General features: G+C 44.3%; 1 protein-coding gene across 1 annotated transcript; it reads right to left on the bottom strand.

The window, feature by feature from the left end:
* Positions 1–9,853: 9,853 nt before the first annotated feature.
* Positions 9,854–62,502, bottom strand: LOC8053199 (sodium-coupled monocarboxylate transporter 1). The gene is made up of 12 exons (XM_042291235.1): positions 62,173–62,502; positions 35,662–35,819; positions 31,540–31,680; positions 30,934–31,063; positions 30,274–30,362; positions 24,019–24,128; positions 23,868–23,935; positions 21,957–22,043; positions 21,221–21,396; positions 11,378–11,481; positions 10,646–10,746; positions 9,854–9,946 (listed from the first exon to the last, which is right to left on the bottom strand). The coding sequence occupies exons 1-12, from the start codon at positions 62,500–62,502 to the stop codon at positions 9,854–9,856; spliced, it is 1,587 nt and encodes a 528-aa protein (XP_042147169.1).
* Between the last annotated feature and the right edge of the window lie 5,203 nt (positions 62,503–67,705).

The following is a 67,705-nucleotide window of genomic DNA, read 5'->3' as shown; positions in this document are numbered from 1 at the left end:
CCAGGTGTTTCGACCACAAACATATACAAGGTGTGTCTTTTTTATCTTCAGTAAGTTGAGTCAAATAAAAACATTTGTGATATAAAAACGTTTTAATATAACACAAAACTTAGATATGTACTGCAGCTGCTTCTCATAGTCGCTGCACCGATTTTGTGGCAAAGCTTTCGGTTGTCGAAGCTGAAATCTACATAGAGCATTTGCGCATACATTAAAAGGTCTGTCTTTTTCCAGGCACATCAGGTGGCGACTGCTTTTGACTTACATCAAACTATGCGAGGTTTCTTCTTTCGTGCTCTTTAATTTTATTTGGCAAATTTTACGGACTAGAAATGTAAGGCTTAATGAGTACCCCACCCCGTAAGCAAATGTTCATATGATAGAGAGTTCATTCCCAGAGTCCAACATTGTAAAATGATGTTAATGAGTTCCTTAGCAGGGCCGGTAATTAAGGGAATTTCCTACACGGCCTAGGTGGGACTACAACAAAATTTCACGAACACTTAATTTCTTTGAAGAAAACAGGCGGAGACAATATCCCTTTCTTATGGATTATCTGCATAATTATAGACTGCCAGTCCGCGAAGTTCCCAAAATGTTGGTGTCCACAAAAACCAACCAGTGAACACTAAGCTTTCAAGTTTATCTGGTCATCGTGATTCAGCACATTGTTAATCAGATTGTCGACCTGCTTCTTTATTATAAATGCACGCATTAGTCTCTTCATTAGTTTGTTTCTTTGAAAAATACTGTCATCGGGCATGGCCGTATACATGATTGTCAAATACAGCTTGGGCACCAATTGAGTCGTTCCGTACCGCTGAGTGCGTCCGAAATCAATGATGAATGTAATCACATTCATCAGAGGTGTTCGTAAAAATTTCCACAATTGAGGCTCGAAACCACTCCTTGGTTTTCAAGATAGCTCAGTACCGCTGTTTTATTGATTGTGTGCTACAATGAAGGCAAGGATTTGTGTTATAAATTCAAGCAAAGGACGGCATAAAACAAAAACACAGCCGTGTGCACGCTGAAGCCGAAACCAACGAAACTGAAGCATTGCAACCCAATGGGGGCCAGTGCCACAGCGCCCTCTATTCGCCGGTCAAGCAACTACTCAGATGAAAAGGCCTATAAACTCTGGTTCTTCATTCGTCCGCGAGAGGACGAGCGGTGGGCTGGAGTTGCGATTCAGTAGAATCCAACCGTTTTGTTTGATCCACGCGTTTGCGACTGCTTACAACCGGAGAGACTCATAAACCGATTTGAATGTGACTGATTATACGGCCGGCGGCCCAGCAGCTGAATCTATCGTAAGAAGTCACAAGAGGCTCAAGAACCGGTTGTTGCGCGGTCGGTCATATAGTCAAACGCAGTTTGTGAACCAGCCTTATAACTGTCAACGAATGAAAAAAAAAAAAAAGTGGGTGCCGTGTATTTAGTAGCGGCTCGTGAAAAAGCTATTTGTTATATTGCGCAAGGTCAGTCAGCCTTCGAAGTTTGGTGAGGCTGTATTGCGCTGTAGATGAGAGATGTAGCCAAATCAGTACGACTACTAGCTTGGGGTCTTTAACGTATATCGCGGAGTACTGTACAAGACCGCACGCAGGTACGATGCTCATCCAGATCGAAACGGGCAGGGGTGGGGATTGAACCCATGGAACTTCTGAGTTCTGCAGTGAGAGCTTTCGCTCCACGTGCTCTGAGCTGCGGTGGGCTAACATACTAGGCCACCGATCCCCGTTTGGCAAACAGTTTTGTAAACCAAATGGCATCCTAGGCTCACACCGGAAACGAGCAGTGTAGATACGTACGATGGAGGATGCAGCTGGCCCCTCTGGTGGAAGCCTAATTTAAAGCGCCTTTCGAAAAAAAAGAGTAACCTCTTGATGTTGGCTCAACGGCGTCCACGTGATCACCATAACGTGGAAGTTTGCACAGCCCTGCGCGTTTATCTGTCTTGTTCCCCATGTCCGGTTTCTCCGCTCTCCCCCCTCTCCTCTTTCGTCTTCTCCCCTTCCCCCTCTCCCCTGGGCCATCCCCGTCCTCGCCATGCGAAGCGAAATGCCCCTGACTCCGCGTGTCCTGTACCTCGCCCCCACGAACCTCACAAGACCACGTGGTTCGACGTGATGTGGCCATGACTCTGACGACACGAGAGCAATGTTGTCCGGCGCAACTAAAGTTTCGGTTTCGGTATCTGCTGATGTTTAAATTAAGATTACACAAAAAATATTCCATATTTCGTGAATCCGAAGACGTAGAGCTGTTTAGTAGTGCTTTATTAAGTCAAATTACATGTAAGCCTAATTTTTTTTTTTTTTTGGAATTGAGCGGAGTTGCCCTTTAAAAGAGGCTCCTCAATTTTTGCGCCCGTCATAACGTATATTTTTAACTTGTCGTTGCATAGCCTTACATTTCCTTCCCTGTGGAAGAACTCTATTACTGTGCTAGTACATAAGAATGGAAGAACGGATGATGTAAAAAAATTACAGACCTGTGTCATTGCTATCTCCCTTTGTTAAGATCTGTGAAATTGTTTTATTTGAGCGTATTTCAAACTTTTTTTAAGCATAAGTTTTCACAACATGGCTTTATGCGTGAATGGTCTGTTGAGACACATCTTGTGTCTTTTCTTTTCATTTTGTTTCGTGCGTCAACGTAGATAGGTAGATGTTGAAGATTTTGACATTTCTAAGGCTTTTGATTTGGTAGACCATTCGCTCCTCCCACACAAACTAGAATCGTATACAGCGTGAGTACCTCCCTTTGTTCACTGTTTCTATGTTATTTGTCTAATAGACACAATTTTGTTCGTGGTCTTGGCCATCACTCCCAGCCTTATGTTTCTTCTTCGGATGTGCCGCAAGGCTCCATACTTGGGCCGATCTTTTTTTAATATTTGGAGCTCAATTTTTCGGAATTTGGTCATCTTGCAATATGCAGATGATGTAAAGTAGTTTACGCAGATCATATCCTTGGAAGACTGTGAAAACGCAAGGAAAAATGTTAAGCGTGTGTGCAATTGATGTCGTCAGAACATGCTAACACTCATATCTTCCAAAACCGTTATTATGTCTTTGTCTAGAAAGGAAGAAAAAATAAATTTTTGTTACCAGATTGGCAATGATCCGCTGCGAAGAGTTCAGTGCAGGCGTGATCTTGGTGTATACGTAGACTCCTCGTTATACTTTATTGCACATGTTAACAACCTTATAAGTGACTTTTTTGCGTAAGCTGGGAGTAATTTCTAGAACCACGCGTGAGTTCTCCACATCAACCTGTATTGTACGGTTATGTTAAGTCTTTTTCAGAACTCCGCCCCGAACAACCCCACTGTAACCTCCGTTTCTGCTTTTCACCTTTTTTTTTTTTCTTTCTTCAAGAATCAATGTCTACTGTAATAAAACCTATTATTTCCTCTCGATATTTACACTTCCCCTGCCTTTTTTTTTTCTTTTTTAGTGTTTAAGCTAATATTTATATTAGTTCGTTCAATTTCTTTCTTGTATTCCTTTATATTTTATATTTTCAGTTTTTTTTTTTATTTCTTGCTTAGAAAGAGTGATCGCAATATTATTTATTAGTTTAATCATCGAGCCGTCGCGATGGTTCGATGAGCAGACGAAAAACTCGCCTCCGCATGAAGTGTCCTGGCGCACTGATACGTACGACGGAGCGAATATACCACGCGGTTTCTAACAGGCTCGTGTTTAGACCCGGCGGCCTGTAGTATTGGACTTTAGTTTACTGCAGGATGAGGCCGCCCTCCTTAGGTTGGTAAACACTAGGATCTCCCTTTCTTTCATGCATGCAATTTGGTATTTTCTCGAATGAAGATTGATGAGGACACGAAAATTGAAGCAAACTTCAATTTTCGCCAGCCGCAGGTTGCTGCGGCTGGCAGCAACCTGCGGAGTTCCTCCCGGACGGGCTCCCGGATAATTTCGCGGATGTCCGTACCAGGAGCGCTTTCGCCGCTAAGCAGCGCGCATGGAGCGACGCTTAGATGTCGCTGGTAGTGGGAAGCGCGCGCTTGGAGGGCGCGCTCGATGTTTGCTGCTTCGGTGACGAAAGCTTCGATGGTGACCGGCAGGTTGCAGACGAGGCCTCCAAAAAAGTCGTCTCTCTCCCCGCGGATGAGGACCCGCAGCTTGTTGTCGTCTTTGGCTCGTGGGTCGGCACGGGCGCTCAGACGCAGGACATCTTCCACGGAGCTGGTGACGCTTTCGTTGGGGCCATGGGTTCGAATTCGGAGAAAATCCTCTGCCCTCTCCCGTCGGTATAGGGTGACGAACGTCCGCTGCAACCCGGCCACACAGATGCTCAACGGAGTAAATGAAGCCTCGTGGTTTTCGAACCAATGCCTCGCAGTACCCTCTATCGAAAAGTAGAGGTTCTGCAGGCACTGCTCCGCGGTCCATCCGTTGTGGCGCGCCAAACACTCGTAATGCTGGGTCCAGTCTTCGACATCTTCGGGGATCTCGCCGTGGAAGGGAGTCGGCGTACGAGGAGCGACGGCCAGCTAGACAGACGATGGAAGGCGCGGCCGGGTTCTGCTGGGCATTGCCGTCGTCTTGGTCTTCGACTTCACGGATAGAAGTCCAAACTCAGGGGGCTGTACTTGAGTGCGGCGGCTGAATCCGGTTTCGCGCTCGTCGACGGGGATCAACTTTCCGGTACTTGAAAAAGATCCAGCGCAACAGACCTTTTGAGGGCTACGTTTCACTGGCATAGAATTGCGGTACCCCGCACCTCCACCAAAATGGCACAAATGACAATTGATGAGACGACGAAAACTAAAGCAAACTAAACAATCAATGGGGCGAACTTGTGCCCCCCCCCCCCCCCCAAAAAAAAAAATAGAAAAAGGCTAGCGCCGTAGGCGTCGATAGCGGCGAAACAGCGGGATCTAACGCTAAGGCGAGACTAGGGAGTTTTCGTAGATCGTTTTCGCCGCCCCGCAAGGCCCTCCGCAACCCGCTACGATAGCGGGAACTCCACAGTCAAGGCTATCGGCGCGCAGGCGCAGTAGCAACTTCTTCGTTGCGGAATGCTTAGCGGAGGAGGCAGCGCGGTCTACGAAAACTCCCTACTGACTCAGGCTTGCCATGCGGAACCCTTTTTGTACATGCGTGGGCTTCTGGAACCATTGGCGCAGATGATTCGGCGCGTTGAACATTTTGACCTCGAAGAAGCAACAGAATTGATCAATTTACTAGAACGCGACAATTAGAAATATGGAAAAAAGGTACCTCCTCTGCTCAGCTCTTTGCGTGGGAGCCAAACACGAAAGCCGTTCGGCAACGGGCACGCTGCCTACTTGGCCAGCTGCGCGCAGTTCATAGGAAAACAGCTTGCCTTGCATGTTTCCGTCTCCTCCGATATTACAAAAGTTTCCTTTGGGCATGCCTTTGATCTCACCAGTATGTCCTTTTCAGAACTTTGTTTTCAACCAACTGAACGTAAGCTTGGTGTTTCTTTTTTCCGACTTTTCCTTCTCGTTTTCTTCTGTTTGTGCTGTTTTTTATATTATTTCTGTGAAAATAGGATGCTTTATAATTGCTAAAGAATAATGGGTTTATGTTATAGTTATATATTTGTCCTTTTCTTTCTGTTTTCTATATCTGGAATCCCTCTCTCCAAGTGTCTTCCTTATGTTTTTTCAGTGTTGTGCCCGTTACCGAAAATAAGTAACGAAATAGCGTTACTCTTTAGTTTGGAAAAAAGTTAACGTGTTACAGAGCTTCGTTATCATTCTGCAAATGTAACGAAATACCGGTGTCGTTACTTGCCATGACTAAGGGACGTTACGTTTACGTTAGTTTGTCATTACTTCGTGTTTCACTGTTAGTATATTGTCACAAATTAAGGCGACGACAGGTGAACGATGAGCTGAAAATAAAAGGTTTAATGGGCGAACTTGTGTAAAACAAAATAAAGAACGCGCGTCGAGACAGCAGAAAAGCGGGCGGCGATTTGGGCGGCGTAAGGAAGCGAAAGCACACTGACTTGACAAGGTCGCGGGCAGCTGCTTATCGACAGTGCGTCACTATCGCGAAAGTTCGGCAAAGAAGGTTCGAGCGTCGCGCGCTTGGGGCGAGGATGAACCGGCACTTGCGAGAACAAGAAAGCAGGGAGAAAGTTACGTCTGATGAGAGAATGAACGTGAATCTTCTAATATCCGTGACCGAGTGTTGCTTTCTCGGCCCTGCGGGCGGCGATATAGCCGCTGTTACTATATGACTGTTAGTATATGATTGTAGCGTCTCAAACACAAAACGTCTCCACAAACTTTTCGAACCGTTCTTGAGAAGCGGGAACTTGATGCGTACGGTCGATCTTCATCTGCTTTAGCAAGGGCGCGTCAGGATAATGGGTTGTAGTCTCGGTCTTTCGTTTCCTATGAAAGCTACCCGAACTCTGATAGCTTCAGCGAAATGAGGGACTGGCGGAAAATAAAACAATTAGGAATGATGGGAAGCACCCCTGTTAATTTCTTGTTATCAAGGGTGTGGTACAACGAAATATTAACTAAATAAACTGACTACATCACGAATTAGTATAGAAAAAAATGTCTAAATAAATCGCAAACTTAAACAAATACCAAATAGACGTGTTTATATATAACTGCTATGATAGATTGACCATCCTTCTGAAATATACAAGTAAACTAAATTAAGCCGTTTTCAAAGAGTTTTCGCTAGCTTACGTTAATGAGCATTGTAAGATGTAGCTGAAGAAGTATGAGACTAACAAAACGATCTCGAAAGAAAGTTACGTTCATTTGGCTAACCAAACCTTACCACGATAATTTAACGGATAAAAGGAAGTAAGTTGAGACTTGTACGTAATCCGTTACAAGTAACGAAATTACTTGCAATCTCTTACATTTATCAGTAATTTAGTAACGGAATAATTACATATTTTCTAGAGTAATTTTAAAGTAAATCCCTTACATTTTTGAGGTAACGGATTCCATGTAATCCGTTACATTTTTTTTGTCAGAACCAACCCCCCCCCCCCCCCACGCGCCCCTTCTAAATAAAGTTTTTTTTATTTTTTTTTTGTAAAGTCGAGCGCAGTGATGCTGTCACACGAATTGACAAACGCAAAGGGAGGCTTGGCGTTCTTCAGTTCCGCAAAGCCTTTTTTTTTTTTTTTTGCAACACCAAGCTTCTGAATCTTTTTTTTTTTTTAGACCCTAACAACAATGTAAAAAAAATCCAAATGAACAGTTATACAAAAAAAAGGGGGGGGGGGGGGCAAGTTATTTCCGCTTTTTTTTAGTGCCTTTGTTTTTTCTTTGCGATCGAAGACGGGGAGAGGAGGACACCAAGTGATTGTATGCCTCTTCGAGAAGCTCGAGGTAAACTGCAGTCCGTTCGTGCTCCGTGCGTTTTTGAACGGCACCAAGAAAGGTACACACGGCAAACGTGCGTATACATTTCCTTGTTTTAACCGACGTTCTAATTAATTGTTGTTATGCGTGTTCTTTTTCTTCTATTACTTATATTTATATACAGGAAACTTCTTTATTTACCAACGTCTCAAGTGGGGCTCGAACTGTTCAGAACCAAAGGAAGAAGAATATCGAGCCAAACCTTATTTATTATTTATACATCACCTTACTGTTACAACTATTTTTTTCTATTGATGACTTCCACAGCTTCACGATTTAGAGAATGGAGAACTTTAGTAGCTCGGTCCGATGACTCCGATAACGATATCCGATACTTCGCCGCCGTCTTTGCGCAGCCATCATATCGTTATCGCGGGTATCGGAGGTATCGGAAGGATCTACTAAATCTCTCGAATATCAGGCAACGGCTGCAACGACGAAGCTTTGTTCTATCTTCGAGATAAATAGTGCTTCCCCTGCTTCGCTGAAAAAGCTCAATGCAGAAAATGAATCAATCGTGAGGAACAATTTGGCACCCCCATCCAGTGCCTCAGCTCAAATGGTGTTCAGCGTAGCAGTCAACATATTGAGTAAGAAATATCGCTAGATGTTTGACGAGACTTTCGAGAGCTAGCTGTTACTCAAAATACTCAAGGTCATTAAATGGAACACGTTGCAACAATAAGAACTTGAATAACCCTCTTCCCTTTGTTTCTTACTTGAGGACAATAATGTTAAAAGTAACGCCACGAAAGTAACGGATTACTTTTTGGGGTAACGGTCAGTTACTTTTATGGGAGGGTAATTGTAATTGTAATAAATTACAATTTAGCCTTGAGTAATTGTAAGTGTAATTCCTTACTATTTTTCGGTAACGTGCGCAAGTCTGAGTGGCATTAAGAATAATTCACCATAATGTGCTTTTTCAAATTAGAGTTCGACGTCCTGGATGTGCTCTAATTCCGACGTCCTGAATACGTAATGTCTATGAAGGAGTTCGTAAACTTAGACTCCACAGAGCGCAGTTAAGCCTAGGAGCTCAGCCCATTTTGCTGCAGCCTAGAAGTGCTCGCGTTTTCTGGCCATTTCTTGTGTCGATGGCAGTCAGATTGAAACGGCTGTTATATGCTATCTCAGGGATTCATTTCGGGCAAACATTCTCCAGGGATAGGGACACCTTTAGGCTGCTTAGCGATGTAAGTATTGTGTTCTGCTCGGCCTGTTCGAATATGGCAGTAAGTCCTTCAGTCATTACTGTGCCGCAACAAATTGTTTCAGCGCAAAGACTAGAATTGGGGCTATTTTTCTTTCGCTTTTTCTTGGCTTGGTGGTTGATTCCCTCTCTTCCGTCAAGATCAGAAAGTTCCATGTCACTGGATGGCTTAACGGCCCGCCGCGACGATGTTGTGGCGCGATGCTGACCTGGAGTGATGTCCTCGCTAAGGATCACGGCTGAGTCTTTTGATTCGGCGATTGAACTGCCACAGTTGGAAGAAGGCAGGCTGCGGTGATCGGTGGAAGCGCGTTGATCCAAATGCAGCCAAGATGGGCCGGTAGACATGGCAATGTCGGTTCTCTTGGACCAGGAAAAAAACCCAGTGGGGCAGACTACACTGTCGAGATTCGTGGTCAACTTCCGAACGATGTCTGGAGTTCGTATTGTCCAAACCGGAGGATAATATATAGTATACTGATAGAACAGGGCAAGCGTAAAAAAACGCACACACAAAAAAAAAAACACAGCCTTTTTAAATACACCTCGTCTTCATCCCCTTTTGGGGAGACCTTTTGTGTCTTTGGTATTAGCTTCTATTTCTCTTCTATCACCCGAGAGTGGTAACGGGGAAGACTTGGTATAGAACCTGTTGTAGCAGGCGACAGAGACGACGGAGAAAACGCGGGGGTAGGTGTTTGGGATTTATAAAATAAGACTATTTCAGAATCAGGCGAAAAAAAATGCGAAAACTGACCGATCAAAATCTCGAAGCCCGTTGGCATTACTAATATTGTTTTAATTGATTAAGCCCGTAATCGTAACTGCTGGCAATGCTAAACGTTCTAAATAACCCATGACTCTGCCGAAGCTAATAAATACATTAAGAATTCAGTACCCTTGCAACCGCCCCCTCCCCCTGACCCGGTCTCTTTTTTATGTTCGAATTAAATTTAAGCACGCCGAATGCCAAGCAACGATTTTTAAAAGTAAGATGCATATTTGATGTACTTATTATCGTGCTAGAATGAAAGTTATTATTATCTATGTCACATGATTTCGCACTTTATGAGAAGAAAAAGTTGCCCCCTACGGTCTGATCGCGTTGGATAGTTTGGCTCTGCGGAGGTAATTCTCTACAGCAAAGTCATATTCGTCGCCTTAAATTTTGATTAAATGCGTGTATGACTTTTCGACAGTATTTAGTAGTGATTTCCAAACCTATCATCCGATTTTATTTAAACGTTCGTTTCGTTTGTCAGCTTCAATGCTTCTTCAGGGTTGTAGCCAGTCAAGTCCTCGTTGCGCAGATGACCATCTGACGAAATGTGCTGAAATGCAAAAGGGGACAGATGACGCATTGTAAAGAAATTCCGCCGGTTGTTTGAGCTAATCAAACTAAACACACTTTTGGACTTCCCGGTATGCTACTTAATAGTTAAAACGACAAATGAAGGTTATGCCAAAATCAACATTCATATTTTTCTGTTTTATACAGTGGGGACAACAAATTCAATCTTTGCAAGTCAAGCAAGCAGTGTAGAAAATATAATAATTTGCGCACTTCTTTTTTGTTTTCCTGGCGTGGCACACCCCCCGCTGGAATGTGCCGACAAAGGCGAATATTTCAAAAAGCAATTCGTGGATTTGAGGCAATTAACTTGGTAATTATCCTGAGGGAATTATTATCATAAGGGAATCATTTATTTATCTCAAGCGTCTTTTTTATTATTTTTAACTCCTGTTAAACTTGCATCACTATATGTACAGTTCTGTAATTTGTATTTCTATGTGCAACACAAAATTATATTTTAACTGCTCAGTTTACACCTACACATATTTATTTACCTGCACCATATGCGAAGATAGCACAGCTAAGATAGTGTACAACACTGATTATTAAACTTTCATGAGTTATAGAGCGTTTGCTTTATTGAATAAATGCTTCATAAGGTCTTATTTTTGTCCCTTGAAAGGTTACAACGCTTTAGGAATGTGTTCGTTTTATTGAAGAGGATGTTACCACATACCACTGGGACATCTGCCGGTGACATACATTTGATCCGTCGCCACAGGTGCAAAAAAACATCACTAGTCAAGTGCTCCAGCTTCGAGGAACCTTTTAACCCACCTAATCGACATAATGAAAAAACGAGAACATCGGAATTATAAGATCAATACAATACAATCTGAAGGAACCTTCGAAACGCCTTCGAAATATATACAAAATTGCTTTAAAACACCGCATTCGGCTCAGTCTCACTTTATTTCTAAAAAAAAACTAGATGAAATTGTTAATTATACCAACGGTGTTCACGTAAACTAATCATGGTTATGTAATTAATTAGCAGAACAATTTTAAATTAACCTTTTTTTTTAAATATCAAAGCAGTCTGATGCAGAACATACACAGTGCCATGCTGCGGCGTCTTCTGAACGTAATTTAAGCATTTCGTAATAATGATGCCTCGTGTCAATTTTCACTGAGGTGTGACTGATGATCGAGAATAGACAAAGATTATATTTATTACTTTTTATTTTAGCTATGTCAAAGAAGAGTCTAGAAAAAAAGGCGCAGCAAAATGTTTTTTGGCTTCACGAAATAAGTGTTAGTTGTAAGAAAATACTTAATTGTTGGTAAGCGAATATCAAACACACAAAAAAAAAAACTTTATACCATCTCCGTGCATGCTTTGATTCCTAAACGTATGAAGTAAAACGCACACGCGTTGCCTTAGCTCACTCGTCGGAATACTATTTACCTGTTCCGGCGCTGATTGCCAGTCCCAATAAAATGGTAATAATAGTGCTGATTGAGTTACTCCAGTATGATGACAACCTCAAAAGGATGAAGAGATCCTGCGGACTGTTGAACATATTCATAAATTGTTATTCCCCTGAGAGAGTTAAGAAGGGTTGGGTGTCGATTAAAATTTTAACCCCATCCATCGCCACTCGTTAATCAATTAATTAATCGATTAATCGGTTTCGTTCACACCCATGCATGATAGTTTTTTTTAAAGTCTAAATTACATTCGTTACCTTTGATGAATAGGTAATAAAAGGCGCAATGTACAGTTTCAGATTTTAAGTTAACCTTAATGTGTAGTTGAGAACAGTCAAACGACACTGACACTCACAAATTATTACTTCAGCCGCTCAGGCAAAGAGGTTCGTTGGTGTTCTTCGGCAATGCGAACTCCTTTGATTGTTCACAATAGACTGTGCTGCGCCAAACGAAAACTCGCACGGCGTAGAAGTGGTTGGGACACGTATAACCTTCTCCACTTCTTTGGAGTTACAAATTTCGTCCCTACAGTTAAAATATCACCTAACGTTTGCCTTCACACAGGCGTACTCGTCCACGTCTGCATAGTTACAGCGTTAAATTTGTACTGTTTTGTTTGTCAAAATTTAACCTATTAACCGGTCAAAATTTAATCGCTATAAATACAATAATCAATTAATCGGTAGCTTAATCGAGCTAGTGCCCAGCCCTAGTGAAGATGCCGCTTCATCATGTGCAATTATAACACAATTGATCGTTAGCGTAGAAAGTTATCGGCCCATCCCAATTCTCCCATGTTTAGCCCTATAGTGTTTGAAACCCAGATTTTAAAAACAATGACAGCGTTTCTAGGAGCGTTTAATGTGTTCGTGCCTTCCCAGCGCGGCTTTATCGCCGGGCCATGGCACCTATTTCTTACTCGAAGACCTTATAGACAATTTACATGCCACTTTTGATAAGAACAAGTGCCCCTGCACTTTCTTTCTTCAGTCATAAAATACTCCTGAAGAAACTGTTTGACTACGGTTTCAGGGGAACATTTATTTCTATACTTCAAATCATTCTAACGAACCGTACTCAGCAAGTTTCACTCTGTAATAGGCTGAGCGACAAAGTATTTTTGAAGGCTGGTGTACCGCAGGGCCTAGTTTTATCACCGCTGTTATTTAATATCTAGGTGAGTGATCTCGGCAAGACTTATCAGGATGTGATATCTATCAGTACGCTGACGATACTTTCTTAGTGTCAAAGCATTTAAATTTGAGAAGCGCAGTTACATGATTGCAAGCTAACTCGAATCAAGCTATAAACTGGTTAAACCGTTGAGTGGTAGGCTAAAAAGTTGTTTTTAAACGTGTTTAATGAACCGTAGGACGATGAAGAAAAGACCTAGGCTGGGATGACGAAGAAGTAAAAGTCAGTTGTTAATCAGCGGTGTGAACGTCCAGTCCTTTCCTTCGTGTTCTTGTTTTTTCCGTGTTCAGCTGACCTGATTGCCAACAAAATCCTATCAATATTAATGTTCAGAAAACCAAACTTATGTGCTTTGGTAGCTTTCGTGTCACATTCGTCGAAGTGTGCGCCTTACGCCTTAATTGCTTCTTCACCTCTTGAATATGTTAGCACAACCAAGTACTTAGGAATTCTTTTTGACAGTGATTCATCCTGGAATTCGCATTTCTGTCACGTTGCCGGAAAACTGCGAAGCGTATCCTGCATGTTATATTCTACGAAGATGTTGTTTTTTTTTCTTCCATTGTCGGTTCGAAAGATGGTTGTGAAAGCCTTAGCGTACGGATTATTACGTGATGGGATTACTATTTATGCGAATTGTTCCATGCCTTGGTACAAAAAAAAAGACATCATCTTAAAAAGTATTTTAAGAGGCGTGGATTATACATCTTTACATCTGTCAAGTGAACAACTGTTTTCTGCTTTGTGTCTCCCGCGCATTTCTGCCCTTTTGCAAAGGTGGGTTATTTGCAAACACTAATGGCAAAGTTCCTTCAGTACTCCCCGTGTCGTGCAGCGTACTTGGCGGGAAAGTGAACGTTTTGTTATTCCTCGCGTTTACACAAAGTACGAAAAACGTCTGCGCTCTATTTATGTCCCTCGTTTTTACAACAGTCTACCAGAATCATTCCCGAATCTAAATTCAATGCGCCAGTTAAAACGGCAACTAAAACAATATGCTAGAGTTTCTAATATTGCCTTGGTTTGTTTGCAATTGTAATACCTAATGTGCCATCTCCTTCTTTTTGTGTTTCGTTGTATATGTGTCAAAAGTGAATCTGCATTTTGTTTGCAACATGTATCTCTTTTTATCTACATACGACCTGTGTGTACTGTAGTTTGCGGTCTTTTTTTCTTTTTTTTTTTTTTTGCTCCTAGCGCATGAAGGAAAATTATTGTATTAGCACAAGCTTCTGTAGTAGGTACCTTTCTGTGTCAGAGCATCTGCTTGTTGCTTTTATTTTGTCTATCAGTACATGTTTCTGTCGTTTTTGTCCTGATGTGTGTGGGAATTTCTTTTTTTTTTTTGTCATTTATCTTTGGTTTTGCTTTTCCTGCTAACAAATTGTCAAATCAATGTGTCCCATTTTACGTTGATACCGCGTTCAGTCCCACAAGCCGCTTCTGGCTTTGACGGACCCGCTTTATTATTTGTATATCTGGAATGGTGATCTGCTTAGTAAAATGTATTATTATTAATATTATTATTATTATTATTATTACTAATAGTATTTTGTAAACGATATTTCCAACTCAGTTTCTACATGTAAATAGTTCCAACATCCGGATGGCACAGTGTTGCTTTCGGAACATCTTGATTATCCTGTAGCAACTGCTTTACTCCAAAAGGACACTTGTCAAATTCATAATTGTCTTACGATAAATACGTCTAATACGCAGCTCGTCTGCCTTCGTAATCCTCTTAAGATGTTAAATCCCATTCATCCTATATATATGCATACCTCTCTTTGTACATCTTGTAACTGTTGTCCCATATCTTATGTAGATCAAATTAAATATTGAGGAATTTAATTTGAAAGTGATTTGTCGTGGAATTCCCATCTGTCAACACTTTGTAAACGACTGAGAAATGTATCTTGTTTACTGTATGATACCAGATCTTTAATACCTTATTCAACGAAAAAGACAATAGCTCGCGCTTTGGCATACAGTGTTCTGCGTTACGGAATGACTATTTTTGGTCACAGCCCAGGACGATGAAGTCAAAAAATTGACTCAGTCTTAAGAGGAAAATTTAAAAGCATTGTTTATGGTTCCATATCGCAAACTAAAGAAGAGATCGTAACAGTCTTGGGCTTGTCAATGTTCCACTCTTCGTTGGTTCAGACCGTTTATTGAAACACTTCTGGTGTGATAATTTCAAAGTACTCCATGTCATGTCTAGATCGCTGCGGCACACCGAGTGCTATGAAATGCCTTTTGCAGTGACAAAATACGGAAAAAATAATTCGGAATTTTTATGTTCCCTATATATTTAATAGCCTACCGGACGATGTTCACTGTGGACTCGCTAAAAAAAAATGACGCAAGTGCTTCGATGTAATAGTGCAACTCTTTGACTGTGGTGTGTATGTGCATGTGTTTGCGTGACCATCACCGTTTATATTGTGATGTATGTTGAGCTTGGAACTTTACGTGTGTGGGGACGCTTTTCTATCACCAACTGTAGGGTCTTGACCAACAAGCCTTTTGTCTGGCTTTGACACACCCGCCTCACTATCAAGTGACCTGCACGAGTAAATAAACATTACTATTATTATTATTATTATTATTATTATTATTATTATTATTATTATTATTATTATTATTATTATTATTATTATTATTATTATTCTCGCTCGTTCTCGGGGAAAAGAATGCGGTTACAAATTCGTTTGGGTTAAACACTCACGAATTTATGCAAAAAAAGAAGAGGGAGCTCCTCCGATAAGAATTCTGCAACGAGGTGACCTGGATCTGATTAAATAATGGCTTCAGTCAGTTTTTCTGAGTTCACTAATTTCCATGCTTTTAATGCCTCATTCGATGCCTCTTGCTCCAATAGCTTCACCGTTGCACATGTAAACATTCGAAGCATTCGCAAATACTGGAACGAATTGAAGATTATTGTTGATAAAGTTCACGACCGGATAGATGCCTTGGTGCTAACAGAAATCAATACGGGTGTACATCATTTTTCGCTATTCAAATTACCGGGATTTCAAAACTATTTTTATACCCGCCAGAATGCTCGAGGAGGTGGAATAGCTATATATGTGAAAGAGTTTTGGACAGTCGAAGAAGTAGAAATGCAGTTCACGTCGTCAGAAAGCATAGCTCTAAGGGTGTTTAACGCAATCCATTCAATTTATCTGATAACTCTGTATAGACCTCCCTCCTCTAACTGTACTACCTTTTTAGAGGAGTTAAAAGAAAACTTAAAAACACTAACTACTGAAAGTCATTTATGTATGGTGGGTGATGTAAACATTGATACTCTCAAGAATTCCAAGCCGGTCGTCTGCGACTACCTCTCGCTACTTTCGGAGAATGGGATACATTCCACCATTCAAAGTTCCACCAGAGAGGAAGTGCTCAATCAGAAATTGGTTTCATCATGCCTAGACCATGTCAACGTTCGAACATCTGATGCTTCCGTTCAGTCCTCTGTTATTTCACAAAAGCTAGCTGATCACTACTTTGTCACCTGTCGATATACTTTCTTTTCCAAGCACCATAAAGAGATTCAATCAATATGTCAAGTAGAGAAACTTGATATAAACAGGTTTGATCGGCTGATCAAAGCTTTTGACTGGTCGGAATTCATGTCCTCGGTGGACACGATGAGCTTGTACCCAAAATTCATTGAAATTATAAAACGTTTTCAGATGATGTCAAAACTGTAGTTCGTATAAAAAAGCGAAAACCAAAACTTCCCTGGTTGACTTCAGAAATTCTTGATGCTATCGATCATAAAGAGAAACTGTGGAAAAGGAGCCGACGCTCCCCTACGAACGCAGCTCTCAAACTGGAATGCAAAATTTATAGAAACCGTGTAAACGCTCTCCTTCGGTCTGCAAAGCGAATATATTTTGCAAATAAGATCTCGAACGCCCGTTCCAACCCGAGACTCACGTGGTCGGTAGTCAACGAGCTTAGAGGCTCTACAAAAAAAAATGTCTCTCTGACGCTTAGAAAACATTTCGGATTTGATATGAATCTGACTGTCAACGCGCTCAATAGTTTTTTTTGCTTGTTCCACTCTTAGCTCATCTACTGCAGTGATTTCAACACCCGCCATTCCGTCTGTCTCAGAATCGGCGTTTCTTCCTCTTCTTTCTGAATTTGAACTGCGATCATATATTTTCGGATTTAAGCGCTTCAGATCTGCGGGTGTTGACGGTATTACTGTGAACGATTTATGTCGTAACTATGACACCTTAAAGGACGTTCTCCTAGTAATAATTAATAGCATCCTGGAGAGTGGAAATATCCCTGGTGAATTAAAACAAGCTTTAGTAGTTCCCCTGTTTAAAGGGGGTTCACCTGACAAAGTTTCCTCGTACCGACCCATCTCAATACTTTCTTGCATTTCGCAAATCTTGGAAAAACATTTATTACTTGCTATGTCTGGTTTTCTCGAAAAACACAATATAATATATCCCCATCAATACGGATTTGTCGCAGGACGTGGTACTTCTTGTCTCCTTGAGAAATTTTCTGATTTTTTGCACCACTCTTTTGAAAACAACATGTTTACTTGTGCACTTTTCATTGATGTCGCCAAAGCTTTTGACACCGTAAATCACGACGTTCTTTTAAGCAAGTTACAAAGAATCGGCTTCCGGGGGCCATTTTATTCTTTGATTAAGGGCTTCTTATCAAATCGTACCCAGGTTGTTTGTGTTGACAACATTCGTAGTGCTCTGGCATGCTTAACATCTGGTGTTCCACAGGGGTCTATCCTGTCGCCTTTATTGTTCAACATATACGTAAATGACACCTCATCTGTTGTTACCACTTGCTTCATACATCAGGATGCAGACGACACCGTCTTATTCTCTCGGCACCTAGATTACCAGCGGGCAATGGAAATGCTTCAGGTGGACGCTGTTAACCTTATGGACTGGTTCTCTACAAACAAGCTTCGAGTTAATACTGCAAAAACGAAACTGATATGTTTTAGTAATCCATTAAAAAATGTGAATTTGACTTTCCCCATATATCTTCATACATCTAACTGCACATGTACCGATTGTACTCCAATACAATATGTTGACTCTATGAAATACTTAGGTGTTCACTTTGATTGTGATTTAGCGTGGGGTACTCATATGTCTCATTTATGTCAACATCTTCGAACAGTCTGTTGTTTCATGTACAACATTAAAGGGATTTTACCGTTATCCGTTAAAAAAAACATAATACACGCCTTAGCGTACAGCGTACTGAGGTACGGCATCACCGTATTTTTTAATTGCTCCCTCCAATGGCATTCAAGAATCGATCGGATTTTAAAGGGTATTCTCAAAAGCGTTGCCTATCACACGCAATACTCTAGTACTGATAATCTTTTTGAGTCTCTTCAGTTGTCATCCTTTTACTCGCTCTTTGTTCAAACAGTTATCAGGCGGCACTTTTGGGAAAGCGAGTTCAAAATTCCATCCAATCCATGTCGTGAACTCCGATGTTTTGTTCCTTATCAAATTCCTTCGGTACGGACTCGATATGGTGAGAGTCTGCGCAAACATTATGTACCTAGCCTTTTTAATGACTTCTCGCACTCGCTCAGTTCCATCACTTCTAACAAGCAATTGAAAAGGAAGCTGCAAAATGTATTTTCTGACATTACGAGACAGTAACCTGGGCAATGGTTTTTTTAGGTATGTGATTGTGCCTTTGAGCGAATGCTCCTGCTTTCTACATTAGCGACCTGCATCTTCTGCTTATGCTACCCGCCCTACCTTTCGGTGCCCTCCCTGCAGCATCAAGTGTTCAATTATGCTTAAATTTGTCTTTTTTTTTTTACATTTACGATCATACCGAATTCAGTCGCCCAAGATGCCGCATGTGTGCTCGTCTGCGTTTGCTTTGTTTCCTTTTTCTCTTCCACCTCATTCTACGACTTATCGTGCCACGTGACCTCGCACTGCTCTCCAAGGCCCTCCGTGGTTCTACCAACTGAGTGATTGTTGGCGTGTGCTCGTCGTTGTCGTGCCTGTGCGACTCGAAGGATCTACAATGTTGATCCAACTGAGTGTGTGTTGTGTTCTCGTCCTCGTCGTGCCTGTGTGACTCCTGGGCCCTGTGAGGCTTAACATATTGTCTGTGTGTTGGTTGTGTGTTCGTCGTCGCCGTGCCTGTGATACTTTTGTCAATTAAACTGCTGGGTCTGATCCTACAAGCCCCTGATGGCTTTGATCGGGCCCGAAACTGAACTTGGTACTGGGCAATTTGAGAATAAAGATTTATTATTATTATTATTATTATTATTATTATTATTATTATTATTATTATTAACACTACCTACCCTAATTCGTAGGAGAGAACTTGCCGATATCTTATTTTTATACAAACTTGTCCACGCCGTCACTGATTGCACGGTATTGACGTCAAGAGTACTCTTAAAAATTCCTCTAAAAACAACAAGGCAAAATGCGTCCTTCTGCAACAGGCGTCTACTCAACCTCCACGATCCTGTGTCCAGACTTGGGCATACTTATAATTCTTCTTTTTCTGAAACACTTGACATATTTAACAATAACACGCTGCAGTTTGTAAAAACGTTAAAGGCCATCACTTAAATTTGAACTGTATGCACTAACTTGCGGCGTTCACGCCGAAATTCCCCACTTTGAATGCATTTTTTTTTCTTTCTTTCTAGCAATTGGTGGTGGCGGTAGTACCATTAAGCTTATCGTGTGTTGTGACTTTGTGTTTACTTTTTATAATTTTTAAGTGTATTTTTCTAGGGCTTGTCCGTTGTGTGTGTTGTCCGTACTATTGCTTTATGCCCTGTTCTGCCTTACATGTTAACACAGTGCACCTGTACCAAGACCGCAAGGTTGTTCCTGGGCACGAATAAAAACATTGATTGATTGATTGATTGATTGATTGATTGATTGATTGATTATTATTTCTTTTAGATTTTGACTTATAGGTGCGTTGGTATGGTTCCAATAACAAATTGAAGAACCAAACAAGTTCCAATGACAAATTCAAGAACAGATAGTAAATTCGAACTGTAAAAAGTTTTGTGGAATGAGTTGCCGTGATTGGCTCTCCGAGTGCTGTGCGTGAAAGTATACGCACAGACTTTTTTTAGAGAGTATACTGCCTATATTTTGATAACTAGCATGGCCAAATAAAGATGTTAAACACAGAGCACACCAAACACAAACTTATTCAAGACTGGAACTTGAAAACACGCCTAAAACTATTAGCGAAGAATGCTGTTGCTCCAACGAGGTAGAGGGGCTTAGAGCGATGTACTGGCAGCTGAAAGTGACCCCCACCTGGCCGCCGCCATGTTACACGTTTCTGACAACTAGACATTTAACCTCCTAGTTTTACGTCTAGATTTTAACAAAGAACCGCGCACAGAAAAATGCTTATAGACCTTTAATAAGAGTACCAACGAGATAAGTCATGCTTCGTTTAAGTCTAAAATGTGATTTTACGACAAACACTCGGGCAGGTTCGTCATGGCCCCGCTAGATGCCGTAAGTCGCGGTGTTGTATTTTGGATATTTATCGGAGTTACGCTCTAGAAAAGGGTGTGCATCTACTTTCACGCACATCACTCGGAGAACCAATCAGCGCAACTTACGGAGGCAGCTCAGCGAATGACGATGCCGAAACATCTGTTTAGACAAAAAACGCAGACTGAGTTGTGACATTAAGCAATGCAAGCGTTAGTTTTGCATTTCTTAATGTAACAACTCAGACTGCGTTTTTTTGTCTAAACCTATGTTTGGGCATCGTCATTCGCTGAGCTGCCCCCGTAAGTTAAGCTGATTGGCTCTCCGAGTGTTGTGTGGGAAAGTGGTCGCATGGGCTTTTTTTTTAGTGTACTATAGCCCCAGAGATCTGTGTCTATATCGGCCCAACTTACGGGGGCAGCTCAGCGAATGACAATGCCGAAACATATGTTTAGAACGAAAAACGCAGTCTGAGTTGTGACATTAAGCAATGCAAGCGTGACGTTTTGCATTGCTTAATGCCACAACTCAAACTGCGTTTTTTGGTCTAAACATATCTTTCGGCATCGTCATTTGCTGAGCTGCCTCCGTAAGTTGCGCTGATTGGCTCTCCGAGTGTTGTGCTGGAAAGTAGACGCACGGACTTTTTTTAGAGTGTAGTATTGAAAAATGGTTGATCACGTTTTTTACGATGATCGCGATACAAATCTCGGCTCAGTTTTGCGTAAAAGCCTCAGGACTTGATACGGTCACGCGTCTAGTGGTCGAAAGTGTACAACATGGCGGCAGCCAAGGAGGGGGGAGGGGAAGTCAGTTTTGCATGGTGAACGGGATACCAGTTTATCCCTTTAAGCCCCTCTACCTCGTTCTGTTGCTGATAGGCTTAAAGGGCGTTGTTTCTCAAGCTGGTTAGCAGGAGCTGTTTTATTTGGACATTTATTTAACCTGTATGACTACCTTTACAATAATTTTAACACTAGAGATATTTGAATATAATATTTAGGTTAATCTGTTCTGCCTCAGTTATTACAGCAAAACATTTCTTGACACCACGCAACGTCTATCCCCCAGATGTATACGCATGTGTTTATCGCGAGTCTTACACATTTGGCGTTGGAACGAAAGTTGCATTGCTAGTTTTCGTTAGGAATGTAGTCTGGTTTCCTGGGCAGTTGTCTAGTGTAACCGGAATCCGTTGAGGCCGTACGTCCAGGAGAAATTTATTGTGCATGAGCCAGAATTGGAAGGCGATCGCCAGCACTGTTGCGGCCCCGGCACCCTAGAATTTGAATTTGTACTTAATTAGAAATAAGGCGAGTATTTTAAATTACGACGTCCTCCAGTTTCTAAATTCCAGAAATGCCATGATTGATCAAATTTCCCATTGACTTTAAGAATATACGCAGGACAATTTAATGAACGCTTAATTAGTAAAAAAACAAAGAAAATGCATCAGTGACGATTACAAAAAACAACACAAAAAGCAGAAATTCGTGTACATGAATGAGTAGTGGCACTGTTTTAAATTTAAATTCTTGCGGTAATAAAGCTTGTAAAGCTCGTGGGCGAATCGTTACCCATATTAACGGGCTCGTTAAACTTGGCAAGTCCTTCAAATATATATAATAGCTTGTCTGGTTTTCACATAAGATTAAGAGTCCTTTCATTGAACTACCAATTGTAACGCTTGGGTTTCCAGATTCAATCGATCGTTTATTCTTGTCTTTTTACTTTCACGAAAAAGTTTAGATGTCAAAGATAAATGGCGTGATCGATATGCGTTTTACCACTAACTTCAGGTAAGGCCAGCTAGCTAAGCTTATGCCTGTAACGACTTACCTTACTATTGACGCATGGAAAAATGAGCGCCATCAGAAAGAGACCGACAAAAGGCCCAGTAACGGCGTTGTTCACCATCATATATATCTGAGAATGCATAATGGGTTTATAAGAAACGATACGAGAGCTAACTATTGGGGCAATTATTTAACTATAGCCTCTAGAATTTTCAAAAAGAAAGCAAGCTGTTCTTGAAGATCACGCTGTTGAATAGAGAAGAGTAGCATGGAGCACAAGGATACTGATTATCCAGGCATGTACTTGGGGGATCGGTGGCCGAGTGATCTATCGCACACCAGCTCGGAGCACGTGGAGCGAAAGCTCGCGCTGCAGAACCCGAGAGCCTGGGCTCAATCCCCACCTCTGCCCGTTTCAATCTGGATGAGCATCGTACCGGCGTGCGGTCGTGTATCGATACTGCGTGATGCACGTTAAAGACCCCAGGCTAGCGGTTGTACTGCACTGGCTAAATTTCTCATCTACAGCTGGGACGCTCGTCGCCCGTTGAGGCAGACCAAGTTCTAGGCTGTATAAACACACACACAACCAAATTGTTTTTAGGCACGCACTTGTGAAGGATAAATTAAAAAGAATATCTTTATTGTCCCAGCTGTAGACATTGCAAAACTATCAGTGCATAACATATTTTAAGTGCAGATAAAATTATTGATCAGTAATTGTAAAAAGAGGCTCGCTTTTAGAGAAATGCCGGAAGGCGAAACGTCTCAGCTCTATGAACTTGACAATTTTCCAGTCGCGTTTTTGTATGAACATTGGTCTTGTATGTTAAGACTTCAGAACTGTTTCTTTTAGCGGTGATTCCATGTGGTATATAAAAAGGACCCTCTTATTTTTTTTATTGCCGTCAACGTAAATGGACTTACAAAGTCTCACGAAGCATTTATATAAAAAAGGGTGCAGATGTTCATAAAATATGTCGTCACCTTATAAAATTATATGAGTCTTCCACAACACTATAAACCCAAGTGTCTCTATGCGGTTGGGCGCCTTTAAATCTTACTCGATGTTAGTATCAGCGCTGCATTGCTTATATAATGTGGACGAGGTGGTTTAGTGTGAAATTGACAATCACGAGAATGTCAGCATCATATATTAATAGTTCTGTTTTTAGAGGCGGCAGCTGAGAAAAGGTGTGTAGCGCCACGAATGCGCATTCTCGGTGAAACAATGACGCAGTATGCAAGATTAATCGCCGTTTTCTTTATATTCATAAAAAAATAACTGGTGAGTGTTCTCAAAAGTATCTCATTAAAATTTTTTTATTGTTATAGCAAATATTTATTGTGTTAAAGGTAGCTGCATATTTAAAATTACAAGTGGTAAATTTGGTAATCGTTAACTAATGACCTTAAACACAATATTTTAATGCGAAGTAGTAAGACACAGTCGATTTAAGTTCATCCAGTGAGATATCATTTTTTTTTTTTTTATGAATCAAAACGTCGCTTTTCACTTTGAATGAGTTCGCCTACATTCACTTGCAATGTCAACAATGGGAAATCTGAACGACATCGTAGCGTTCTCAAAATTCGAAAAGCCCGAGGTTTAGTAACGCATTTCTTTTTCAAGCTATATTTTTATTTCCTCTTTTCAAGTACCTAATATTCTATTTCGTTATCGAGACGCGTATATCTCAAGTGCATCAATTGTGTATTCATTTTCTACTTTAAAAAAAAAAAAACACACACAAATTGGCTCTACATATATGGTAGTAGTCTGCGACTAACAGAAAATATTCCTCGATCAATTCTTAAAGTCTTCAAATTCCATAGTACAGAAACTGTTTAACTGAAAAAAAAATTGAATGAAAATGCTTTTTCTTTGTAAATAGAGGATTTAATATTTTATCGTTCTGTGTACATTTCTAGTTCCAGTAAAAATGTAACTTACCCTGGTGGCAGAGCCCATGTAAGGTATAGCAGCACTGTAAAGTGTCATGACAGTGCCGGCTGCAAAAGCTATTTGTACAAAGAAAATAACAGGAGCTAGTCATTGTCAAAGGAGTGACACCCAGATTGATTTGTGCAAGAAAGCTTCATACCGAGGCATCTCGTCACCCTCGTGGATTGAAGTTCAGTAAGCGTAATATACTGCGACACAACGTCAGTATACAGCACAGCGGCTTGGGAATTGATGATGGACGATATTGTGCTGTAATTTAAATACTTCAGTTGGCTAATGCGGTAATCATAAATTGCATCGGTACACTCACACAAACTACGCAAAGAATGAATGCAGGATTCTAACTTTGGAAGTTTATATGTCTAATCAAATAGCCTTTTTGCTCTCCAACTAAAGACGGATGAAAATGTTCAATCATCTTGGGAGTCTTTTTCACTTCCGGCACTCCGGCAGGGGCTCTAACCCGTAGACTACAGTTTTGAAAAGAAAAGAAAAAGAAAATAATTATCATACAATTTGTTGAATAAGCATATCATACTTTTAAAATTACATAAACTTATGCAAATCTTTTGTAGTAGTCAGCCTCAATGGCTGAAAAACTTCCGGTCAGGGGTGAGGATGAAACTTTCCTTGCGCGTGTGCATTGTTTGTTTGGGTAATGTTTGCTTTGCTCAAAGCACGACTTAGTTGCTTGTAACTCGTGTAACGTTACAATAGACCCTTTTCAAAAGTGCACTTCATCTGCTGTTGCGCCAATCAGCCAAGTATGCTTTTGTTTGGGCACGGTCTGTGAGCATGTATTGGTTACGAGGGCTGCGCCGGCATTCGGTGACGCATCAGATTCAATCACACGCTTCCTGCCTAAGAAATTGCGAAAGCCAATGTTGCTTGATGAGGTATTGAAAAGAGTATATTACCACCATAAGAGCGTGACATGGGAAAAAACGATGAGGTAGTATAGCATTGTACTTTCTATTCTCAAGTAACTCGACGGTATCCACCTCCTAGGGCGATTCAAGGTATTTCTAAGAGATACGCATGGAAAGGGGCAGTTAAAAAATTATATTTTGATTGAGACAAACCTAGGCACGTGAAATTATGAAAACACAATTCACATTCAAGCACAGAAAGATGCACGTTAATTGTAGAAATGACAGGTAAATATGCCTGATATCGATAAATAAAATATCGATGGCTTACTGCGTGTTGCGTGCGCTGGCAAGGCAATGTATGAGTTCCCTGACCTCACACCGCAGTTTTTAAAGGCAATGTTTGTGCTTAGTTTCAATTACTAAAAATTACACGTCTTGTACAATTTCGCAAGATGGCTACGATAACTAGTGATGTCCAAGCAACAACAAAGGTTTTCGATTGCCTCATACTGCATGGAGTCAATTTTGAGGAACGTCTCTCTTAGAGAGGATGGCTAGACATACGTATGTGCGTCTTATGTTCTGCTGGACCCAGCATCGTGTCGACTGTTCTGGTTTTTTCTAGCATATGTTATTGGAACAAATGGCTCTGAAGACATAGAAGACCGTGGGTCGTCCATACTTCACAATATTTTGCGCGTTCAGCGTAATTTCAAGGTACTGATTACAAGATGTGCCGATTTTTAGCTTTATATTTTACATCGGTGAATGCATAACTCTATACATCTTGATTGGCATACCTGGTGATGCGTCGTGTTTCACCGGGACGTGTTCGAAAATATTTCATTCAAACTATGTACACTTCGTAGCTCCGGAAGAGACGATGACACAAAGCGGCAAAGACGTGACTTTCAGAAACGGGAACCTCGCGCCTGTCGAAATGTGCAGCGAAAACTTCCACGCCCTGGCGGCGAAAATGTGAATTCGAGTAATGCACACCGTTGGAATCGCGAAGAGATTTTCGTAACATACCTTGCACAAAAGGTTTGCTATGCGTCTACATCGTGTTTACAAAAACATTGGAATCATGTGCTATCTTTAACTATGATGTACAGTGGTTTCTTATGAGGTGCTTGTGTTCGAAGCGCAGCTGTTGCCAGGCTTAGTCTAACCTATTATCAGTTTGAGTGCGACGTGTCTGAACTGCACTTGATATACGGTGATGTGGTTTACCCGTGCCCTATCCTATACCGCGTTCAATTGCTATGTAATAGCTAGCTTTTATAATAATGCTACGTAAGGTATTTAAGAGTTGTATGAGAAACGAGAAAAAAAAGAAAGCTACAACAACAGGACATTGTTCTTTATAAGCGTTTCCGAGAGCAACCTGGATATATTATACACCTGCCAAAATTAGTCTGTCGTTTTAATAGTTCATTGGTGTTATGTAATAAATTCAACTCGCGTTTGACCTATTTTAAGTCTTGCAGACGCTAGTCAGTGTTGCTTGGTAAGGCGGATATCCCGAGAGTCGGGAGATAATTCCTATTACAGTCAGTTTAAAAAGTAGGCGCGACTTATTGTGCTCACGGTCTTTGCTTCGCCATTCATTGCTATGGAATTCTTAGTTGCTAATGCTGCAATCTAACTAGAGCGGTAACAAGGTTTCTCGGGACACTTTCACGCCCTGCATTTCTTAAGCTGACAGTCACTAGATGCTTTGTACTAAAAAATAAAATAGCGCTTGATAATTGACACGAAAATAAAGCCACTTGAAGCCCCACCAAAGTGAATATGTCATAGGATGCAGTGTAAATCATAGAGTTATTATAATGTACGCTGGAGGTTCAAGTGGCGCTAGTGTGTTGACGCAAATTGAAGCAGACAGCAACCAGTCGAAAATTGACTTCCGGTAACGCATTTTTATGGGAAAAAGTGAGCGCATTTTCTCCTTGCGCTCGATCATAAGAGCAAATATCCCGAATAATTCGTACGTACGAAGCAGCTTGGAACATTTCTCAGTCAGGCCGACGAAATAATTGGTCAGTTACGGCGTTTTTCTTTCAAATTCATCGCATTAAAAACGGTGCTAGAACGGAAAAATACGTGTATTTATGTGCACTGTCGGACACACTTCGCGCGAACACGACGCCGGCGCTTTTTCAGCATGAGGGATATACGTGCCAAACGACCAAAAAACATCTGGAAATTAAGGGAGACGGCAAGAACTACGCAGTACCACTGGATCATACATGCACACCCGTGCATGTGCGATCAAAATTAATCGAAGGCCACGTAATCTATTCCGACTTTAAATAAGTAAGTACCACTTTATTCTTTCTGCTCTGAGCGAAGATGTTCGTTCTACGTTCAAAATATCACCCGCACCCACGAAATCTTTGAGAACAAGTGCCCGATAAAAGCTGCCCGGCAGAGAAAACAATGCGAAGAGACACCTTTTATAGCCCACAGACTTTATTCTCAACGTTTTGAATGTTTTCATCCGCTCATGCACGACGCTATCATTTTCAGATAGTGACAGGACTGGCATATTATCAATATATAAGCGTCTCCGTAATGCTGGCGAGCCTTGAACACACTCTATATTCCTTTCGATTGTAATTTTGCTTTGAATCGTTGCTTGTTTTTACACACCTGCTGCGGAACACACGTTCGGGACTGAAATGTAGCGACGTTAAACATCGTTCACTGGTTAAGAAAAATGCGCTAACTAAAGCGATTACACTTTTAGAGCGTTAATCAAGGTACATACTATTCGGTACGACCCAAATAACCAAAGTGTCTTGTGTTATTTTCTGTCAAACAGACAAAATGCACGCGCGTTTTCCCATAGGAATGCACGGGAGCACCGCAAAAGTAGACTGCATGGTTGCTGTCTGCTTCAATTTGCGTCACGAAAGTCGCATAGACACTAGCGCCAGTTGAACCTCTAGCGTACATTATAATACCTCTATGGTGTAATTTTCAAAGTCAAAAAACATTTTGTGTGGTACCAATGCACATAAAATCTCTCAATTTAGACATTTTTTATAATTGCATTCCATTCCGTGTTTTATTATAACCGTGTTTTAGTACGACGTCGCTTTATAGAAACAATAGACGAAATGCAAACTATAGAGCGCCATCTAGTAGTAGGGTGCTGAGAACTACGTCCGCCATCTTGGTAGCGGCAAGAAAACAAAACCAGTGACCTAAGGGGTAGAGAAGAGAACCCATGTAAACAAGCGACCGCGATTCGTACGAGGAATGCGATGGCAACGCGTTGCTGCGTTCTGTGTTTCTCCCCGTTCCCCCCTTTCTTTTTTTTTTTTTTTTTTTTTTTGAGTTCACATTTTCTTTTTTTTGTTTGTTAATTTACGCGCACGTTTTGACAAAAAGAAATGGCGACAACGTGAAAAAATATGCAGACGTTATCGCACGGTGCGAACCCATTTACAAGTGTTGAACTGGGCCCTAATATTTTCACGAAGTTTTACCGAATTCGTTTCTCAATATATTTTTTCCTCTGGTACATGCTGTGGTTTCTGTTTCTGTTTTTTGCAGCGAAGCTGTATTTTCGAGTCGTTGGCGTTGTAAGCAAAAACCTCCCGGCGAACAATTGAAGGCAAAACATCATATCTCCTTTGAAATCAGGCATACAGCATACAGCTCAGTATCTTTTTCAATAAAGAAAACCACAAAATAAGCATCAAAGCCACATATGGATGATAAGGCGCGTGTGAACAATAGGAACACCCTCCCACGCGTTCCGGTAAATATTAGTTATGCAGCTGCTTCGAAAGCGGTTGACGTCATTCGAAGCCCCCGTTTGAAGTGCACACCGCATGATGGATGATAACGGCACCTGCGAACGATGCGAAGCACGTTCCATCTCACCGCGTGTGTTTCCCGGTAAAGCCCTAGTGAAAAAGCCATTTGTATGAGAAATTTTTTGTGTCCAATAAACACATATGAATCGTACAAGATATATAAGAACATATAAGAACTATATAAGAACGATATAAGATAAATAAGAACCATACAAGAAACTTCTCGTAAGTTTCTTATATGCTTTCCTGATGTACTTCTATATCTTGTATGATTCATATGTGTTTATTGGACACAAAAATTTCTCATAAAAATGAGATTTTTCGATAGGGAGATTACAGTTGCGTAAGCTACTCCGAGTGGAAAAGTACGTAACAGCATAGAAATCACGTAGTGACGTCACCACGCTTTTCAAGTGACGTCGCATGAGTAATCGTTGTGGGTGTCGTTTACAGCTTCGATACCCAACCTCCTTCACAGCGTGGACTAGAGCCACAGTTTATTCTTGATGAGCAATGTGCTCAATCTATGCGAACGTGACGAAGGCTGTGAAGCAAGGCAAAAAGATTACAGTTTTCATAATCCACGCCACCAACCATCATCGGAGATGCGTATGGTTAACAGTGAACAACAAAAGCTGAAAACACCTCAAGGTGCTTCATTTGCATGCCATATATATGAAAAGAAAGTATTACTAGGACGGTCAGAAAAGAATCTCATTGCTTAACAGTGATTTCTATACACTTGATCTGGCGTCAGTAAGTGAGGTTTGTAAAACACCTCTAAAGCTAAACGGGAGAGTTTGTTGATAAAATATTCTTGAAGATTTAAAGTGCGACTACGTAGAATAAAAAAAAAAAACACAACAGACTCGGACGACGTGCCTGTTTGCTCTTAAATCTCATAGAGACGGGATTTCGCTGCCTTTTCCGTCGAACGCGTGCACGTTCGATTACATCACTTGCTTAGGTTTATTGCAGTGGCTAAAACTTCGATGTCGGTGGCGGCAAAAAGCTACGCCGCAGACGTCATGTGAAACAACACCGGCGATGTCAAGTTTATTTTACGGCCCTCTTCTCATTTTTTTTTTTGTATTTTTTCTTTACGCAGCCGAGGTCAAGATTTTTTTTGCGTGTGTGCAAGGGTATTTGGGGGGAGTTTTGAGAAAGGGAATTCTGTCATTCTGCCAGGGTTGAACAAATCTTTATTGGCCGGCGCGACATCCATCAACTGTGCTTGAGGCCGATGATATTTGAAACCAATCTGAGCTTTTTGCAACGCATGAAAAGTATTGCCCAATGCATAGTTTCCTTTACACGAACTCCGAGCTCTCCACCATTTAAAAATTTCGCCAGTAACAGCTAAAAAAAAGCAAACAAACCCTTGAGTCGCATGCATTGGAGTGGAGCAGTCTACCGCTAAACAGTAAGACTTTATGTGTCTTCGCGTCCAAAATAAGAATTGAAGGTGTCCCCAGAGATGAAACGCATAACGGAAGTAAGAAAATAATAATGTTGCTGAATCACAATCAGTGGCAGAGCTAGAGTTAACTTTAGCAGAGTGTCTCTACCCGTGAAATGCTGAGAAACCAAAACTCAAGAAACTTGATACTACTAAGATGGCCGCACACACAGTGCTCCAGAACACCAAGCAGTTTCGTATATCGTCTAATGCTCCGATGTTGTACTTGATACCTGGTGGCCGCCGAGACAACTCCAGCGAGAAAGAGACCCGAAAATCCCGGAAATTCAACGAAATGCGTCTTCACATAGAAGGGCAGTATCTGCAAAGTCAGTTTAAGGAACAAACCATATAGTTTTCGATAACACGACCTTAAATTATTATCACACTGTTCGCGCTGTTATTATGGTCACTGACAGCTCAAGAAACGCTGGGCGTGTTATGCATCTTATTACCTTTCCGCAGCCAATGAGATCGCGGCATTCGCCGATAGGGACGCCGAAGAACCAATCACGAATCAGAAAGCGTGAACATAATTGCCCACGCTCTGCGCTTTCCAAGCATTCAGTGACTATAGCTAAAATTCCAAGTTACGTTGGATTATAAGAATTTTATGCCTGATACATAGTTTTCATGCTATGTGAAGGATGTAAAGTTAAGCTTACTTTTGACGTGTACCTATGACTGAAAAATATTTTATTTTTGTTTTCATAAAAGAAGTTCAAAACTGTCCTATCAATGCAGCTCTGTCCATTGCAATGTCAGCCGGACCACAGAATCCAAGTGCTCGCATTCCCCAGTAGTTTCGTGTAAATAGTAAGAGGGGGGTAACACAAAAGTCGACTCTCGTATGCAAAGTGTCCGATTGATTAAATACATAAATCGTCGCCCACCTGGTCAAGTTGCTCGATGGAACCCGATAACAAAGGGTCGCAGTCCCTGAACCAGTAGATGAGCAACATTCCCATGCCAATTAGGCTCAAGCAGAATAATGATAGGAGTGACATTCCAACTCCTGCAGTCCTGCAACTCAAACAATGAAATATTAGTCTTGTGTTCCGATCAAAGCTTTATTGAACATCAAAGCCTGAATTTCACGATGCTTTATTAAATATCTGAAGAAAATGTTACAGTATATTACTTTTATTCTTCCTGATATGTCACTCTTCAAATGTTCCATGATTTGCATCAACTCCTGTTATATTGTTTCGCGCGTTCATTGAGAAGGGTGGGAGTATGACAGAAGCAAGCCAACTGGAATAACAAAGATGGAAGTTTGGAATGGGGTGCCTAATACTATAGTAAAATGTCACTCCTTTCCTTCAGATGTCTACAGCAGAGTAAGGAACAGAAAGCTATCGGAACAAGTCCATCAGTCTAATGGTGTTTCTATGGCACCCTTGTGTTGTTAAAACATAAGGGTGCCATGAAGCCGAAAGACGGACTTTGGTTGTCCGCGAATTGTCCGTTTATTTAAATCTCTGAAGCGCCAGAAATACCATTTTGCGTCTTCGAGGGTCCTGGACGCCATGTATCTTTGAACGACCATCTGATCCATACCAGTTCGGTAAACATGCAGCGGGAGCGCTCCTATTAGGCAGGACCAGATATTCTCGTCTTTCGTGAAGTCCAAAGTAGTGCTAGGAGGAAACACAAGACGATTATACGAAAATAAATATAGAAATACAAGTAACAACTTATATAGCAGCTCTGTTCGTTGGCCTAGAGAGCCATCTTTTTTATATATGTTGTTTATTTTATTTGATCTCGAATCACGTTGTTAGCATTTTATTTGTTTGAAAAGAAACATTTATGCGAGGGGTGTTCGCACAATATTGATTTACACATTATTTTATTCTTTATATATATATATTTGTTTGTTTTAGATACTGACCACTTAGAGGTCGAAGAATAAATTCACCCTCACGGCATACTCCCGCTGTGACTCAGAATCAAGGACTGAAACCGTTAAATGTGACGGTTCGGTTAAGGCTACCATTTTTTCTTCAAATCAGTATCGTTTTGGTTTTTTAGGGTTTTGAATTTTTACGGTTTCATATACCGGTTAGCCGCCCCTATAAACAGTTTTTTTTCTTCGGTTCGACGACTCTTTTAATAAGCCGACTTCTCTATGTCATTTCAGAGCATATGGTCACGTGTGGGAAGACGTTTGAAGGCGAAATCCTTGTATGTCCTGTTACGCAAAAAAAGGCCTCGGCGTTGTCCCCAAAAGGTGGCCTTAAAAATACGTCATCAAGCGCGCGCTGCTCGAGGTCAAAGCAGATGCGCCTCAGAAATAAAACACAAAGAAAAGCACAGTAACGCAGACACTTCGACCAGGAAGCCGTGAAGCCGGCGGAGGCGCTCAAGGTCAAAACAGACGCGCCTCAGAAATAAAACACAAAGAAAAGCACAGCAACGCAGATGCTGCGTCATGGAAACCGTGAAGCCGGGGGGGGGGGGGGGGGGGGGGTGGCGCCGCGCCTGCGCAGTGGGGGAGCGTCATGTCACCGCCGGAGTGCCATGTGCAAAAAGAGGACGTGGCCCGCTGCTTGTAGAAATGCGCTGCGTGTAAGAATGCTTTCGCATTCCTACACATAAGCAGTCTCAAGTGTTTTCTTGTTTTGTTGAAATCGTCGCGGCTACAGAGACCTCCGGCCACAGTGGAGCCGTCACCGCGAGCTTTAGCTAGGCAAACGTGTACATCTATGGTTCTATGAAAACCAATGAGAGCATCGAAGCGAAATAGGTGACGGCGCTCCACACGAGTTTCTGATTCCGCGGTGCTTTGTCACGTGCCTCGCTCCGGCTCTCTTAGTGGCCCACCAGCCCTGTAGGATCCAGCGTTTGCCAGGTTCAGCTGAAATGGAGCGTAGAAAAGGAAACATGCATGCCGCCAGCGCGTCCGTCCACAAAGGCGCCGTCCCAGCCGTTCCGCCGTCCAGAACACGGACCCACCGCCAGCTCCGCGCGCCGACGCTTTCGTTTTCACTTCCCCGCTCCTTTTCCCCACTGCTTTCGCGGACTCTCTGAAAATTCCGATGACATTTCAAGATGATCGTTAATGTCCCGCTGGATTATTGTTAAAAATAGAAAACGTTGAACCAAGACAATATATCGGTTACCGGTTAAGACAATGCGGTTACCGGTGCGGTTACGGTTAATATTGAATTAAAATATCGGTTTCGTTCCGGTTCCGGTTACGAAAAAAATTTCGGTCGTAATCGGTTTGTGGTTTGGGCTACGCTTACGGTTTCACTCCCTGCTCACAATGCACTTGCACCCCCTGTGTGCCAGCACTTTCACGGCCTGCCGAAACAACTTGTTAAAAGTGCCTCGCACGCGCGCCTGAGGAACTGCTTTAAAATCGTCAATGACCTCGAAATAGCATCCTCGCATGCGCTTTTTTATGGCTACAAACAGGCGATAATTACTCGGGGAAGGAAGGGGACGGGGGGGGGGGGGGGGGGGGAGGGAGATGGGCTGCACGCGTCCAACGATCAAACCCGCGACAGGCCGTATACGACGTGTCAGAAGGATGACCTAATCCGTCCCGTCGGCAACCAATCACGACCTGACGTGAATGACCTGTGTGTGTTCGGGTTCGGCCATCTTTCCAGCACGTCGTACGGTCGGTCGGGTATTTGGTCGCGCATCAGTCTAATGTGGTCACCAGTGGTTATTGTCTGATCAAACCGAAAACAAAAAAGATATTCGCGCGCCGTTGAGGCGCGAATTTTTTAGCGTACTGTAAAAACCTTTGGTTTAGTAGGGTACGTTGTTGCGCTAATTGGTTCATCTTAGTAAATCATATAAAATAGCGCAACAGAAAGACAAGGACAAGAAGTATACAGGACAGGCACTAACTTTCATCTAGTTTTATTCAGGAAAATAAAAGAAGTGGGACGGCATGTGTCAGCGACACTTGTATTGTTCTTCATTGTAATGAATTTCAGTTTTTGAGTGATCGGGTGAAAAATTAATCAACTTTTACGACACGTGTGGCTGTGTTCCGCGACTTCAGCAGATACGGATACTAGAAAGAAGCCGAGAGACGGTCGCTCGAGAGCTATTGGAAGCTTTTTTTATAAAAAAAAGTGGGACGGCATGTGTCAGCGACACTTGTATTGTTCTTCATTGTAATGAATTTCAGTTTTTGAGTGATCGGGTGAAAAATTAATCAACTTTTACGTGGTGCTGCCTTGCCTGTCGTGTGTATATGTGTTCAATTTTCCTGAATAAAACTAGTTAAAAGTTAGCGCCTGTCCTGTATACTTCTTGTCCTTGTCTTTCTGTTGCGCTATTTTATATGATTTACTAAAAACTTTTAGGTTCGCGAGCCCTTCATTTTTGCGAATTTCGCGAATATTTAAAGCAGCAGTGCAACGGTTTTAATCTTGAAAGAATTGCCAGTTTGCATTTTTTATATTGTTCATACAAGCCCAAGTGACCAAAAATGCGTCACCTTTCCCCAAAAAAACGGCAATTCTGCTGCGTAATCGCTAGACAAAAAACGAATTATTTGCCGATCTGCAGCCGCCGGTGGCGGCTACGGGAACAAAAATGACGGCGTCTCTGGGGGATACGCGGAAGTCAACAAACCCTGTCCCCCTCCGCTGCTACACTCGCTGTCAGCCCCGTGGCGAACCGTCCCTTGCGTTCATCGCTCGCCGCGACCTTCGAAGAGGCTAACCTTTTCAAAGTTGACAATCGCGGAGGAAGCGGCTGGGGTCTCTGGAAACCACGTGAACCCCCAGAACCGTCACTCGAAAGTCCGCGTGGAGAGTTGAGAGGCACTTCGACCTTCGATTGGTTTCATTTTTTTTTTTTTTTTTTAATAAGAATTAGCGCTCGCGAGAAAATGCGGCTTTCGGTTTTTCGTTCCATAGGTGACGCAGATTGATTCCCGCAGTTAATTGGCCAAAGTCTGAAAATCGTTGCACTGCCCCTGTAAGGGCACGCGAAAATTTCGGTCCTTAGGAGTTTCAACGCAGGCGTCTGGAAGTCGCGACATTTAGTGGCCGCGATTATTACCTTTGTGTCCGATTGACGAAAAATAGAGGACGCGGAAGTAAAGGGTTTACAGTATTCTGAAACGTTGCGAATACTTCCATGTGCTAAATGACAGCTTGACGAATGAGAAGTCACAGCCGGAGATCTATTGAAATGGGAAGAAAATGTTTTAAAAAAGGGGCGTCTCTTTGAAGAACCGCCCTTCTACGATCTCTTTCATTGCGACCTGACCTAATCAAGGAATGGCTCTCTGACGACCGGCTTTTGAAATCATTTAATCTGGACGGGTTGGTCTACAGCCACGTTTAGCTATAAGAAACCGAGAGTGCGGCTCATTATGTTCACGTTTATTGCTTCGTGGCTCGTTCTTCGGCGATCTGGTCGGCTAATCTGCTAATCTAATTGGCTGCCGAATGATAATGACATGCTCGGGACATGGCCACTCTCTGCGTTTCTTACTATACTCTCAGTGACTACAAACCACTCTATTAGACACGAGGTGGGTTCGCAGAAATACGCATGTCAACGTGTATTATTGAATAGTTCGAACTTCTCTTTTTTTTCTAAAATATCGGTTGAATAACAAAATAACTATCTTGCGATCTTACTCCAGGGCGTAGGTACCAACATCAAAGTCGCTGAGAGGACGAGGTTTGAAAACATCTCTCTGGGAGTCGTACATTGTTTTGATGAAGAGCGTGATTGGTACGAATATTGTAACGAGGGCTTGCATGCAGTCAGTCCAGACAACGCCTCTCAGTCCTCCCTAAAAAAAAATTTTAAAAATTAGAGTTAACAACGCGCTGAGTTATTTAAATGTTGAACGAAGGAAATAAATTAGGAATATCTCGCGATAAAGTTGAAAAAACTATGTTTCATCGAATTTTCGTTTAGCTGATGAAGAACAGCGATAAGAAGAGGCCAACGTAAGCCAGTAGGTGAATGCAACTCATGTGGTGAATCGATGGACGTTACTCTGCTCGAGTAATATACTTATTGGGATATTATCGACAACCTCAGAATATGCAGGCTGTTCAGCAGTTCAAAAACCGCGATTCGCCTCGTTCCTGGCTCTGTTCAGATAACATCATGCACGCGAGTCGGGACGTATACCTTTTGTGTTTGTTTATGTTTTAATATGTTACTCCTCAACATGTGCAGGACACGTAATCAATTTCCAGAAAACATAATATTTTAAGAGAAAGTAATTTTTGAGTGCTCAAGAGCTGCATATTCGATTTTTGAAGGTTTCGTGTATGTCGTGTTTAGTGACACGGTCACCTACTCAGCAAACTACAAATTTTAGAAATCTAGACTATTTTGCACTTATAATAAATAGTTCATGAGAATTATTAACCTGAACATGTACAGCATTGGGGAGGCTATATTGTTTGTGTCGTAAATGCGCACATATGGATCTTTTGAGGTTTTTTCAGTAGATTTCTGTGCCTCTATGTAAAAACAAAATTGTATAGCTATTTACATTACTTTATGTATTATATTCTTATTAAAACGGTCTTTCGAATGATATATAAATCATCGCTGTGTCTAAAGGTACGTCGGACGTATCCGGACTAGAGCACTGCACGGGCCCGGGCCAGCCCGAAAGCCTGAGCCCGGCCCGGCCCGCGGGCCGGGCTCGGGCCGGGTAGCACGTATTTTCTCGGGCCCGGGCCGGGCTCGGGCTTGAACAAAAAAATTCTCGGGCCGCGCCGGCCCGGGCCGGCTCGGGCCGTGCCTGGGCAATTTTGTGCCGTAAATCATAAATTGTTGTTGATAGCGAGAAGTTTGCTCATTAATCTTTTAGGTTCATTGAATACAAAAAAAAAAAAAAAAAGTGAGGTGCAAATTCACTACAGCGTCGTTAAAAATAATAACTAAAAGACATCTTGAAGCTAGAAAGCCTTCAAGCTTTTTCCGTGTGAGCGAGGGTTGTGTTATAAATTGTAAACAAAATAAAGTCCCAGTCATATGCTTGTCAACCTGTCCGATTCATCGCTCTCAAAAATATCTAGTTCACTATTAGGAAGATTTAGAAAAACGTACGCAAGCGCTTTGGGTGCCGTAAAAATAGCGTTGCGATGTAAAACCTATGGCGATGCTAATTTTAGCTTGCCCAAAGTGCTTGAGTAAATTATTCTAAGACTCCCTTATTGCACAGAGCGCGACACTATATTGGCGCGAACAAGCGATCGTCGTATTTTTATGCTTATCTCATAGAATCAAAACGCTGTTTTCAAAAATATTAGTGTCTTTAGAAGTGCTCATCTGGGCCACAGACCTAAGGGGTATACTTTGGTGCCTACTAACACCATTTCGAAGTAAAATTCGAAAAAAGAGCCAACGTCGTGTTCGCAGTATCAGTGTCGCGCAGTGTACATAGTCTGTTCCGCGCTTGCACGTTATTGGGAACCATCTTGAAAAAAACGTTTTAAGGGGTTGAGTAGGAATATATTAAACTTAAGCTTGCCTAAAAGGGTTGTATATTTTAAGAACACGTTGACATGTAAAGCTACTTCAGAACATATTCTTAAACAGAAAAGGTGCGCAGACCAGGCTTAGAACGATGAAGACTTTTTGCGAAGAGGTTGCGATGTGCAGGGCCTCATAAAAGTAGGTTGAAACGGGACGCGTTCAAACGCAAAGGGTGTTTCGGAAACTGGTTCAAATAAGAAGGGCGTTTAGGGAATGGGTCGAAACAGGACCAATTCAAACGAGAAGGGCGTTTAGGGAACTGGCCGAAACAGGACGGGTTCAAACGGAAATAGGTTGTTTCGGGCTACAGCCATCGGGCCGGGTCGGGCGGGGCCTTGAAATTAACAATTCCGTCGGGCTCGGGCCGGGCCCGGGCCGTGTCTCTTTCGGGCCGGGTCGGGCCGGGCCTAGAAATTTAAAACTCTGTCGGGCTGGGCCGGGCCCGGGCCGTGTCTCTACCGGGCCGGGTCGGGCCGGGCCTAGAAATTCCGGCACGTGCAGTGCTCTAATCCGGACCCCGGAGCCTTAAGATGCATGTCGGACGTGCGCGGAACCGGGAGATATGTCGGACGTAGACGCAATGGGAAAAGGTCGTATCACAGCGGGTTATAGCGTGCCTTACTGAGACCTCACGGAAGATTTTCATTCCTTCTTTTTTTTTTTTTTCTCATTGCTACCGCAATTAGTCCATGCTAAGTACTCCTTTCTTTTCACACTCGCGATGCTCAAGGAAAGGGGGAGGGGGGGTGTTGCGGGTGTTTACATTCGGGAGATACTCCGAAGTTACAAAATTTGTGCAAGAAATATCAAGTCATTATAGAAAATACATAAGAGAAATGCCCCAGAAGAACTAAAACTAACCCTGGAGAGAATTAGCCTGCTCGCCGTCAATTCTAACCACTCACCACGGTCAACCAGTTGCTCTCACTATGACTCGACCAGTCCTCGGTGGCCCCGTCCAGTTAGCCGCATGCAAACTCATGGATTTTCTTTTCGAGTTCCGTATGTCGACTTTTGCATTATTGCGCGGTTCCGTATACTTTTTACGGGTCGCGGCGCCCTTGCTTTGCCACTCCCGCTGTCTTCTCCGCCGTATCACACGGTATCGCAGATACTCTGCAGTGCCGTGGTTTTTGTTGTCTTTCGCGTACGTGCTTCATTAAAATTTCTGTTGGTAGGTCCTGACAGATTCCTATATTACCTAGCTGTAAATAAAAAATGCAATAAATAAAAGGTGGGTATTTTTAGAAAATCGACTTCAAACTTACAAGTCTTTCTTTAAAAAAACCTGCGAGTTTGAAGTCGATTCTCTAAAAAAAACACCTTTCATTTCTTTTATTTTTTATTGAAAGTTAGGTAATAACCGTAATATAGTAGTCTGCCAGGACCTAACAACAGAAATTATAATATATTGTTTGTATGGCCGCTATTAGGATTTCAATCTCGTGCTATGAAAGTTTTGAACGGGACTTCGCATGCATAGACGCTCAGCTGAGCGTCTATGCGAATTCGCCCGATCAATTTAGCGGTGAATTGAATTGATGTTGAGGTCACGTGACGTCAATTTTCTCGCTAAATATAGCGCGGTTACGCCGGCGCCGTGAAACCCGAAAAAAAAAAACTCCCAAGAACTGCACCCTATAAAAAGAAAGAAAAAACAATTAGACCGTGGTTGTGTTTTAAAGGTTCCTCTGCCCTGCATCTTCAGCGCGGGCCAGCAAGCGTGACACCAGAAACTAGTTTGTTTGCAAAAAAACTTGCCAGGAAGCGCGTTTTCGTAGTACCAGATGCTCGCGCAGTTCCTCACGACGATGCACTAAGAATAATAATCTGTGCCTCTCAAATACTTGGGTTTCACGGAGCACGAACCTTCTGCAGGGTGCATTTTGAACCACCGGATTTGATTTTTTCAGCAAGAACAAATAAATATCAATGATGACCATCATATAGTCTGATGAGGTCACGTAAATACCATGTTAAACAGCTCAGTTTTCTGGTGAATGCAATGTTCGCACCGCCAGCAATAGATGTCAAAATTGTAAAGTATTGCAGTACTTGGAGCACTCTCGCGATGATATACGGCAGCCTAATGAAATGTTAGCGCGCATGACTTATAAAGCAGGGAGTTGTAAAGTGAGGGCCCAAAACAACTTCACGTAAAACCGAATATAACGTTAGCCTCCCGAGGCAGTATTGTCACGGGTGGTGACCAAAACAATAAATAAACAAGAAATAAACGTTTAATGTGGCGAACTTGTGCCAAAAATAAAAGGGTACAAAAAGCAATAACAGAGCGTCGCGGGCGTCGAAGTCGGCGTGACAGCAGAGTCGAACACTGGGGCGAGACTGACTGTGGCTCGCCACGCGGAGCCCCTTATGTACATGCATGGTCTCTGGAATAATCGGCGTAGAAACTTCGACGTGTAGAACATTCGGGCCTGGAACAAGCAACATGATTCTCGAATTCTCCAGAACACTAAATTGCAGGAATAAACAAAACACACGTCACTCCCAGGATTCGAACCCTAGCTTTTCGCGTGGGAGGCAAGCGCGATAACCGTTAGGCCACGCGCGCGCTACCTACTTGGCCAGTGCGCGCGCGGCATTACTCCCCCCTTTAAAAAGTGCATCGTCCCGATGCAACCTAAAAACAAAACGAAGCAAACAAAACAAAACGGTAAACTAAAGAGTCATTTGGAACACATAAGGTCCACAGTCCTATCGAGCGTAGTACGGCTTCAGTCGCACGACGTGGACGACTTCCGGTCGTGGGGGGCGGCGTGACGAAGTCCGTGTTCCGTCGGGCATCACCTCGTAGTTCAGATCCCCGAGTCGACGAAGCACTTTGTAAGGTCCAAAGTAACGTTTCAGGAGTTTCTCGCTGAGACCGCGGCGGCGAATCGGTGTCCACACCCACACCCTGTCTCCGGGCTGGAAGTGGACGTCCCGACGACGAAGGTTGTAGCGGCCAGTGTCGATACGTTGTTGGGCTTGTGTCCGGAGTCTGGCGAGCTGACGGACTTCTTCTGCCCTTTGGGCAACCACCTGGGCGTCGTCGCTTGCGTCGGCAGCCGGTTCGTGGGGTAACATAGCGTCCAGCATTGTCATTACCTTGCGCCCATGCACCAGTTGAAAGGGTGTCACTCCGGTGGTCTCTTGTACGGCCGTGTTGTAGGCAAAGGTGACATACGGCAACACCTCGTCCCATGTCTTGTGCTCCACGTCGACGTACATGGAAATCATGTCGGCGATGGTCTTGTTGAGTCTTTCCGTCAGCCCGTTGGTCTGAGGGTGGTACGCCGTGGTGCGACGATGGCTGGTGTGGCTGAGACGAAGGACTTCTTGTGTCAGCTGGGCCATGAACGAGGATCCACGGTCGGAGATCAGGACTTCGGGAGCGCCGTGCCGGAGGACAATGGATTCAATGAAAAACTTGGCAACTTCCACAGCAGTTCCGAAAGGAAGGGCTTTCGTTTCGGCGTAGCGCGTGAGATAATCTGTGGCGACGATGATCCAGCGATTTCCTGACGTCGACGGCGGAAAAGGGCCAAGTAGATCCATTCCGATCTGCTGGAAGGGTGCCGTTGGCGGAGGAATTGACTGCAAGAGTCCGGCCGGCCTCGTTGGAGGTTTCTTTCGTCGCTGGCATTCATGGCATGATCGTGTGTATAGGTGGACGGTTTTGGGGAGCTTGGGCCAGTAATACTTTTCACGAATACGGGCCAGTGTCCGGCTGTAACCAAGGTGTCCGGGCGTCGGGTCGTCGTGGCAGGCTTGGAAGATCTTCTCTCGAAGGTCGGTCGGGATTACCAGCAGCCACGTGGAGTTGTTGTTCCCGAAGTTCTCTTTGTAGAGAACTCCTTGTCTAAGGGCGAAGGTCGGCAGGGCTCGTGAAAAAACGCGTGGTATGGCACTCCCACGCCCTTCCAGGTGCTCTATTAGTGCGCGCAGCTCAGGATCGTCTCGTTGACGTCGGGCCATGTCGTCGCTGTTCACCCCGCCCAGGAAACACTCGTCGTCATCGTCGTTGCTGCTGTCGGAGGGTGTTTCGACGGAAGCTCTGGACAGGCAGTCGGCGTCGCTGTGCTTGCGGCCTGACTTGTAGACTACGGTCATGTTGAACTCTTGTAGTCGGAGACTCCATCGCGCAAGGCGTCTTGACGGGTCCTTGATGTTCGCAAGCCAGCAGAGCGAATGGTGGTCCGTGACTACGCGGAACGGGCTTCCGTATAAGTACGGACGAAACTTCGTGATCGCCCAGACGACCGCAAGGCATTCTTTTTCAGTCGTGGAGTAATTTCGCTCCGCCTTGGACAATGTCCGACTTGCGTAGGCGATGACTCGCTCGGTGCCCTCTTGTACTTGAACCAGTACCGCGCCAAGTCCTGCGTTACTTGCGTCCGTGTGAATCTCGGTTTCCGCATCCTGGTCGAAATGTCCAAGAACAGGAGGCGCCTGCAGTCGTCGCTTTAGCTCGTCAAATGCCTGCTGCTGCTCCTCGGACCATTCGAACTTCTCGGCGTCCTTGGTGAGGCTTGTGAGCGGTGCGGAAATCCTTGCGAAATCTCGAACGAAGCGCCGATAGTAGGCACATAGCCCAAGGAACCTTCGCACGGCCTTCTTGTCCGTCGGCGCTGGAAATGCTGCGACGGCGCGAGTCTTCTCTGGGTCGGGCGAACGCCTTCGTTACTGACCACGTGACCTAGGAACTTCAGCTCGCCATAGGCGAACCGACACTTTGACGGCTTCAGGGTGAGTCCGGCGGTCCGCATGGCTTGGAGAACAGCTCGTAGTCGTCGCAGGTGCTCGTCGAAGTCGCTGGAAAAAACTACGACGTCGTCAAGGTAGACGAGGCAGCTCTGCCACTTCAGTCCTGCCAGTACGGTGTCCATGACACGCTGGAAAGTTGCTGGCGCCGTGCATAGTCCGAAGGGCATCACCTTAAACTCGTACAGCCCATCCGGCGTGACGAAAGCCGTCTTCTCTCGGTCCCGTTCGTCGACTTCGATCTGCCAGTAGCCGCTCTTCAGGTCCATCGATGAAAAGTATCGGAAGTGGCGCAGCCGGTCTAACGTGTCGTCGATGCGGGGGAGTGGATAGACGTCTTTCTTCGTCACTGCGTTCAGCTGCCGGTAGTCCACGCAGAACCTAAGCGTTCCGTCCTTCTTCTTAACCAGTACGACTGGAGAGGCCCAGGGACTGCTTGAAGGTTGGATTATGTCGTCGTTCAGCATCTCTTGAACTTGCTCCTGGATCACTTCCCTTTCTTTAGCGGAGACTCTGTACGGTGACCGATGCACAGGCCGCGCGTCGTCCTCGGTAACGATGCGGTGCTTCGCAACGGTGGTTTGGCGCACCTTTGACGACGTGGCAAAGCAGTCTCGGTATTCGGTGAGGAGGTCACTGAGCTGTCGTCGTTTCAGGCCCAGAAGCTTAGGGTTAATGTCGAGCTGCGCTGGTGATGTACTGTCTTGCTGAGGTGGCGAGGATTCGTCAGTAATGGCGGCGATAGCGGCGGAGTTTCGGAGTTCCTCGACCTGGCCCACGGCTGTACCTTTTGTGAGGTGTTGCGCTTCATTTCGGAAGTTCGTCACGAGGACCACAGTGCGGCCATTTTGAAGTTCAGCAACTCCTCTTGCGACGCCTATTCCTCTTCCAAGAAGCAACTGGAGGCTTCCTTCGAGCAGAACTTCGCCGCAGAAAGCTTCGGTGATCCCGACGGGTACGAAAACACTCGACCGCGGCGGTCAGTTCACGTGGCTTGCGAGGACTCGGACCGCAGACGACGTCGCTATGGGTTCCTCCGGTGGTGAAACAGGTTTTCGTAGCGTCAACCGGTTTGCTCCGAGGTCGATGACGGCGCCATACTCGCAGAGGAAGTCCATTCCGAGGATGACGTCCCTGGAACAGTCTTGCAGAACGACGAACTTCACAGGGCACGTCTCACTGTGGATCTCGACGCGACCAGTGCATCGCCCGACTGGTGTGATGAGGTGCCCACCGGCGGTTCGTATTTGAGGGCCTTCCCACGGCGTTGTCACTTTTCGCAGGCGGCAAGAGAGCCTCCCACTCAAGACTGAGTAGTCTGCTCCGGTGTCCACGAGTGCCGATGCGTCGTGGCCGTCGATAATGATGTGTAGGTTGTTGGACACCGATGCAGGAACGTCGTTGTGATGCGTAGCGTCGAGAGAGTGGGAGCGCTCCGGCGTTCTTGGAGGTTCTTTACTTCGGTCGTCTTCGGCAACGCCACCTCCAGGCGTTGCCGCACTTAGTTTTCCCGGCGACGCAAGGGCGACAGGCTCTCTCGGCGGGGTCGTGGCGCTGGAGACGCTGAACGTCTGGGCGACGGTGAGCGGGACTCACGGCGGAGCGGCGTTGAAGATGGCGAACGTCGGAGGTACTCCTCGATGTCACGAGGACGTTCGTCGTACCTTGGGCGCGGGTCGTTCGGGTGGAACCCGCGCAGCCCCAGTTGTCGGTAGGGGCATCGACGGTAAATGTGGCCGGCTTCACCGTAGTGATAACACAACGGGCGTCGATCGGCCGTCCTCCACACGTCGGTCTTTCGTGGCGCAGCTTGTTCTGGGCGGACGTACGCCCGATCTTCGCGGCGTCGGGAATACTGCGGCGCTGGAGGCTCACGTCGAGGTGGCGCCGTATACGGGTGAGCAGGGGGTGGTCGTCGGGCTATGGCAGCGTAGCTCAACGTCGGTTCCTCCGGTGCCACCGTGGTGACGGGAACCTCTGGTTGGAGCGCTCGTTGTACTTCCTCGCGCACAGCCTCGGCAATGGAGAGTGTCGCTGGACGACTTGCGGCTGGCAGCAACTGGCGGAGTTCCTCCCGGACGACCTCCCGGATAATTTCGCGGATGTCCGTATCAGGAGCGCTCTCGCCGCTAAGCAGCGCGGTTGCAGCAACACTTGGATGTCGCTGGTAGTGGGAAGCGCGCGCTTGGAGGGCGCGCTCGATGTTTGTCGCCTCGGTGACGAAGGCTTCGACGGTGCCCGGCGGGTTGCGCACGAGGCCTCCAAAGATGTCGTCTCTCACCCCGCGCATGAGGACCCGCAGCTTCTTGTCGTCTGTGGCTCGTGGGTCGGCACGGGCGCTCAGGCGGAGGACATCTTCTACGAAGCTTGAGACGCTTTCGTCGGGGCCCTGCTTTCGAATTCGGAGGAGATCTTCTGCCTTCTCCCGTCGGTGTAGGGTGGCGAACGTCCGCTGCAACTCGGCCACACAAATGTCCCACGACGTAAGCGAAGCCTCGTGATTCTCGAACCAATGCCTCGCAGTACCCTCCAGTGAAAAGTAGAGGTTCTGGAGGCACTGCTCCGCAGTCCATCCGTTGTGGCGCGCCACACGTTCGTAGTGCTTGATCCAGTCTTCGACATCCTCGTGGATCTCGCCGTGAAAGGGAGTCGGCGTACGGGGAGCGGCGGGAAGGTAGACGACGGCAGGAGCGGCGGGGGTCGGCGACTGGTTGGCCATGGTCAGCTTCGTTGGCTGCTTGGTCCTGGGCGGCAGAAGTCCGAATTCCGGGTGTAGTCCTTGGGTGCGACGACTGAACCGGATCTCGGTAGTGCCTTCGTTGGTTCTTTGTGGGCTTGGTGTCGGACTTGCACTGCGGGCCCTCGGAGGGGTACGCGGTAGGGGCATGCGTTACCCCGCACCTCCACCAAAATGTCACGGGTGGTGACCAAAAACAATAAATAAACAAGAAGAAATAAACGTTTAATCTGGCGAACTTGTGCCAAAAATAAAAGGGTACAAAAAGTAATAACAGAGCGTCGCGGACGTCGAAGTCGGCGTGACAGCAGAGTCGAACGCTGGGGCGAGCTGACTGTGGCTCGCCACGCGGAGCCCCATGTACAGTCGGGAGCAAAAGTTTGCGGGGCACGGGAGCGCGTGCCGAAATGCATCGCCGCGCCGTGCAACGGCGCGCTGCCGCATTAAAAAGCCGCGCTTTACGCGTGCGCGTCCTTCGTGCTGGCAGTTATGTCTCTTTCGCTCGTTTCTGTCCAACTCAATCCTGATAACCGGGGTCGCCGTTTCGCTGGCTGTCATTCCTCGCGTCTTCTTCAGCTGCCTCAGCAGCCGCGCTGGGTGACGGAGCGTCTGGTTGTCCCCCCTTTCCCCCGCGAGCTCCGTCACAAAGCGCGGCCGTGGCGGCTGAGGCGGCTGAAGCAGACGCGCAGCATGACAGCCTGCGAAGCGCTAACTCGCGCCCCTGCCGCCAGCTTCTGTTATCAGGAGTGCGTCGGAAAGAAACGAGTGAAAGAGACAGGATAGCGTGCACGAAAGGCGCGCATGCGCAAAGCGCGGCTACTTAATGCGGCGCCGCGCCGTCGAACGGCGCGGCGATGCATTTCGGCACGCGCTCCGGTGCCCCGCAAACTTTTGCTCCCGACTGTACATGCGTGGTCTCCGGAATAATCGACGTAGAAACTTCGACGTGTAGAACATTCGGGCCTGGAACAAGCAACATGATTCTCGAATTCTCCAGAACACTAAATTGCAGGAATAAACAAAACACACGTCACTCCCAGGATTCGAACCCTAGCTTTTCGCGTGGGAGGCAAGCGCGATAACCGTTAGGCCACGCGCGCGCTACCTACTTGGCCAGTGCGCGCGCGGCAGTATTTCGCAAAGTTTGGAGCTAAACGCTGATCAAATGTGATTTCAATTAAGATTTTAAGAATCTTTGTCTGTGCTTCGCGCTATTTATGCTTAATTAGGAATATCATTCCAAGTTTCTTTATGCATATCTTTTTGGAGAAAGGCGTTGTGGCAGAAATTTTATTAGAATACCTTTTAGTATATCCCTCTTTCTGCACATTTTGTGCATTTGCCTTCCGATCTATCAAGTGAGCAGAAAGTTATTTTTGGTATACCGTGCTACCCGATGTTTCACACTGCAAATCAGCGGGGAAAAAATACGTTTCCGCAGATTAAACAGTTGCCCTATTTGGGAGTATTGTCCTCCCGTGTCGGTTTCAAGCGGTTTTGTGAAGTTTATAAAGTCAAATTTATTAAGGATAATAAAAATAGGTTTCATTATGTAATGGAGGTTTGCAACACAAATAAAAAGCCTATGACGTTAAATATATGCCTCATAAGTCAATGCACAGCCAAATTATCTTAAAGATACTCTGCAAATGTTTACCGGCGTTTTTATCCTCGGTAAGAACGTGTCTAAGTGATTTGCGAGAACCTTACACAAATGTCTGATTTTTAAGCTAATTTAAATAACTATGTCTTCCTGACTCATATAACTTCTCAAACATATAGAAGTCTCTCATTACATTTTCGATGTGGTGAACATAACTTTTATGTGTCTGTGGGGTTAACACAAACAAAGAACACTGGGACGCGTGGCGGAACTACGACGATTACGCCCGCAAACCGTCAGAAAGTGTACAATAGAGTAGCTGCAATGTCGAGTTTAGCGCAAAATACAACCGCGTCTTATTTAACAAAACATCATAAACTTGCACGGGCAATGCTTATTGGCAAATTGAATTGACCGGCATCTCGTCAAGAACAAATATCAACAACCAGACTATGCCAGTATATCCTGCATAAGAAAATGTTCGCTTGGGCAAGCGCTATTTTAGGCCAGGTTTGATCTGGGTACGAAGGTGCTTATAGATTAGAGTAAACAATTTCGATCACCCCTTTCTGCATAATTCGTCGCCTGCATCACGGTGCTGAGTGTAAACCTTGTTCGGTTAGAAAAACAAGCATCGTGATTGCACTCAGTGTTTCTATAGACGATAGACTGAAGGCTTGTTCGAAAATCTTCGTGGCATTTTGAAATTTCTCCATCCTTTAGCTTAGTTGTGTCGTCATCATATATAAATATATTGTGAAACTTATTTAATATACCATTTCATGAATTTATGCAGTGTAATTAATTCCTTAGTTCAAGGGCACAAACACGATTTAACTTTTAATACTGCGATGCCATGTTGTACCAATCGCGAGTATTTTGTGCGACCTGCAACACTTCGCGACGTTTTGACACTTGTAAATAGAACAGTTTGAACTTTACAACTATAGTAGACACGAAGAAAGAAAGGACAGGAGAGGACCCAGGCAGCACACAGTATTGGGCCAACATTGGATTTGATGTGGCCCAACAATGGCCCAACTGAGCCATATGTTTCCCAATATTGGAATCAGATTGGACAATATGGACTATCAAAGCCATTGGTTTTCCAATATTGGTGATACGTTGGCATAGGCTGCTCAACATTGGACCGTCAAAGCCAATAGCTTTCCAATTTTAGATATACGCCGGCATCAGTTGTCCAATACAGAACTGTCGAAGCCACTGGCTTTCTGATATTGGCTATACGCCGGCATAAGCTGTCCAATATTGAACTGTCAAAGCCAATAGCTTTCCAATATTGGATATACGCCGGCATAATCTGTACAATATCGGACTGTCAGAGCCAATGGCTTTCCGATATTGAATATACGCTGGCTCAAGCTGGTTAATATTAAACTGTTAAAGCCAAGAGTTTTCCAATATTGGTGATGTCTTGGTATAGGCTGGTCAATATTGTACTGCCATAGTCAATGGCAAATCGATATTTGTGTCGCCTAGGCTATAGACCCACGACCCTCTTTTTTGCATTGCAGAGGTAGGAAAGTGGAAAAGAGTCATTTATGCGCTCGCTCGGGGCGAGAATTTTATTTCGCCAACTTCATGTGGCGTACGTCGCCGGTGCTTTGTAACCGCGGTCACAAGTACATCCTTAGCTGCCTATAGGACTATTGCAGTTTTTTTTGCCGGCTGCTCTCCCTTCGCATTGCCTTACCTCGGCGTTGACAGCTTAATTCCGTTTTTTAGATTTAATTACTTTTTGTCTTTTCATGTGTATTTTGTATGGATATGCATTACTTAGCGTTAACTTCTTATACTTTGTCCATGCCCCTGCCATGTTTGTATTTCTTTCTGCGAGCTCCATTTTTTATATTTAATGTTTCTCTGCATATTTCGTCATTGTCGGCACAGGTGTCAACAAACATAAAGCCGCCGCTTACGCCGCAACCGAGGTGACTTCTACTTTTAGTTTTACGAGAACATAGCGCTATAAAGTCGTCTATTGGACTCGAATGAAGTCTTGAGAGGGCTGCTTTGAGTTCCAGTGCATATGTCATCAGTGTAGGCAGAGCGACGGCGTAGCAATCGTGACGCGAGAGCATACTGCGCCTTCATCTGGCCGGCCGCGCTCGCTCTGCGGAAATGTGAGCGTGGGACTCTCGAGCCCCGTTAGCTTACTGAAGTTGCAAGACGCTATTTTGCCGTCGCAAATCCTTTGCCCTTCGAACGGTCGCGAAGCCGTTGCGCCCGGCGTATACCCTACGCAGCATCTTTCAGAAACCGTTCGCGCAGCATCGCAACCCTCTGTCTGCGAGCGTCGGCGATTCATCGTGTGTTGAAAGTCGGACGATGTGCTGTCCGTGGTGTCTTTTATATGTAATTCGTTCGAGAAAATTTTTGAAGTTTAAAAACGCGAACCTAACAGTGTACAAATAATTTTAAATTTATTGATAATATATATATATATATATATGTATATATATACAGGGCGCTCTTTTGTACTTACACATTTGTTTAAAAAGACCCGTGAAAGCTACACTATTGCGGTTTGTGCAGATGGGTTATACGGCCAGGCGGACATTATGTGGGTGGCTAATCTTTGCGATAAGTCGGCTAATTAGTTACAATTCGTTAATTAACTTTTTAATTAGTGGAAATAGACATATGGTTTCAATTGGAAACTTGGAGAGCATCATCGAAAACCACTAAATCAACTATTTTTGGAAGGATATAACGCCGGGGAAGCATTTTACGGCGTTCTGAAAAAGCGTTCCATTTGGACACGTTTCTAGATTTCGGTTTCTTATCGGAGCGCATCACCGCGCCGTACTTCCCTCCATTCTGCGAGGGAGGCGAGGAGGTGGCTTCGCGCCGCGACCACCGGGGAGCAGGATTGCGGACGCGTAGATGCGCTCCGATAAGCAACCGAAATCTAGAAACACGTCCAAATGGAACGCTTTTTCAGAACGCCGTAAAATGCTTTCCCGGCGTTATATCCTTCCAAAAATAGTTGATGTAGTGGTTTTTGATGATGCTCTTCAAGTTTCCAATTGAAACCATATGTCTATTTCCACTAATTAAAAAGTTAATTAACGAATTTTAAATAGTTAGCTGACATATCGCAAAGATTAGCCACCTACATAATGTCCGCCTGGCCGTATAACCCACCTGCACAAACCGCATCAGCGTAGCTTTCACGTTTTTTTTAACAAATGTGTAAGAATAAAAAAAATCACCCTGTATATATATATATATATATATATATATATATATATATATATATATATATATATATATATATATTTATTTATTTATTTGTGGACTTCGTGCTCAAAAATAGTCGCGCTAAATTCTTCATTCTAAATAATAATGTGGGTTGTACGACGTAAAACATTAGAGAGTATTAGCTTACCGCCTACCGGGCGACCGGGGGGTTACCGCGACCGTCACTGCAGAACTGCGCATGCGCCAATTATGCCACGCTACTCGGTTTACCGCGTTTACCGTAAATGGCGACTGCCGGGCATCGGCTCCGACGGCCGGCGTAGACTAATCCCTTACTGTTTTGGAATGGCGGGGGAGGCGTCTAGAAACAATCGTCGCACCACATAACATGGGAAAGGGCAAATGAAGCGGCTCTGGTTGGCCTATAAAGGCTTTCGCCTACCCGAGGTCCATAGCAAAAATCCGGGCTTCCATGGCCGCCGGACAGGCCGGTTGAATAGATGGATGGTAACTGCTATGCCCCTTGTTTCGGGCGGCAACCTGAGCCACCTAGCCGACTCTAGAGACTGGTGCTGATGGCAATGGAGCTGCGAATGCAAACAAGCAGCGTACAGGATGATGCTGTTTGCTGGCATTCGTGGGAGAACGGTGGCCGAGTGGGCTAACGCACCACAGCTCGGAGCACGTGTAGCGAAAGCTCGCGCTGCAGAACTCAGAGCACTGGGTTCAAATCCCCGTCCCTGCCCGGTTCGATCTGGACGAGCATCGTACCGGCTGCGTTCGTATAACCATGACTGGTGGTGCACGTTAAAGACTCCAGGTTTTCGGTCGTACCGCACTGGCCACACTGCCCATCTACAGCGAAGAAACAGTATCGCCAAATTCAGGCAGACTAACCTCGCGCTGTGTAAATATTCACACAACGACCAATTTCACTTTTTCTTTTGGCTTGCATTCGTTCCAATAAGCTTTCTATTCATTTGCGCGCTCCAATAAATTACCAGTTGCCACAAATTTCTTCAAGTAACCGCATGTTTTTTGTTTTGTTTTTTATCACAGGGAACAAACAAATATATGAAAGAAAAGTAGAGGATCCAACATTACGTTGCAATTTCTTAGCAAGCTAGTCAAGACTAGACTGCAGCGTCTTAGCGATCATGGCAATGGCGCGTAGTGAGAAGGTAGTATGTGGCCCTGCGCCTGTTTTGAGAATCCGTTTCAGCGCGTCCGATGATATATGTCTTTTGCAAGAGGCCGTCAATGCAGCACCATTTTAAAAGTGGCTTTTTATGCGGCATTTGTCCAAATAAATGTACCGCTTTAAAAACGAACCACGCCGGTATTCACTATCATCATCATGACTTTTTCCAGCCGTTGGAGAAAGAAGAAACTTCCATAGGCGCGGTCAGGCGCGGTTACGGTATGCTAAAACGTTCTTTACCCGCTACGCTCTCGGTCCGGTACCGGCTCGATGGTCGCGGTCGCGGTAACCCCGGCGGTCGCCCGGTACGCGGTAAGCTAAAACTCTCTATTGTCTTCAAACTTGCCCCGTTTAGAATCACTTTTGGGCTGGACAGCTTCTTAGAAGCTCAAAAGCTGGTCTTCAAAGAGCTGTCCTGTTCAATCAGCATTGACAGCAGGGTAGACGCCATGCGTGTTTTAGGCCAATCGTGTCTCCAGTTAGGGTCACGTGACTACAGTCTCGAAGCTGGTTATAAGGCAGAGCACGGAGCCTGCCAGCTTAAGGCCACGCATAACATCCACTGCACTATCAACCTTGGGTACAAATGACAAATCCTCTCGCTGTGTTCATTGTTGAGATGCCCCTGAAGATTATTAGCCTTTGTAAGCGCACCTCGTTCTGGCCAGCTTCCTTTCTACTCCTTCTTTTGCTTTCTCTCTTTCCCTAAGCTAAGGCGTCGTAGACGGTGCGTATTCGCCGGACCAATGAACCGTATACTTTTTATCGCTTGAATCCGCTCTCTGTGCGCGGGAAACGGCAGCAGCGTGATCACGTGGTTTGACGGATGACGCATTAGCGGTTGACAAACCCGGAAGGCCTGCGAAGACCGGACCCAGTTTCGCGTGCGATGCGGCCTGAGGGCCTGCTGTGGATTTCGCGTCTGTGGTAAATGGTATCTCGTTCGAAAAGTCCTACCCGTATCGATTTCTTCAAAGAAGCGCAAGACATTTTTGTGAATCGTTTAGTGTTCGGTTCGGCAAACGGCAGCATGTGCTACATCGTGTTGAATCTTCACGGATCACTTCCTTCTAGTTGTTGTATTTGAGTGGTTGGTCTGCAGTGCCCGTGTCGACATCTACCTCCGAGGTAGATGTCGATTACATCTTTGAAGTCCGGTATTTTCAACGTAAGTAGGCTGCAACCTACTTGGTGACCATTGTCCGTTCTTCTACGGGTACTCATCCGGATAACCTCCAGTATTAGGCAGTGGCTATCCCCTGGCAGCCGGGAGAATAAGTTTCCCCGCAATCTTACCGACACTCGCCTGCCATTATTTTTCTGAAATAATGTCGCAACTGCAGGTAGAATACTGACTTCCTTATTCACCCTGCGTCTCGCGAAAACACGTTTCGTGGCCACCTTTTCGTGAATACACGTTGCGTTGACATTCACGTTTCATCGACATTTGTTACACGAATTGCACGCTGCAGGGGGCATTTCAAGGCGCGTGTATTCCTGGGGCGCGTGCTCACTGAACCAGCCCACCCTTTCACGCCGCTTCATGGTAAGTATGCAACAATTCTTCGCAAAAAAAAAAAAAAATAGTTTTCTGAATTTTTTTTTTTTTTTTTTTTTTATGAAACATTGCGTGTTGATGAAACGATCTGTCGGTGAAATGTCGTTCGATGAACTGATTGCACCGCCGATGAGGGGCGACTACTGGTAGAATTTCGGGGAAAAAATTCTGCCAGCTGTCGGGAGACTGGACACTACCCAACAATTACCCCGGTTGTTGTTTGCTTTGCAATGTTCTCAGTTGTATAACAGCTGAGTACCTCTTCACATATTACAAAATGCTTAGTTTGTACTTGTCTACAGAATAGGCTGTGTGTAATAAACTTTTAGGGGATTTTAAAAATATCCCTTGTGTCTTTATACCTTCCTTTTTGAAAACAACTTTGCGATTGCACTTGCAAACAGCTGGGCGCGTGCAACAATGGCCAAAAATCAGCACCTATGACGGCCAACATTGAATCGGGTCGCACTTCCAGCATTGTCCAATATTACGCCGGTCTTTGCCAATGTGAGACAACCATTGGCTGGAACCATGGTTTAGCAATGGCCCAATATTGGCACCAACGATAGGGCCGACATTGGCTGGAACGATGGCTGAACAGTGGCCCAACATTGGCACCAATGACTGGGCCAACGTAGAATGGGGTAGTGCTTCCGCTATTCTCCAATATTGAAGCGGGTGTTTGCCAGTGTTAGGCCAATGTCGAACCAACACTGGTGTGCTGCCTGGGGATAGTATAGTTCTAAAGTTAAAGCTGATCTATTGACAATATGTACCAACAACCGCAACTCTTTACCGGTACTTAAACATTTTGATTCAGGTAGAATACATGTGACTCTGGTAAACAAAGGAATGCTGAGTCGTATAAATACGTTTTGTATGTTAACGTAGATTTTCTTTTACTGTTGCGTCGAAATTAGATAAATGAATTTCATATTTTTGGTACCAGAAAATAAAAGTGGATGTACGGTCCACTTTTATTTTCTGGTACCAAAAATATGAAATTCATTTATCTAATTTCGACGCAACAGTAAAAGAAAGAAAGGACAATAGAAAAAACAATATCGTTAATCATAATTAATCGTTTCATGGCGTAAATAGTGCCTATTGCTAGAACAACGCAAAAAAAATATATAATGAATTCAGCGGTTCAAACCGGTTGGACGGTTTGAAGTTTGAACCGTTATTTTTGCTCTGCGGAATTGAACCTGAACTGAACCGAAAGGACGTGATTCCGAACCTGTATGAAGCAGATAAAACTTTCGCTTCTACACTCTGATGGGCACCATCATGGCCCCCTCTGAGAAAATAGCTTTGTTTTTATCCGCAAGCTCTAGCTACGGAGTCGCCGCCCTGGTGTTAACCCTCCGAAACGCCAACCGGGTGACTGATTGTGTTATGTATACCTGCGGAAAAGAGGAATGCGGTGCTAATCAGTATATAAATCATTTATTAGCTCTGATAAGACGAATACTAAGCGTCGCCAGTGCGCTAAAAAGAGGTCCCGTGACCTCTATCTCTTTCCCATTTGAGTGAGAAAACATTTCTTGCACACGAACGGCTCAAGCCCTTCCCCAGTAGCATCACGATATGTATTGTATGAGGCGGGGATCTCGTCGAACGCAATAACAAGCAAAGAACTACACATTTATTTCACTTTACACGTTACTGGCCTATCGGCGCTGCGGAATGATCACCCTCCTGACCGCCATGTTGACGTGATCAGCGCGCCCCCTATATTCGCTGGAATTCCCGGATACACTTAGTCACAGTCAGTTTATGAATGTTGTCAACCTGTTTGTTGGCGTGCATCTAAACAACCAGCTCTCGCATTCACATGTCCTTGCGCCCGCGTGTATATCCAGCGATTTCATCCGAGTGACCGTTGTGAAGGGCATTTTCACGTAACTGACTAAATCGACCTGGTGACGGCAGAAAAATATATAACAAAACAAAAAAGGTTATCGACAATGTGCATGCGGTTGAATGCACAATCATGACCTCCTCTATGCTCACAAAACCTTTCAGTTCGACGTCGGAGCCATAGAGTGCCCGGTCGCAGATTTGGAGCGCGAGGATCGGGTAGCAAAGAGTATTTCTCGGGGAACCTGGTCGTCAGCGCACAGCTTTTGCAGCGGTGAGGACCCGAAACATGGTTTTCAAATCCGACGTGAAAAGAAGCGGTCGCGCAAGGAGCACGAGCGGACATTCCATCGCTCGGGAGAAGCCTGTTTCGGCGTCTCGCCGCAGCGGGGCGCCCGTCACCTGGCTCTCCTCTCATCCGTCGTCTGCCGCTCTACCTTCTCAATTTCGGCGGCCGCGTTTTGTGGCAATCTGCCAGGCTTTGTCAGTATAGAGGAGGCTATGGCACAATGTTCATTGATACGTGCCATTTCAATGAACGAAAATGAGCATGGCGCGAGCCGTGCTTTGCTCATTTGACAAAGCGACAATGTCGTCCATGCAAGGATCAGATATTCTTACACCCTGCTGTGATTGTAGAAATGCCTGGATATTATAAAACCACCACTCAACAAAAAATAAAGCAGGAGGAGCCGATTGTCGCCAGTACGGTTGATCTAAGTAAAACGCAACATGGAGACATTGTTTCAATAAATTATAACATATGCATACTTACAAGAGTTGTGTAGACCGTTCCTGTCAGGCCAATGGCAAGGCAGCTCCAAAAGTACGGGAAATTGAAGACTGTGTACACAAATATTTAAGAAGAAAAGTCATAATTACAAAGTGGCTACGCTTCACTGTCGGGAAAACAATATGACTTACTTGTTGACATTGCCATTGCTGCAGCGCAGATGGATATTGCTCCTGTACTTTGCTGAAATTAGGAGATGATAGTATTCGACGAATGTTGTTCAAGTTGTCTTCGACATAGTAATGCGTCCTGTGATTTCTCGAGGGGACACGTCTCCCTGGCTTTGTCGCCACGGTGTAGCTAACTATACAGCCGGCTCGCCCCAAATACGACAATATGGTCGTTTCTCCACGGGTCTGATTGAGAGATCTAAGTTGACTTCAGACCATGCAGTTTTTCCACTTTGCCAAAAGATGGCGCTCCGGCTTTTTTTTTTTTTTTTTTTGCTGCTTAAATTTAGTTTTTATTTTTACATTTATTCAGAAGTACGCTGGAAAGGTCTCATACAAAAAGTTGCTAAAAGCGTCTTGACGGCCTCTACGAGCACGTTACATGCCAACAGCTCTTAAAAAAAGGAACGTTCATTTCCGCACATTTTGCGCCACTAGAATGGCCTAACATTAAAGAAATTATAACGAAAACATTATTACATAAAACATACATAAAAACATTCGACTGCACTGAGGTCTAGTCGCAGCTTTCTCGTGTTTTAGTCCTTGAACCTCTTTCCTAGATGGGATTTTGGGCGCGCTTTTCCGTTTTTGGTATGGCGGGCCCTTGACAGCGTAAATCTAAGTTGTGATTATCATACTTCTAGCTATTTTTTTTAATTCAAACAACTGCTATGGTAACCTCGACAACAGGCTCGAAACATTTAATATTTGTGTGCTACAATTGGCATCCAGTCTAAAAGGTGTTTAGGTAAATAGCTCACCTTCACTCTACACTCACTCCTCGACATACTAAGCGGCATAAAGATTTCCTGTCAAAAGGGTAATTTATTTTTTGTACGAGGTTTCAATTGTCTGAGTGTGACATAACTCGCATCAAAATGTGAATTTAATTGAACATCTGGAGAATGAACCAAACGAAGACACTTACCGTTAGAATAAAATGCATAATGCAGGCTGTAAGGGAAATCCTGTTGCAGTACCGTGCTCGGAGATACTGAAACACCAAGTTGGACTCGATATCACGCTACATCTCGACCTCTATTAAAATATGCATAGCACGGTAGGAATTCCGGCACACGTTTCAGGCCCCCACAAGTTGGAAAAATGTTCAGTTCTCCATCATTATGATTACAGTTTTGTTATATCCATGCGTTGATACATTACTGATAAAGAAATCCACAAATTCCACTCTGCGATACAAGTTTGGTAGAAAAGGAGAACATAAAACCCGCCACCACCTGTGAACATACCTGCGAGTTTATTATTTCAAATATCCGTAGTTTTCTCATGACGTCACTTTCCCAATTCCAGGTACTGAGCAGCAGATGCGAACGCCGCCGCAGCTCGTGCGCTGAACGACAACGACATCTCTACGGCGTGTGTATCGTGCGTATGTTACAGCACAAATTTTCCATCCTAAATGCAGGATCACTGAACTGAATATTAAAACTGTACATGAAAAGACGTGCCTGTTTCGAACATAATAAGAAATACGCAAAAAAAAAACAAGGACACATGATTACCATCATGTATCAGAACCAACTAGCCAACTCCATAAAGATCGAAGTAATTCATAACTCTGACGGCGGCGCAAAAACTCACAAGCCCTCTCACTTACAGACAATGCGGACAAAATGTCCTGATCGGCATCACACTTGGTGAGGTCACGGTGCCCATCTGTACTACAAGTCACAATGAAACCGTCGTTAAAAAGGGACAACAACGGATACGAGCCAAACCAGTTGAAGTTTTGCAGATTGACCTAAAGGGCAGCCATGTGGTTCAGACCAAGAAATGGTCCATTGAAGAGACCGAGGTGAATGTTTGACCCATTATGACAGACGTGCAACGCTCCGCATTGGTGGAACTACTGAACAAATACAGAGCGCGCTTTGCCATGTCGCCAAGCGAGTTATGAGACGCATCACTCCAAGTAATACACATCGTTGAGGCCCCAGGAAGCACGCCTTTTTCTACACGAACATATCGAGCGAACGCCGAAGGTCGAGAAACAATAAACAAGATTGTTAAAGGGTGGAAAAACCTCGGAATAGTTACCGAGACAACCTCCGACTATGCTAGTCCTGTGCGAGTAGTGGGAAAGAAGAATGGAGAGAAGCGACTGGTGATTGACTGTAGAAGATTGAACGCTCACACTATGAAGGAGAAGTACACCGACACCAACTTCATGATCGCCAAGCAGGCGAGCGATGGGCAAGATACTCGGGAGCTAAAGGGAAGCTCCCGTGGAACACACAGAAAAGGCACTGGTGCAGACGGGTAGCGAGCCATGCTTGCCGATGCCGGCCGGTCCCCATGGGCGATTCCTTCATCGGCATAAAACGGTCTCCGATGAGGATGCCGATGAAGCCGAGGATGCCTCGTCGCGCCACCACCTCGAAGAGAAACTTTGACATGCAGAAGCTGGAATCCGGGCTTTACAGAGTTCAGAACACGGTGTTCGTGAGCAGGCCGTCATCGCTGGTTTTCCGGTTGTAATAATGATAGTGGTGAGAACCGTGACGGTGATGATGTCTTCGCCACCACTGCTACAACAAAAAGACAACAACTGGCATCTTGCCCATTGTGTAAGCAAAAGCGAAGGACATCTTAACCCAATCCCACCTGGGCAGCACCCCTTTGAAACTGTTTACCTGGACCATATGGGACCGTTTGTCCCACGCAAGAAGCGCAACCAACACCTCTTGGTTATCGCTGACAACTTGACTAGGTGTGTACGGCTTTTCGCAACACGAGACACACCATTCAAGCACGTCCTGCGGGTTTCGTAGGAATTTATAGTTGAGCGAGTACTGCTGTAAAGTATTATTACAGACCGAGAGAATTGTTTTACTTCAAAAATGTTTGAAGATTTTTGCACGACGCAAACTATACAACATGCTAAACTCCTCACGTCACCCACAGGCCAGAGGCCAGGTATACAGAGTGTACGTGTTAACCGCACACTGTGGCATGTCGTCACTGCAGCAAAATAGGATCCTGATCACCGAGATTGGGACGCAAGCCCCAAGCATGTAGAGTGCAGCCTAAATCATAGTAAACAAATCAAGGGGGTAACGCCATTTGAGCTGTTTCATGACTAAAAACTAAGTATTGACGAATTTACGCTGCGTGAGCTGGCTGCAGATCACGATGCTACATGGAAAAAACCCAGCGAGCTGCGAGCAAATGTGTGGCAACATCTACTGGAGGAAAAAGAACGAAGCAATCAAGAATACAGTCATCAACATTTTCCAGAGAGACTTTGGGACGTCGCAGTGAGTCTTCGTGAATAGTTCGCCCAGACACACTGGAAATTTAATAAAAACACAGCCTAAATGTAGAGGGCCTCTGGTCGTTACACAGATATTGCCCTCTGATACCTACAGAGTAGTGGACCTTGACCAGAAACCAGGCAGCAGATTTGCAACGACGAAACATGTCTCGAAACTTAAGGGATGTACCAGAACGTCCAAGGCACCTCACCTTGACGATGATGCAACATCCGAAGACTCGGATAACTCGCAAGAGTCCGCTAAATTATGACACTTAAGCCGGAAGCGTACTACAATAATCGCCACCAGATCGGTCTGTGCTTCTCTCGTCTCCCAAAGAGAGACACACTGCAACGATGAGACAGCGAATGGGTCTACTGTACTTCCGGTTGCCCGTCCTCGAGAGCCGGCACTTCGGGCCCGCCAACCCTGGTTGTCGGCCGACGCTTAAAGCTCGCAGTCAGAGTTCGTGTCGAGGCCTGCGTATCGTCCTCCCACACCAGTGCTGCGCAGGCTAGCTGTCCTGAGCTATCATAGCCAGAGTCTCGCTGCGGAACCACTCCGGGATCGTCATGGCCCAGGCCGGTATGTCCAAGTTTCGCCGTTCCCTCCGGTCCTGGTCAGAACCTCGCTGGTGAACCGCTCTGGGGATCGCCATGGGCCAGACCAGCTTGACCGGCTCCATCGTCCCCCCCCCCCCCCCCCCCCCCCCCAGCCTCTCGCAGCACGCACTGTCTCGTGCTATAGCTCGACTCTCTTCGGCCGACCGCCTGTCACGTGCCCTCCGCCCCGTCGTCTTCCACCCTTTGCGAGACTGTTTCCGAAATAAATTGCTTTTGTGTGTTCTGTTCTTTTTTCTTACGCAGTTCTTTACTTAACGAGGACTTTAAGACCTCAGGACGGCCGAATGTAGGAATTTTCAGTGTTTTTGAACACATTGCTGCCGCCCCATGGTGGCAGAAGGAGGAGTACGATGAAAGCAACACGCTCTCGAGCGGCGAGGAGAGGATAACGTGTGCGCGTTTGCGGGAGTGAACCATTCGTCCACCTGTGCGGCAAACCTGTGCGTTTTATTAAACATTTCATTTATCTTTCGTAATCATGATTTCCAGGGAGTTCTTTGGGCAGTCGACCTCAAGTTAAAATGTAACAACATTTGTGATTTGTGCTGGTAAATATATTTGATACGTACGATAGGTTTTTCTGTAAGCTGGATTGGTTCATTTGTCTTGAGATATTATAAAACCTTATTTGCACTCGATTAGTCCCTTTTTAATAACCCTAGATGAAGATAGCGACGGGAGCCGTCGAGAGGTTGTGTTCGGCAACAATATAATGTCAGCGTTTTTGGTAAAAATACGCACTCGCTTTAAGGAATTGTTTGGTTCAGTAGTAGAGCTCGGTAGTCTGTACATACTTCTTTAAAAATAATCGATTTTACAAAAAAACTAAGAAACATATTTGGCTTTATGAATTTATAAAGCAGCCCCCTCGGCCCCATCTCACTCTAGAAATATTTGTATTTCACATCGAGACACTAGTGGTAGCATTCCACGCTTATACACGTGTGTATGGGTGCTACTTCATGAATGGTCGAATTATCTTCAATATTTAGAGGCCCCACACACTAGCGACGACCTTTCTTTGTGTTCATTTTTAGGAAGAAGTTCCAGACGAGGCCCTCTTTACCGGCCCTCACTTTTATAGACGGCAACTCAGAAGATTGCGGTTCAGGATGGAAGGTCGAGATAACTGGCACTCGGAAGGCTTCATGCACCCGTGATGAAGACATCGTGATGTGTGATGCACTCTACTACGTCACGAACTCCCAGCTCTCTTTAAATGCTCAGTTATTAATTCTACCGCAATAGGTGTTTTGTTCCAAAAGTGCAGTGTCCCTGGATATTGTTGAATGAAAAACCGAACATCTATTATGTGGTGAGGTATATATAGGCAATATCACTGTCAAGGACAAGTTATCCTGTATTGTTCAGATATATAGTATGCGGAGCACAGGTTCGCCTGTTTCTCTTGTAGGGGTTGTGGTGACGTCGGAGCGTCGAGCTCTGATTGGCTGTGATTGAAGGATAGTGGGTAGACCTCAAAGTAATCTGCCTTGAGGTCTACCCACTATCCTTCAATCAGGACCAATCAGAGCTCGGTGTTCTGACGTCACCACAGCCCCTGCAAAAGAAGCAGACGATCTTGCGCTTCGCGTAGGATTGTTTTAACCGTTGTGCGCTGGTTCTTTGAAATCAGGACATCCGTCGTCGGGGCCGTCGCGTGTTTGCTGGTTCTTTGTTTAATTAATGAACTATAATTATTTTATTACGCTGAGTTGTAATATTTTGACAGCGCTGTACAACGTGGTGGCGTTTTGTACCGTATTTCGACCGACGCAGCACAGATTTGTTGTTTCGTACAAAAATAAAGTGTCTGAGACACGAGACACTACAACTCGGAGAGCGCGTCTGAGGAACGGATTCTACGAGGCTAGCGTCGGACGTTTCAGACCATAGCCTATGCTCAGACACTTTATTTTTGTTTGGAACGACAAATCTGGTGCGTAGGTCGAGCGCACCGTTTAAAGGTTTCAACTAATGGCGAAAAGTATAGGCATACAACTAGGGCTGGGCGTCGATTTAAAATTTTAACCCGATTGATCGCCCCCTTTTTTTTAGTTAATCGATTAATCGGTGTCATTCATTTTTATGCTCAATATTTTTAAGTCAAAATTACACACATTCTTTGTTGTTTTTTTGTTTCTGTATGACTATGTGTTAAATGACGCCAAATACAATTTCAATTATGAATCAACTTTGATACGTAGATGAGAACAGTTTAAAGACACTCACAGATTATTACTTCAGCTGCAGGAAACAAAAGAGGCTCATTGATATTCTCCGGTCAAGAGCGTACTCCTTTGATTCTTCACGATAGCCTCTGTTGAACTAAAAAATGGACACTCGCTCGGCTGGATCACGCGTAACCTTCTGCACTTGTCTGGAGTTTAAAAAAATCGCGCCCTTACACTTCACTTTCGGCTAAAATTTCACCCAAAGTTTGCCCTAAACATATGTGTATACGTTCATTTGCTGCGTGGTGAAAGCGCTTCATTTGTACATTCTTTTTGTTCGTCAAAATTTTACCGAATACTAGTTAAAAAAATTAATCGCGAGTAAAGCAATAATCAATTAATCGGTAGGTTAATCGATCAATTGCGCACCCCTACCTATAGCGTAACCTCTAAAATATTTCTACAGCATGTATACCTGTATCAAAGGTTACACTCTTACAGCTAGGTTAAAATCTAAATGATAAAATAGAGGTATAATAGGATTTAAAAATGTGCACCTATACTTTTGGTTACCGAGCTTAGATTGCATTGGCCCCCACGCTACAATGAGTTTGAGATCCCTGGTAAAGTATATGTTTGAGTACCAGCTTACCTCAAATACGGACGTGATCTTCAGTCTGTAAAGTACGGGTATATCGACATAAATCGTGAAAGGGATCAGCAGTAAGGCCGCCACTGACGACGTCCACCCCATGTGAAGGCCATAAGCGTAAAAGTGGGCATTGAACGCGATGAATCCCGTGGACGACATGACGGAGGCCAGGGCGGACAGGGCCAATGGAACCATCCGCAACGTCCGGCTGCCGAGGAACATTTCATCGATGGTCAGACGGCCTGTCCTCTTGAAGGCAAGCACTAGGCCTAATCCAATAACGGTGACGGTGAAGAACGCGAACACCGCAAACTCGACAGGGTGCGTCATTGGCCTCGACACGCTGACCGCAGAGTCTGTCTCGAAAGAGAGTTCTGCACCAACTGTAACGCACCAAGTCCGACTGATATTTCTGCAATTCTCCCTCTCTCCCCCTCCCCCCTTTTTCCCCCGGGCGCAGGTGTTCGTTTGGCTAATTTTGTTTTATCCGTCCCTCCCTCTATATATCTCTTTTTTTTTTCTAAATTGGTTCATGGTCCTGTACACCAACGCACGGCTCTGACATCGCGCAACTGTGGTGGCGTCGCTGTCGGTATGGCACACGCACAGTTTCTCACTTCACGCCAAAACTGCGCAGGTGCAGTTCTGGCATTTATGTAGCACAAGTTCTGGACGGCCTCACAGACCACAAAAAAAAAGAGGATAAAATAAACATATGTGTACTTGCTACATTGAATGACTAAGGTTTTTATTGCGTAGCGCCGTCATCGCCTTTCGCCGAAAACTGTACATGTTTGGACAGATGGGATCTGTTTATTGGAGATATTGTGAGTCCGGAACTTGCAGCTGTTGACATGTCAGCTAAACAGTGGGAGCTATATAGTTATGCACACCGTCGTCCTATAAGAATCTATTTGATTTTAGAGGTTTGTAGGCAGGCATACGCAGAGTTCTGCACCCGGCCACGAATTCCATTTAAAAAAGTTACCTTTTTGCAATACGCGTAAATAAAATAAAAAATCAAGGTTGTGATAAAGTTGTATAAACGGTGTTTATCTTTGCACAAGTTGCTAAATTGCAAACTCAAGCCGACTGGTCGCAGGTAGGGTTTTAAAATTCTGATTTTTTATCAACCGTGCAATGTGATTATTTTGTTAAACCACTAACCGAGCTACACATTCACTCTGATGAGACTGTGCACTCTAATAAAGGCCCGTGAGTCAACTTTCCGTCAAGTAGTCGAATACTTGGACGAAGTTCGGTGAAGGACAACAGCAAAAATGAGTTTCAACTTGAAATTAAGTATGGGTTGTGACCATGAGCATGCACTTAAGCCGTGAAACGTCATACTCAATGTCGCAACTCAGACATCCTTTTTAATATGATAAAACGACCTAAAATTTAAATAAATAAAAAAATCACAGACTTTATTTTCTAGTACAGTAATTGTATTTCTTACTTCTCTATGGCAATGTGTTTCAATGCCGTTTTGAAATTGGTAGAAATGAAGAGAAAGCGTAATTTTGTGACAGCCATATTTATTTATTACAACATACAGTCGCTTCAAAAAATCAGGCACGATAAAAAGTGGCACACACACAAACAGTTTGCACTTGTGGTGTACAGGCGCGTTTAACCAAAGCACGAAGCAGAGCGTGAATCCTACGATCTACTCCAAACTGCATTCGATAAAACAACTGGACAGGCACAGAAAGAAAACACGCGCACACTAAAATAAAAACTAACTAGACGGAGTTGTAAAAGCTGAGCAGTGCAAAACAATATTATATGCGTGAGAGATAAATTAGAGTTTAGACCGCCTCGGCGGTAAAAAGGCCTCTTTCGCCGCCTGTCACCAAGAAAAAAATAACATACGATCGACTTCTGTGACATTCGCGCTAATGCAAATGTAAGTGGTGCGGAATAGTTCGCACCCATTCCGTCCCTTTCTTTATGACTTTATGTAGTTCAGGGCCAAAAAAGACACATTTAAAACAAAGGTTTGCGCGTTTTAGTTGTAAACCGCTTTGTTGAAATTGTAGAATTCGTTAAAAGCTGGTGGAGGCTGCGGCCCCGCTCCACAATGGGCAGCATGAGCCAGCGAAGCCCTTCATACGACATAGTGCATCTTAACTTGTTATTCACGTGAGTGCGCTTAGAAAATGTCCTTTCGCCCGAGAAACTCCTATTATTGATTGTGGACAATTGTTGCAGAGCGCGATTAAGTCATTGGCGGGCATGCTGCTTGCTTTTTTATTGCCAGTTCGAGATTTTAGGAGCCGCATTTCAGCACGTAAGCTGTCAGGATCTATTTTAAAAAAATAGCTACAAATAAGCGCTATTCGCTCGTCTTCCGCAGATGGCCCCAGGAGGTTCTGCGTGGCCCACACAAGTTCAAAAGCCTTTTGTGTGAACCTTTCCTCATCCCTTAAATAAAAACTTCAAGCAAACAAAAAAGAACCGGCACAGAGATTTGTTTTTACATGAAAACATTTAATTGCCAAATTATTATTATTTTGAATTGAAATTTTCTTCCTTCGAATTTCTGGAATCTCAATTTAACATATATAAAAAACTCCCGAAAGCATCCTTTACGAAACTATCCCATCTTGCCTCATTGAACGCAAAGCATTTTGTGGATAAGTATCTGACTTCAATCAAGTGCAATGGTGGGGTTAATTTTAGGGTTCTGGAGAGCTCGACTAACCTTCAAAATAAGCTGACGAGCAGGCTGGGCTATGTCTTTGCAGCCCACAAAGTCAAAACTAATAAACTGAGAAAGAGGTACTTTCCTTTCGCTCTCGTCTCCGAGTGCTTCGTAGAGCACACAATCTCCCTTACTGCAGTCAACAACTCAGTGTAGCTCCCTCGAACTCGCGAATAGCTTTTAGAGCTTCAGCACGGCGGCCCACCTAGTCGTGAATAAGGACTTCGAAGTTTTCAATTTTGTTCCGACAGTTTGGCAATGCCGCTCAAAAACACCAAGGCGCACAACAATGCTTTCAATGAAGTTGTACAGAAATTGCAGGATGCCAAAAAAATCAAACAGTATTCTGTTTTCTGCGCGTGACAAACAGGCATCGACAAGCACCTGGTTTAAGCAGTGGGCATAACAGTGTATGTACAGGAGCTTGTTGTATTGCTCTCGGCACTTCGCCAAAGAAATGTGGACAGACACAGTGGAAGCCTTGTCAAAGCAGATGGAACTCCCAGAGTGCCAAGACACACTGATTCCACTGAGAACACCTTGCAGCGTGGAAAATATCAATACGTTGCCTAAATCTGTAAGTATTTCAAGAGCAAGGAACACCTCATCAGGCCTATCCTTAATCTCGAAAAAGTACCTAATAACAACGGAAGGTTGCTCATGATGACCGCATTCACTTGTTTCGTCGCATATGAGCGAGGTCGTTTTCCCTTGTATGTGCTGGATAATCTCAGACATCATGGCGGCATGCCGTGTCTCCTGGATATCATTTTGTATTCTGTCTCAAGTGAAAAATGCGTTCTTTGGGGCTGCCTCCAGGTGATTCCGCAAAACAGTGTTGTACTTTAAGAGATTAACTATCTCTGAAAACAAACCTTGCTCTGCACTTTCTTCATTCTCAGTGCGCCCTCTAAATGGTCTTCCCCTGTTTGCGAGAAAAACACCAGTATCAGTTAGGCGCTTTAGCACCTCGCAATTTCTTTTGTGCTTTTCTTCATCTTGAGACACTGGTCGTTCGAAGCCCTCATCTAGCATTGGAGCTCTTGGCGTGTTTGCCTTGAAGCAATTCCATGACATGACAATGTTCACATGACCCTCAGATTTTTCATGATGATTACAGCTTGAATACTTAGAGCTTTCTTCAGGTTCGAAACTCAGTTGACACGAACGATGAGTCTGAATGCCCTTTTTAAATACCGCCACCACTCCCCTGGTGGAAACGCCCGACAACAAAAGCAAAATGCCACGTCTTTCTTTTTTTTTTTTTTTTGGCCTGTATTCCAATTAGTCGAACTTCCCAAACCAGCATTCCCACAAAACTGCGATTTCGATTATGAATGAAAGGATGGATGAATGATAACGGCGGTGCTCTAATGACGGGCGGTAGCTTGCGCCATATGGCTTAGAAATTAAGAAACAAATGTATAATTTCTTTCCTTCGCAATTTCTCAACTTACGATTAGCGGAAAACCCACGAGATGCCCTACTAATACAAGAAACGAAATGTAACACCATCTCTTTAAGGGGATACAACAAATTTTTCACGCCGTCTATTTACCACAAACAAAAGGGCAAAACAGTAGTGCAAGCACAAGCTGGGATATACCTCGACAAAGAGCTCCCTTTCACACAAATAGACACCATCAAATGGTGCAATGCCTCTCAAGAAGTCGTAGCGGTCCGAAGATAAGCGACAAAAGAATTTGTCTTGTGTCCACGTACGCCAGACCAGGCACCCTTGAACACGAGCACGATGACTATTCGTGAATGCAAGAAATTAGACGGTCCTTTCCCAACGACGAGATGGCAATCGGTGGAGACTTTAACGCTCCAAACACGGAATGGAACTACAGAACAACCTCCGTCAGGGAACAGAAACTGGCAGAGGCATACGAAAGGGCAAATCTACTCTTAATCAATGACTTATGAGTCAACACCAGATATGCCACAATTCAGAAGCACGAAGATACCACACCAGACCTGACTTTTACTACACAGAAAATCAAAGCGAACTGGGAACTGATCAAAGACAAATGGGGAAGTGACCATCACCCCATAGAAATTCAGGTCGAAAACGTCGCAAAGCACAAGAGGAAAAGAACAACAAGGACGGTCATATGGGATAGATTCAGAGTAAAAATGACTGAGGATTTACAGGACGAATTCATTGAAGAGTTCACCAAACTCATGCTAAGGGCCACAGACGTGGCCACCGAGAAGCGGCAAGTCGACTTCGACGCACCAATCCCAGACACCAGACTGCTGTCTTTGTGGCACCAACGATCCAAAACGCTCGATAACTACAGACAAACTAAAAACCCAATAAGCTCAAATTAGTCAGCGAGTTAACGACTGAGGCCAAAGAATACTCGCGGAAACTAAGTCAAGACAACTGGTTTTCACTATGCGAATCGTTTGACGAGCGTACATCGCTTGCAAAGTTATGGGAAACTTTTAATGCCATGTTCGGAAAGACCCAAAACCAAACAAACAGTAACAAATATGGCCCTCGGTCAAGATCACAATAGAAGAGATTACCGAAGAAACGGGGCCGATATTCTTCACCCAAGCGGAAGCGACACCAGATCAACAAATATACGAGATCGAAGATGTCGACGTGAACGACCCGAGTAATGTAGATTTCACACCTTGGGAATTGGAGGCGGCGATAGAGAAAGTAAAAACAAAAAGCACACCCGAACCTGATCAAATCAGCGGAAGCATGATCCGGAATTTACCTACAGAAGTCGAAATGAAATTACTCGGATGGATAAGCGAATAATGGAACCAAGGAACGATACCAGATAACTGGAAGTTATCGTGGGT

Source organism: Ixodes scapularis, unplaced genomic scaffold (assembly GCF_016920785.2).
Source record: "Ixodes scapularis isolate PalLabHiFi unplaced genomic scaffold, ASM1692078v2 PGA_scaffold2__306_contigs__length_199485367, whole genome shotgun sequence".
NCBI classification, from domain to species: Eukaryota; Metazoa; Arthropoda; class Arachnida; order Ixodida; family Ixodidae; genus Ixodes; species Ixodes scapularis.
This window is presented reverse-complemented; position numbering and strand designations above follow the sequence as displayed.

Coding starts and splice junctions, on each gene's coding strand:
- LOC8053199 (XM_042291235.1), bottom strand. CDS start 62,502: ATGACGCACCCTGTCGAGTTTGCGGTGTTCGCGTTCTTCACCGTCACC. Junction 23,936..24,018: donor GAGGGTGACGAGATGCCTCG/GTATGAAGCTTT, acceptor TTGTACAAATAG/CTTTTGCAGCCGGCACTGTC. Junction 21,397..21,956: donor TTCCATGCGTCAATAGTAAG/GTAAGTCGTTAC, acceptor TTCAAATTCTAG/GGTGCCGGGGCCGCAACAGT.